Source organism: Protopterus annectens, chromosome 13.part0 (genome assembly GCF_019279795.1).
Source record: "Protopterus annectens isolate FY-2018-M chromosome 13.part0, PAN1.0, whole genome shotgun sequence".
Classification (NCBI taxonomy): domain Eukaryota; kingdom Metazoa; phylum Chordata; order Ceratodontiformes; family Protopteridae; genus Protopterus; species Protopterus annectens.
The window spans coordinates 495,651,550-495,723,638 of NC_056747.1; positions in this window are offsets into that span (position 1 = coordinate 495,651,550).

Below are 72,089 nucleotides of genomic sequence, written 5' to 3' on the forward strand. Positions count from 1 at the left end.
AGCATCTTGAATTTTGGTATTTCTAGAAAAGTGTTCAAGACTGACAGATCCAGAATGGGTCTCCATGAATTTTGTTTCCTGGGGACTAGAAAGAGCCTTGAGTAAAAACCTTGTCCTATCTCTGAAAGCGGAACTAGTTCTATGGCTTTCATAGCCAAAAGAGCTTCCACCTGGTTTAAGGCCTCTGTCCATTGATGTTTTGGAAGATCTGGCCATCCGCTTGGCCTTGGTAGGGTATGAAAATGGAATTTGTAACCTCTTAAAACCACATCCAGAACCCACTTGTCTTGGGTTATATGAGTCCAATTTTGGTGAAAAAGTGAAAGTTTTCCTCCGAGAGGGGCTTCCAGGCAAGAAGTTCCTGAAGCCCAACAGAGGGAGTCATTGAGTCTGTTTCCTATGGGTTTGCAACCTATCCTCTCCCCCTCTAGGGGTGGAAGCAGTCCACTGTCTTGGTCTATAAGAGGCTTGTGTTTGAGGCCTTCCTCGGGAGTGTCTGTATCTACCCCTATGAGGCCTGTCTGTATTGGGAAAGGACCAATTTTTAGTAGGCCAACTCCTGCTAAATCTGGGTGGCTGTACTTGTAAGAAATCTTTAACTGTTTGCATGGATTTCACCTTGTCCTCCATCTTTTTAATCACCTCTTCAGCTTTAGATCCAAACAAAACATTATGCTGAACAGGAGCGTCCAATAATTTAGCTTTTACTTGATCTGGCAAATTTTGTTCCTTTAACCATGCATGCCTTCTAATGACTGTGCCAGAGGCAGCAGCCCTACAAGAAGCCTCCAAGGCATCAAATCCACAGTGTAAACCATGCTTCCCAACTTGTTCAGTGGCATGCATTAAGTCATGTAATTCCTTATCATCTGCACAAGTGGAAATGGAAGTAAGCTTTTGTTTTAAAACAGACAGGAGAAATTGCTGGTATTTCAGCATATGAAACTGACAGTTTAAAGCCCTAGTGGATAAAGTAGCAGAAGTGTACACTTTTTTGCCCCATCTTTCTAAAGATCTGGAATCCTTCTCAGTGGGAATGGGGTTTTTAGCAGAAGCGGCCTTAACTCCCTTAGGACCCTGAGAAATGGTTTCAGGGTCAGCAGTAGGGTTCTTGTATAAAAACTGGTGGGAATCAGGAACCCTGTAATATCTGTCAGGCTTAGCAGGAGCAGGAGGGAAAGAGTCAGGGGTTAAGTTAGCCTCCGAAAAAGCATCATCCACAATATCCAAAATAGGAGGAATAGCCAGGTGTCTATGTTGGGGAAGAAGAAGAAAATCCCTTAGTCTTTTCTTAGATTCTGAATACTCCTGTCCTTCCCAGTGGAAATGTTCCCTCATTTCATGCAAAGTTTCCCCAAAAGAGAAATCCTCAGGGGGAGAAGCTGAAGGAAAGGATTCCTCAGCATCAGAATCCTCATAAGGAGGGAAAGAATATTCCTGGTCAGAAGAAGAAACTGAAGAAACAGAAGCCTGATCAGAGGAGTCATAATAAACTTCCTGCCTTGGCCTTTTATCTGGAGGGGGATGAGTACCCCTAATCATAGTAAGTAAATCCTCCGCCATCTTGAGTAACTGTTTCTGTGACTTGGGAGCTGGATCAGAAGAGGCCTGTGTTGCAGTCTTTGATTTGGAAGGAGTCTTTGCCTTTGTCTTTGGCTTTGCCTTTATCAGAAGCTGAGTAGGCCTGTAAACACCTTCAGAAGCCGGTACCTGCACAGCGGCTCCGGACCCATCCGAAGGAGCATTGTCTGAAGGTCCTGCAATTGAAATATTCAAAGGCCTAGATGGCTCCTCGTGGGAGTCCGTTTTGGCCATCAGTTCCAAAATAGCCGACGACAGGGGCTGCAAAAGCGCCTCACTGACGACGGCCGAACCTGAAGCTGGCTCTGCTTGTGCGATATCATCAGATTTGGACCTCGGAGGCCTGTCTTTGTCCTTGCGTTGTTTGTGAACTTCGGTAGCTGGAACCGTATCCGATGACATTTTGTAATTAAAATGCCTACCAAAGTAATGAAATGCAAAATCGTACCTTCATTTAATTGTACGTTGATTGAATCTAGCACAAAACAGACAACTAGCTACGTCGTGGTCAGGGCCTAAGCAAGGAATACAGTAAGAATGAAAATCCTTATGAGGTATTTGCTTCCCACATGAAATACAATTATTAACTTTTTCTGACATCGGACTGGAGCAAGAAAAAAGTTTCCCCAACGGGGTACTTAGCTTTGAGTAGGAGAATAAAGTCTTGGGACTGAAGTTTTGTTCAAAAAAGATTGTCAGGAGTCAGCTGACCGGCACTTGCGAACTGCTATCACCACACGGCAAGAAAGACTGGAGAACATGGCATCGGCTGTCAGCTTTGTACTCCTGGCGCTCTGACGTCAGGGAGCATGGTTGAACAGCCGACGCTGGACCCAGACTTTGGGATTCTGGCCGATCGAGGACTGCCTGCCGGCAGGGGAGAACCCTACAGTCATGACTGCAACAGTGAAACACGATGAACATCTGGGGATATTAGAGTGTATTTCCAGGATGGTGGTACCTTTGTAAATCCTTTAACTATTGAAAATGGCTTTAGTAAAATACTCAAAGCATCCTTAGTCATCATTTTGTATAGTTCAGGTATTATATCATCCTTTCTATGTGTCTTATTGGGTTTTAATTTATTAATTTGAATTTTGAGTTAAGATATTGATATAGGCTTGTCAATTATTTTTATTCGATCCTCTGACAGTCTATTTTTAGTATTTGTTATACATTTTTTATTAGATCTTGTGTATCCAGTGTTGATTAATCTTATTAAAATGAGATCTAAAAACATCCAGAATATTATCTATTTCAGTAACCTTGTTTTTACTAATAGATGAGTATAATTCTTTGATGTGCTTAGATTTAACAATCATTTTTGTTCTAGTAGCCAATTTCTGCATAGATTTAGGATTTATGGAATAATTAGTTATTTTAATCTTTCTAAATTTGTCATAGTTTTATGTTGTGAAATTTCTAAATGTTTACTGTTTAAGCTATTTATTTCTTCTGTTATTATTTCCTTTTTGACTATCTAATTTTAACTTATCAATTTTTTCCTGTAACTCTATCATTTCTTTGTCCTATTGTTTCTTTTGTGTGACTACCAACTTGTAATTTTGCCAAAAAGGTATGCTTTTTAAGAGTTCCATCCAAAAATCTCTGAGGTGTTACCTGTATGATTAATTTCAATAAAAGTTTGAATTTCTTTATTAAAGAACTCCTTAAAGTCTTTCATATTGGTTATATACACAGAAATCCTTTTAATTGGGATGTTATTACTAGAATTCAATATAACTTCAAATGTTATTGTATTATGATCTGACAGTGGGCAAGAAAGTACTTTAGCATTATCCACTCTACTAGTGATCTCATTTAAAACATATACTCTGTCTATTCTTGATTGTTCCCATACCTGTGTGAGAAACGTGTAGAAAATAGTGAGTCTGATATCTCTCATATTATATAGGTGAGTGAACTCCACCAAAGCCTTGACTGAGGCAGGTTTCTTCCTTTTACAGCTAGTGGTGGTATCCTTGTCAGTTAAAATACAATTAAAGTCATCAGCAAAAATAACGTTTCCCTTTGATATTTGCATTATTTCTCCCAACTGTTGTTTAACCATTGTGTTCCCAATGCAGGTATTCAAAGTGTATAGTTTCCTTTGAATCTCTAAAGTCAATGAACAAAACATGCATTTTTTATCACTAAATGTATTCAGGATTTTAGGTAGAAGCAAATCATTTTCCATAAAATAGACACCACTATTCTCTTTTGCTTATAATGAGAACTAGTCAATCCAGAATAGTGTTTAGTATTGTCTGTCCAAATCTTCTTTTATTATATGTTTCCTGTAAAAAGATAACTTGGGAATGAAATGTATTTTATTTTATTTATTTTTAATATTTATTTTATTGCATTTGTTTACTGCAAAAGTCCACTGAGCTTAAAAGAGCTCATTTTCAGTGGAGACCCAGGAAGAAATGCTCCAACAAGAACATAGATACAGAAAAAAATGAAACATTAATTGGTACAGAAGTAGTAATGGTGTTACACATAGTGATTACAGTAATATATGTGGAACATATACATAGCAAGAACTTAGTTTGATTACAGTAATATATACAGAATATATACATAAAATCAGGAATTTAGTTGAATGCCAGATTAAATATTTTTTAAAAAATTGTATAAACTTCCCCTTTTACAACTATTATTTAATTTTTCAATTTCTGATGACAGTTATACATAAGTAGAATCCCCGGATCATTTTGTAATTTCATTAATAGCAAACTCTGTATTATCATCTATAGTGGAAACATACATACTAACATTTACATTGAACCTTGCCTATACTCTACAAGGATCTGTAGATAAATCAGTCATTGAACTGATCTTTAAAACAAATATGGAAGGAGCTGTTTTATTCTTACTATGTTGGAAACTATGCATTTTAGTCTTAGAAACTGGACACAAAAGCTGTTATCCTGCATTATAATCATTCATTATCATTTAGTGTTTATGACTCAATTATATCATAAGGCAGTATCACACTTACTTAGCACACCATATATTTTTAAAATAAAACAAAATGTATGATAGTCTGGATTAATGTTTAATATGTGGAATGAAGAAATCAATCATTCTAACTAACCAGTTATTGCATATAATCCACCAAATGTAAAAATAAAACAGCTGAAGCTTCTACAAAATGGGCATATTAAGCAACAAAATACTCTTCCTTCTGAGACCTACATTCTAAATTCTATTTGGGCTTAAACACCAACCCTCCATTTTTGATCTGTTCTAGTTTGCTATGAGAAGTATGAGAATTAAACAGTTCATTTGAATAGTCCCCTCCCCAGAAGCCACTGCAGTACTTCATCTGCCACTCTGTCAAATTTCTCACTATTAGAGCACAAAAATTCCCCATATGGGAAAGATTCAATATGGTCAGCAGGATGAGCACCGGCAGCATATAAAAAAGTATTTGCTGATGAGAGTTTTCTAAACAGGGTAAAATGAATACACCCATTACAAATTCAAGTAATGTATACTCTATTTCTGTATATCACAAGTGAAGGACAAACCAAAATCATTCTGCCCTAGCAAGCTATCAAAAAAATTTGGAGCTCCTTCACATCATAGTCCCCCGAACTTGATTATAATATGGACCTTAAAGGCAAACTAATTATTAATAAGACCAAACTATAAAAGTTTCAGAATTTCTTAAGACCTCAAAACCTCACCAAAATAATGTGCAACAGCTTGCAAACCCTTAACATGAAAGACAAATGTATATCAACTGCACACATCTGCAGTTTATAAAAAAAGCAATCGTGCCAGTTTACCTTATTTATCTTTTGTTTCACATAAGAAGCCAAATTCATAACAAATGGCTATAAAATAGTGTCCAAAACTATACCCAACCCAACCTTTCTAGTTTCCAGCTACACAAATGTATTTATGAGTCAATTGGAAGATTAATTTTTATACCAGGATATATATTGTAAGGGAAATGTTTTTATAAGAGGTTTATAGATGATTTGTTTTTCATAGCAAAGGAGATCCAGATGAGTTTTTATTGTTTTTTGATTGCTTGCAAAGGTGAATGACTTTGGTTTGTCCTTTACAAAGACAGAAATCAGATTTCATGGTGTAGCATACTGTAGATCAGGGGTGTCCAACCTTTTGGCTTGCTGGGGCCGCATTGAGTGAACAGAAATGGTCTTGGGGTCGCATATAAAATATATCATATAGTTAACTCTTTCATTGATCCGGAAGACCACAGTCGACCTCCTGGCTGTACTGTAGTTGCATTTGAACAATGAATAAATGTAATAAATGCCTAATGTTTGCCTTAAAATTCTAATTCTCATTCTAATTCTAATTCTCTAATCTAACAGTTAACTCTAACATCTTAGTTAATATATATATATATATATATATATATATATATATATATATATTTTTTTTTTTTTACAAATAAACAGATATTCACTACAGCACTAGCATTTCTCACTGGAAAAAACATTCCAGCAGTCCAACTACATAAAATATCAACATCAGCAGTCCTACAATAATATAATCCACAAAAATAACCCAACAAATTTGCAATAAAGAATTCACATTACTGACTTAATAAAACAATTCTGAATAAGCTACAAGAGGGTCTCACCCAAACAAATAACTGGTGCCAGAAATATGGCCTCAAGCTAAATGCCAAAAAATGCATCATCATCCCCTTTGAGGAGAGTGATGTCCCCACAAATTATCACATTAATAACAATGTTGTAAGCACGCAATAAGTCGTATGGTACTTGGGCACCAAGGTTGATAGAAACCTGACTTTTGACCACCACGTTGTCTCCGTTGTAAGGAAAGCTTTTTACATTGCCCACTTCATTAGTATGGGTATCTCATCCACGGACAAGGAGGTCATAACATCCCTGTAGTCTTCCTTTACAAGAGCCATTATTGAGTGCAATGCCCCTTTTGGCATGTGCCTCAGCAAAACACCCTGCCAAAAGAAAGACTACAATCATTTCTGACAAAAAAGGTCAAAGGACTAAGTTCACTTAGTTATCCAAACAGACTAAAAAGCTTCTTGCTTTCCTCTGTCTCTCACTGGCCCCTATAAATGTCATCATTGGCTTGCTTTCCAGGCTAAGAAAGATCCTGCCTTAAGAGACTTCCTCTACCTCAGAGATACTTGTTATACTTAAAACACTCACTACAAAGACCACAGACTTCACTGCAACATAAACAAACCACTTTTTATGGCCAGGTTCTTGACACAAAAACCTTCAACTTCTGTAAAATACTCCCCTCATTATCAAACAATGTAGTTCAGCAACACAATGGCTGGATGGATAGCCATAAATGTAGTCCTTGGGTAAGTAGCATAGCCTTCATCAAACCAGATGGAAAATACACATACTAACCTTTCCCAACTGGACAACTAAGATCTAATATTGGTTACTCAAGTCTAGTTGCCCAAGAAGAGGGGCATGTTTAACTAAGAATTCCATTTGCAAAATTATATTCAGTATACATATTAAATCTCTCTCTCTTACACACACACACACACACACACACACACACACACACACACACACACACACACACACACACACACAAATCCCCTACTTGTAAAATAGGCAACCTCAGTAATCACATGACACCCACTCACTGAATGAAATTGTCTGGAAGTCAAAATATCTGAAAAAAAAAAATCATAATCGAGATGGATTCGTCCATGTAATTTCCCACCACCAAAAGGACCATCAATAGATCAACAAACAACTGCTCGGCAAAAAGTAAATCAATAAGAAAACCATAAACTATAATGCTACATACTGGTGTAAACATATAACTTGTGTCAATCCCCAGGTTAATCCATACCAAAAGATTGTTTCAGAGCTTCAGCTATGTACAAACAGCTTTCTCCTAAAAACTTTACTCATTGATATTTGCCTTGTTGTAATTATAACTATAAAAAAAAAAATGTTTTTAAGTTTATTCTGTACCTCAGTGATTCTCACTGTTGCTAGATGTAATCTCTGCCATATTGTACGAGTACTACATCCATAATTTGCTGTTTCTCTCTCTCTCTTGTATTGTATTATATTGTTTTGTGTTATTTTTGGAGCTTTTCTCCCCGGGCCTCCGCTGAAAATGGACCTGTGTCCAGTCGGACTTTCCTGGTAAACAAATGTAAAATAAAATAAAATAAATTAAAATAAACTTCCCACCAATCTAAAGCCATTTGACATTAAGACATTTTAATTTGTGCAGAAGTTACTCAGAGATTGACAGTTTACTGAGCTGTAATGCTGACCTTCGCTTTTGAAAAAAACAAATACCCAGACTTTGTCAATAGCTCAAAGTGTAGAGAGGATTATTTATTTATTATATATTAATTTATTTTTGGAAAACTTCTTTAAAACTGTTAAACTGATTACACACCCAGAAACACAGAAAAGTTATTGTGATTATGTAAATCACAGACTGCTGCAAGAAATCAAAGTCACATTAGCACTCTATGCTTATGTCCGAACAGATGAATCATACCTGTCAATTCCAAAAGAAGTAAAGTAGCTTAATAAGAAGGTTATTTGCAAGGTTACATGGCAGTTTATATTGGAAATAAGCAGAGATATTAAAAAGGCTCTGTTTTTCATAATTATGTCGAAAAGTCTTCCAAGGTAAATACAACTTCTGATGTATGGAACCATACCTCTCAACCTTAGAGCAAGAAATCTGGACAAAGCGAAAAATAAAAGTGGGACACAGGCCCAAAAATAGTTATGCATCACAGACACCATTGAAACAACTGTAGCTGCAAACATTATACATCACTTATAATCTTTCTATCCCATTATTGTCAGTTAAACATTATATGGCTCATTCAGTCCTGCCTTCTTTTGCATCAAAGCAAACCATGCTTTGAAATGACAAATGCATTAAAAATAATAAATAAAATACATTGCATCAACATCCTGCAACTTCCTACCTGCAAACAACCACAGAGCTTTCTCTGAAACTAGGGCTGCTTGTTTCCCCAGAATGACAGCTCTCCCTAATTAAGTCTAATGGTATATAATCTACCAGTATCTGGACTACCTGAAATAAATTAAATTATGGCCTGTAAATTGAAAGTACACTTTGTTTAATTAAACTATATTTCTAAGCCCAATTACTATATTTTTTCAGTAACATCCCAATATCCATTTCCAGGTCACTTTACAAGACATTGGCAGTGGTAGACTTGGCATCCTTCAGAACCCCACAGGCCCACGCTAATACATTGTCTATTCAATGTAAATATCCATCCACTGTAAATGGCAAGAAGCTATGTCTTAAAAAATCTACTTCTGGTATGCGTACCCAAGTATTAGGTTTTGAAACAAAGAAACATATTCTCCACAGTCCGTAAGTCTCTGTCTTTAATAATCATCTACTGTTGCAGCACTCCCAACACATAAGTACACACATACACACTAAAATCCCCAACATTTAAAAAATGACATTGTGCCCACTTGATTTGCCAGTATTGATGATCCGCCAAAGCTATGCTTACTGTTGTCCAATCTACCACTGCTTGTAACCCACCAATGAAAAAACAGTACTAGGTACTTTTTGTTTGTCTGAAAAAACAATACAACTTTATATGATACAGTCCCACATAGTCAGTCCACTACTGACCCATTAACCCTAGGCTGCTGTCTCATTCTTACGCCCTGGAACTGCATTACCTTGGATGACTACTTTTGTTTCCTAAGCAAAAGACACAAATTGGAAGATGAGGCAAAAATGCAGACATTCTTTGGAAATCCCTACAGTTAAGAGGTATGAGTTCATGTTCAATACAACACTCTCCCTGTCAGGAAAGCCGCAATTTAATGAAAGTGTACTCAGTGTATGATATATTTGTGAGCTAACTTGTTTGTGTTCAGTAGGTAGACTGATAATTGTTAGCCTCTTTGTGCATGCGTCTCTCCCAGTCATGCACACATATACACACATACACACACACACTCTTCTACTTTCACGCACACAATTCTGCTTTCATGCATGCACTCACTCACTCCATACTTACCTCTTAACACAGGTAATTGCTGTCCCTTTCAAAGGCAAAAGCAGCAAATCCATACAGGAGTCCATCTTCAGCAAGAACACACACACACACACACACACACACACACATACACACACACACACACACACACACACACACACACACACACACACACACACACACACTGACTGGCGTAAAATAATGGTGTAAACACACTGACCTTTTTTTGGCTCAAAAACAAAACTAGAAGGGTGCTTTGGCGCATGCGCACACCAACATTAGCATTACAGGTCACGGGAGCGAAAAACACAAAACAAAAAAAGTGTTTTGGGGCATGCGTACATCGATGTTGCAGTTAAGAGGTTGAGGGCTGCATGGAAGAGCTCTGAGGGCCGCAGGTTGGACACATCTACTGTAGATCAATCACAAAACATTAAAACACACTGATAATGTACTGTACTCTGACTTGGTAGGGCCATAACATAAGTGATTCTCTCTCAGTTCCAAGAGGTAGTTTTGATTTTATGTTATTAAAAATTGTTTCCTCTGAAATCTAGTCAATTATCAATATGAACTGTTTCCAAACAAATGTGTATGAGCATGATCTTGGTTCCATACTATGGCCATTGCTTTCTCTTCTTTTTGCGAACATCTCTCTTCCACATTTGGCAATGATCTACCTACCCAGGCTGTTATATGTTGTCTGTAATTTGCCCTTGACTTAAGACTGCTCATAGCTTCATTGAACTTGCATAAACTCCTACCACCAGCTCAGACTTTGTATTGAAGTACGGTATCACTCTCACTGAGGAGAAACTACTCAAGTACTATTTCTTTGATATCCATCTTTGAATTCAAATCATGCATCCTTTTTCATTAATCCTCTTAAGGTGTTATTATTATACTGATATAATAATAAAATATAAGCTGTATTTTGCTATGTCTAGCAGACTTCTTCGTTTGCATTATTTTGCAGTGACACGTCATGCATACCTTTACTTTGTTTGGATATGGTATAATTTCCTTTGCTGAAGATATGAAGACAGAAAAAAATATATCTATTTATCAAATTCACAGTTTTGTGTGTTCGGTGATCATTTGTTATCTGTAAGACTTTCAAGCCTTCTCTCAGTGTCATCTTGTTCATTGTGTGTTTTGCTATATAAAATTATGAGTCTTTTGTATCTTACAAGCCTTACAAGTCAGAAATGTTATATTTCCTGTCCCTGTTTATAATTCTAGGTGTTTATAGTATCATTTACTGCTGGAGTTGTTTTTTTTTTTTTTTTTCTTTCTCTTTATTATATTTGCCACCTTCAGGTCTGCTTATATCCTTACTTGACATGGTTGCTTTAGCTTAGGAGATGTAACAGTTGGTGAACCTATGTGCTGGCCAATTTATGGGTCTACTTTAGAATGCCGAAAACTCAAAATGTCGATAGCTCACATGAGCGAATAATCAGGAAGTCGATGTTGTTTTTTTGGACTTGCAGTAAAGTGAAGATCTGAATATTTGCCCTTTCCTCACTGTAGTGTGATCTCGAAGTAGGAATATATATTTAGCAGAGTGCATGGGGGCGCAGCCCCCACAATAGCAATTTTGAGTTCCTGATTGTTTGCTCATGTGAGCATTAGACATGTTGAGTTTTTGGTGTTCTGACATAGACCCTAATTTACTTATGAGGAATATCCAGTTAGTTCTTTTTCCACTTTCTTCCTCAAATAGAATGATAGTATCCTGTATTGTTGAACTACTGGTTATATGCTTGGCTCCAGGTGCAGCTTAACCTGGTAATTCATAAGTGTTCCTATGCCTTAAAATAAATCTTTATACAGCCTTTTACTTTTTAATAAGTTTTGAAGTCGGTCGTAATGGTTTGCGGTGCTGTTTATATTTTCATTATCAGTACGGGTTCTAGTGACACTCTAAATGGATACTTCAGCAGACAATATTTTATTCCCTCTAATGCAGAAAACGTTGCTTTTATCTGTATGTCTGTCAATACATTAGCTATCTAGCTATCATTCTGTTTCCATTCAGACGCATTTTAGCTGCTGCATGGGACATATAAACACAATAAAATACTATCAATATCAATAGAAATTAAGTTGTATTACTGCATATCTGTGAATACTGAAAATTATTTGAACCAGTTGTGCAATTCATTGAGCAAGTCAAAAAAAAAAATCGAAGTGAAAACAAAACAATTTCTGCAAGTGAGCTATAAAATAAAGTATGCTCTACCCAAACTCTTATATGCAGATATTATTGATAATTCTTTGCGCTATACTCCCTGGAGGTCAGGCTCTATCTGTGATTTACTTTGCAATGATAAGACTGGTAATTTAAAGAGGTGCAAGTAGCTGACCAATAGATAATAGAGCAAGTATACTGATTCCCCACTGAATTTTTTGTATATTAGTGCTTCACTATAGTGTGTTATGAGGCTAGAAATCAGAATCTGCTTTATAAAAGGGTTCACTGTTCATAGGTTCATATTTGTTTGCTACTCTAGGCAATAGAACAGTTAGCCTGGGATAATACCACTGGTATAAACAAGTAGTTACTTTTTCTGTCCTTAAGGGAAAGGTGGGTGTGGTATCTGGTAAATTTGAGGTTTCCTATCCATTCGTTTAACTTAGACTTGAGGATAGTGAGGGACATACTTTGCTTTAATGAAAAATGTGAGCTTTTTCTACCCATTGGGAATTATTTGGGAGAGGTATCTGTTACATCAAGTGCATTTTATGTTCCAACATACAATTAGGTCATTTGCTATTGTGTTAGTATTGCTACTAGTTCTGCAGATATATAAACACAAAAGATCAGGTCAGAGGCCATTTACAGATTTATATGCTAGGCATATATTACCCCACAGCACCCTGTAGGAGACAGCAATGAGAGAAAGGGCTTTTATTCACTTTGAGTAACTTAGGGAGTTCATATCCAAGATATATTTTTTTTTTGGTGAGGAACCTTTATTTTTTCAAGTTGGGTTAAGGGTTTGGACAGGTATATACCAAAGTGCAAATTGTGTTCTAATATATGCCTGATCAGAGACACGTAGATAACCATATCTGACCAATAATAATCAGTTGGATGAGATTTTTAGTGGTGGGTTATATGTAATGGTCAAAGAAACGTTCATTATTCCTGCAAATGCCTAGGTCTCTAATTGCAGTGTCTGTTTTAAGCAGGAGTTCCTGTTTCCTAACTTTACAATGCCAAATCTTTATGGCATTTAGCTTTAGACCATGATACATTTACATGAGCTTGCCTGAATTCACCTTCTTGAATGATGTGAGTGTCTTCAAGGAGTTAATGACGGTTCCAAGATTGTAGTGTCTATGAACTTGATCAGCCAGATGTATGACTTAACATCAGAGAAGTAACCATTAAATATAATTGGTTCCAAAACAGAGCAATGGCGTATACCACCCATGAGAAATATTTTAGAGGATAGTATGCCATTAACTCTAATAGAGTGGTGGCCATCAGTGAGCATTTTGTCAATCCAGAGGGTTACATATGGATTTATACTGAGTTTGACCTGTTTGTTAATGATGCTGGAGTGGGGTATAGTGTCAGAGGTGATATCTACACTGAGGTAAGCTGTGTGCATGGCATACCCTTATCTAGTGCTTCTGTGATTGTTTCAAAGACGTCACCTTGATTTATTAGGAATGCCCGACCATCTACAATGCCAGACTGATTAGGGTTTAGGGATTGTAGGGTCCCTATGTACCTGTTTATGATGCAAATCAAGATACATTCCATCACCTGTCAAATGATGGTGGTGTGGCTGATCGATCTATGGTTGCCACTGTACATGGTGGGGCTTGTGTAGTATAAGGGAACTATTAGAGCTATTCTCTGGGCTTCTGATACATATCCAATAGAGAAATTGTGATTGAGTAATTTAAGGAAGAGGTCTGCTTGAGGGTGTTTTATATTGACCATGAGTTATCCCAGTATGTTATCTGGATCCACAGAATTTTACTTTTGGTCTTGGAGACTTCTTTTACTTCCTGTTCAGAGGTAATTACTGGTGTGTGGGGGGGTACAGACTGGATAGTTTGTACTGAGGAGAACTGTGCTGACAGAGGGGTTAAGTTGGAGCAAAACTTATCTACAAGAATGTGAGTGAGCTATACCATTTGGGTTTGAGTGGGTGTTGCCATTAGAGATGAGCTTAGTACAATACTGGGTATTGTTTTTGATGTTCATAATTAAAGAATATCTTGTGGTTATCTTTTGCTGATGTAGCAATTTTTGGTTCATAATCAGCTCTGCAGGATTTGGTCTTGCTCCAGAGTTTTTAGTTAGCTCTTTTATGGCTGAATATAACATGATGGACTTTTGTTCTGTTATTTAGGGCTGTGAGCATTTTCTTTTTATTGTAGAGTTTGCTTATAGTTTAGTTCCACTACAGGAGTTTGATTTTAGAACTGGCATTTTATTTGTGGTGAAGAGGAACACAAAGCTATATATAAGAATGAGAAAGGGAGTATAAACTTTGGCTGTATGCAGTGGCATTTGCTATAAGGTCACTGAAGGGTGTGGGACTCTTGAACCATCACAAGATGTCATCAAGCACAAGTAGAGTGGCCTTTGAGAAGTCCCGAAATATGGTTGGGTTGGTTGTTGACCTATACTGGGATTATATTATCAATAAAACTGCATGATGATCTGATTTGACCAGTACGGTTATGACAATGGCTTAAAAGCAGTTAGAGTCTCTGTCTGTCTGGACAAGATAAGTATGTTGGTGCCCTAATGGGTTGGGTACTGTTTGATCAAGACAGTTTGCAATAATTAAGTCATGGAAGTGTTATGCATATTTAGTGGTAGAGGTGTAAGTATGTCAATTTATGGATCAGTAGTTAAAGTCCCTGAGAAGGATAGTGTTTGGGTTAATGGAAAAGAATCGTAGTTTAGTAGGATACATTTTTTGATTTGCTGGTGCCACAGAGTTCTGTAGCTGACCAAGATGAGGTATGAAGTCTTGTTTACTGAAAGTAAGATATGAAAGAGTTGATGTCATTATCCTGTTTGATTAGTCTAGTGGTGATGGTGTTCTGGATGAAGACAGATACACCACCGCCACTGGTTCATAGGCTCATAAGTATATACTAATCTAATGATTACTTCTAGTAATCAAAGCCAAGAACTCAGCTGGGGAAGCTCTATTCTTCAACATAATATCCAAATTATGGAACTCTCTCCCACGCACTATAACCACCATTCCATCAGGCAAACACTTCAAGGCTGCACTAAAGACACACTTAAAAAGTTACTGGTTATGTCCATGTTCCAATCCTGATTAATGCACTTCCTGTTACCTCTATTTCCTCTCCTCTTCCTTAGCTAGCCTGCCTTCCACTGTTGGTTCACTACATTTGTTTCTACTGCAGATTTGGCTTTTTTCCCTATCGCTCCTTGCCCTCCTATGCCTCAATCTCTTTGCCCCCTCTCGCTCCATCCTCTACTGACATCCTTCATCTCAATTATTAAGTACATCTCCAGCTGTTACACAACTTCCTACTTTTTTGACTACCACTATCTACTCACATGGTCTCTTCTTATGCTCCCTTTTAACCTTTCTTCCCCTGGTGTGCCTCTTAGTCATACCAGTATATTTTCGCGACGTCTGCCTTTTTTCACTTCCTCTCAGTTTGATAACTATTACTAGTTGAATTTCTGTATAAATATATAAAACAATGTCTGTAATGGCCTGCCTATGTTACTGCTATCGGCACTTGCAGGCTTAAATGAGTGGTAGGCAGAGAAGTCAGGTAAACAGAGAGTGAGGTCACTTTCTGGAAACAAGTTTCAATAAGAACACAAACACCCAGGCCTCCCAGAGCCAGGAAGGCCTTGAAGGAGGGCATTTCATAGTTAGGCTGGTCATGCCAAACAGCACTACAGTGATATTTGCCAGTTTTATATTTGTATTGTTTGGGAAGTGATTTTTGCCGCACCTCAACATAGGAATGTTTCATGTTTGTATTTCAATTTATAGATGTGATATTAATATGGGTTCTGATAACCTGTTTATGTGAGGTTGTTTTTTCACCTCTAACGTGGACTCACTCAGTGGTAATAGGAAATGGACATCAGTAATTATGTAGCAGTTTATACACTGCCACAGGTGTCTAGTGATAGAAGACGGGCAAAAGATAGGGCAGGGACAGACTGAGAACCCACGGCTGAATCTAGGTACAGCAGGGGACATACAATATGTGATATGATGGAGTCTGATGACTCTTAGTCTATCTATGAGGGAGGGGAGCTATACAATATATAAAGTGACAATATCACAGTGCAATCAGTGTAAAATCATTGTAAAACAATACAATATAGTACAATACAATAACCACTGTTAAATAAAATCAAGAATTCAATACACAGGAGGTTCAGATTCAAAAGTTTACTAGTGTACACCAGGAGGCAAAAAACGTACAAGTACAGAATTTTGTCTGACATGAAACAGGAAGCACACAATCTTAGATAGGTTTAACATTCAAGCTGGGCCCACCTTACTGATGTGGTATGTCACAGGGCATCTACATCACTTTAGCTTACAGTCTTCTATTCATTAAAACTGCTGATGCTGTATATTTTAAAAAACTTTTCCTCTGGATACAATACGGCCTTGCTATCCACCTGGTCAGACAATGTCTTTCTGTAAAGTTACTTCTTCAAGGTTTCATATCAGTTCGAATACAATAGCAGATTCGGTCTCTTAATACATGTCTTTGTTCTCTGGTACACTTTCTCACACAGCTGTGTGCTATCTCAGTAATACATATACAAGGCCAAATCATCTTAGCAGGAAAGAGCAGAAGATTTCATTATTTCACACATTTAATTTCCTGACTCAGCAGATAATCACTTGTGAAAAGCATAAACATTAAAACTTGCTAAGCTGGCATCTGCCAGGGTCGAAGGTCAGCTTTGCTTCAAGCCACACTGCAGTTTCAAAACTACTTTACATTTAAACATGAATTAATCCTCTCTACTATATGATTAATAGAATAAAATGCATTATATACTACTTTGCTTTTAAATTAGCATTTCTCATGTATTCAAATAAACATTTTACTAACATTTTCCTCCCTATTAATACTTTTTATTCTATTTTTAAGTATGCATAGTGTCATTTCATCTCCTAGCCTTTTCCACTTAGGATTTTCAGCTAGGTGAGTCATTCAATCTATACTTCAGAAAAAATGTCATCTGAGATCAATCTCTCAATCTCAATATCTTGGTACAAAGTTTCAGCAACAGATACATCAATAAAATCTTTGATTAATCTTTTCATGCAGGGAATTCCACAGCAAACACATGCTCCTATTAGGAGTATACCCACACAAATGGCAATCAGAATATTCATTAGGATGGAACCCCCCCCAAATAGATTCTGGAAAAAGTCCATCAGTGGGTTTGGGCCTGGTTCAGTCATGGCTGATACTCGCTGAATTACCTCTAGGTGATTATTAATTTAATGCCTATTATCTGGTATGTACGCACAGCATTCTTCTTTGATAAGCGCGCACGTACCACCTCTCACCGCTAGGGTGAAGTCAAGAGCCATTCGATTTTGTAGCACAACAGTTCTCATTGCATTCAGTTCATCAGTCACCAGTTCTAGGGCAGAAAAAGTTGCATTACTCATTACTTTGAGAAGTTTCGACAACTTCCTCAGCTCCCAAATCGATTTGACTACTCCGTAGGCTGGGAATATTCCTGCCCAGGATATTACACTGTCACTCAAGTCCATATCAGTCAATTTGCTTTTGTCTTTCACGGCATTATGATCTTTCCAGCCAGCTTCGATCCTTCCGACTGGATTCACAGGTTTTTCAACTGGACCTTCAGGTTTTCGAGCTGCTTCTTTCACGTTTCGTATCTTACCCAAAGGCAATTCTGCAGTATGTCTTATTGCCGGAACCAAATAACCCAAAAAACAACTGCCGGACCAATTCTCAGGTAATCATTTATATGCCTTTTTCCCACAAATAAAATAACAGTTTTCTACTTTAGTACTAATACGCATCAGCCCTGCATGAAACATTTTCTGATCTATAACTGACAATTGTTAGAACAAAACTGGATTTTTGCGAATGCCATTCATAGTTGTTTTCAATGAGTTCAAATATGAGTCATAATTAGTATTGCAAAAAGTATTGCCATTACTATTCTTAATATAACGTCGGTAAGATATGGTTATATTACAATTGCTCCAGCCCACCTGGAGGGTATCATTCTTATAAAAACATACAGCTCCTTTTTGTGTGACAGGTAAAAATAAAGCTATTTTGTCCTGTGATCTCACAGTTCCTGTATCGAAGAATAAATTCTTCCAAGTCTCATTTACCCCAAAGGGACAGCGGACATTATCAGTCCTCCATATGCTGTTGGTATAGCTGTACAAACCCAGCAATTTGAAATGTTCATAGACTCTGCATATACATGTTTCATGGCTAGGTATGTGTTAAAATTTGGATGCCAGTCTGTAGACGTTTCGTCATGCCTTCCCACTTTCACTTGTGTGGTTGTGTGTAAGATAAACCACAACAAGAGGAAAATTGTCACAATTACAGTCAATAAATGTTCACACAACAAAATGATTATGCAACATCTCTGGGGTTGATCTAAATTTCTATTCGCTTTGTTTTTGGCCATCTCGGTCTGGTTGTGTATCAGTCACAAAGTTTTTATCAAGTTGAAAGTTCTTTACCGGTTTGCAATGTGTCAAATGAACCCAGGACGTCCTCTCGGCCACTCTGACTGCAGTAGACGTTGCCAACAGAACCTGGTACGGTCCCGCCCACTTTGGACTCACCCAATTCTTCCTTTTCATCACTTTCAGCCACACGTATGTCCCAGGGGCCAAGACTGCTTCCACCGGTCTGGTCTGTTCCTTATCTGAAAAATAGTTAAACTGCAAAACAGATTTATTTGTTAGCAGTTTCCTCATATAACTATCTAATGAACTGTCAGCCTCTTGCTCTGCAGGCATGAGAGCTTTCCACTGAGGCACATAATATGCTCTCCCAAAAACCATTTCAAAGGGAGTCAAACCCTTTACATTTGGAACCGTTCTCATACTCAGCAGTGCCAGAGGCAGACAGTATATCCAATTCTTTTGGGTCTCCTCTACTAGCTTCCTAAGCTTATTTTTGAGGGTACCATTGTACCTTTCCACCAGTCCTGCTGACTGTGGGTGTTAGACACAATGGTTCTTTAAGAAGATACCAAAAAATCTCCCAAGTTGCTGAACAGTCTGATTCACGAAATGAGTGCCGTTGTCACTATAAATCCTTTCCGGAATGCCAAATCTAGGGATTATCTCTTTTATCAGGGCTTTCACCACTGTTGCTGCATCCGGGTTTTTGGTTGGAAAAGCTTCTACCCATTTAGAAAACATGTCTACAATAACTAAACAAAACTTTTTCCCTTCACACTTATTCAATTCTATGAAATCCATACAAATAGTATGGAACGGGTATGGTGGTATAGGAAAACTTCCTTGCTTGGTTTTAAATGCTCCTTGTGCATGGTGCTTGTTACAAGTATGACAAGCTGCACAAAATTTTTGTGTATAATTTGTGAATCCGTATGTTTGGAATATTTGGTTTACTAACTGTACCATCCCCCCCCTTTGAGACATGGTACTGCCCATGGCTCAACAAAGCTGCATATCTAAATAAATTAGATGGCAATATCGGTTTTCTCTCTTTGGAAATGTACAGTCCATTCTCAAGAATTGCGCCTCATTTTACCCATTTTTGTTTTTCTGCCTTTGTAGTAAGCATCTGCATTGTTTTTAACATGTCTAAATCTAAAATCTCAGAGGGTTGTAATTCCTCATTCAAAAGTAAAGTTTCTGAGTCTGAGGCTGCTTGCTTTGCAGCTGCGTCAGCTCGTGCATTGCCTTTTGAAATCTTATCCTGCTGTTTCGTATGAGCCACACATTTACAAATAGCTACTTTGGTAGGTAACTGAATAGATTCTAATAATTCCAAAATAAATTGCGCGTGATTAATAAGTTTTCCACTAGATGTTATCATTCCTCTATTTTTCCATTGTTGTGCAAATACATGTACTGTAGAAAAAGCATACTGACTATCAGTATATATGTTCACACACTTGTTTTTTGCTAAAGTACATGCCCTCGTCAAAGCTATCAATTCTGCTGCTTGTGCAGATAAGTTGTGCGGTAAGGATTGAGCTTCTAAAATTTCAGTGTCTGTAACTACTGCATACCCCACCAGATTCTTCCCTGTAGGACCCCTTCTGCATGAGCCGTCCACGTAATATGTCACCTCGGCATTGTCCAAGGGCATATCTGTGAGATCTTGTCTAGGTAAAGCTAACTGTTCAATTTCCTGCAGGCAGCTGTGTGGTGTGCCCTCCGCAGGAGTTGGAAGTAATGTTGATAGATTTAATGTGGTACATCGTTCAATTGTCATGTGAGGTTGGCTCAGCAGTATAGTCATACATGAAAGATGTCTAGCAGGAGAAAGGTATGCCACTTTTTCTTGCAGTAAAATTATTGCAACTGCATGAGGCACTCTCAATGTGAGAGGGTGGAATAACACCACTGAGGCCGAAGCCTGTACTGCCATTGCAGCTGCAACTACTGCTTGTACACAGTGAGGCAAAGATTGTGCCACTGGATCTAACTGTGATGAATAATAGGCTATGGGGCGTTGCTTATCCCCATGTTGTTGCGTCAATACTGACGTCATATATCCTTGCTTGCAATCTACGGTCTGAAAGAATCGTTTATGATAATTTGGAAGTCCTAAAACTAATGAAGAAGCTATCAACTGCTTCAACCTGCAGAAAGCCGTTTCTGCATCAGGTGTCCATTGTAAGATATCTTGTGCTGCCATTGGCGTCTTATATATCAAGTCAGTCAGTGGAGCAGATTCCAAAGCATAATTTGGTATCCAGCTCTGACAAAAATTAGTTGTACCCAAGAAAGACATCATTTCCTTCTTGGTTGTTGGTTTGGGTGCTTGCAAGATTGCTGTTTTTCTTTCCTTGTCCAATATTCTACCTTCATTGGATATTACATATCCCAAGTATCTAACTTGTTTTCTCCAAAGTTGTAACTTACTTTTGTTTACTTTGTGTCCTTGTGTTGCTAAAAATTTCAATAATGCTACAGTATCCTCCCTGCACTGTTGCTGGGTGGGGGCTGCTAGCAAGATGTCATCTACATAAAGTAGAATTTAACTACCTCCCGGTGGGGTAAACCCTGCCAGGTTGCTAGCCATTTCTTGTGCAAATATTGTTGGGCTCTCACAATATCCCTGTGGTAGTCGAGTATACGTATACCTTTTACCCTGAAATGTAAATGCAAACCAATATTGACTATCAAGATGTATATGTATTGAAAAGAAAGCATTGCTGATATCTACCACAGAGAAATACTTCTGTTGCGGTTCTAAATCGTTTAACAAAGTATGTGGGTCTGGCACCGTAGGTGCTCTAGGTATTACTGCATTATTTGCAGCTTGTAAATCTTGTACCATCCGCCATTCTCCGTTTGCTTTTTTAACAGGAAATAGGGTGTATTACATGGTGAATCAGGAGATTCTACCAGTACTCCTTCTTTGAGTAATGCTGCTATTATAGGCTTAATTCCTATTTCTGCATCCTTTCTCAAAGGGTATTGTCTTTTCTGTGGTATAAAAGCTGACTTTGGGGTAATTGTAACTGGTCCTGCTGTTCGAATAAGTCCTACATCTGACTTACCTGTTGACCAAAGAGTTGTTGGAATTTCACATAAGGCCTTTTCTTCTTCTTCTAATAAGAACACTAATCAGCTGTCCTTGCTAGATTGCAAGTGTACAGATGGATGTGTCTGTGTCAACCAATTCAGTTTTTGTTTTTGTTTCCCTTGTTCTGATAGTTCTAAATCAGTCTGTTTCTCCCATCTTGTTACTTTCTTTCCTAAGTCTGCCCATTTGACACTTTTGTTCTTTGTCAAGCTGACATGTGGTAATCAATTTGATCTATATAATGCAAGGAATTCCTGAGGTAATGAACTGCTAACTACACTGTTCCCCTCAGTATCCCAGTACAAAGTACGCAAAACCAATCTAGTTGCACGATTTCTAAACAATTCTTGCTCATACTCTCTATCAGGTCCTGGTGTAGTACAGTAGTATAGAGTACAGTGTAACAAATGCTGTCGATCAGTGTCAAGGGAGGGGGCTTTACTGATGGCTACGTTCATCATTTCCTCGGTTACTGCCCCTGGACCAGTCGTGACTAGGTCCTGGCTGTACCAGTAAAAAGTTTCACCCTCTGATCACACTACAAAGGTATCCATTTGTCTCTGTGCCTTCATACCTTGTACAGTTGGAACTACTGCTATGCCAAATATCTGCATAAGGTCTCTGCCCGATAGGTTTACTGGACACTTTGCAGAAACAACAATTTTACTTCTCTGGGTCATACCTGAAACAGGGTCAGTTATTGCTATATCATGGGAAAGTGGTTCCCTATATAGCTGTCCATTTGCTGCTTTCACCAGTATATAATCAGGTGATTCAGAATGTTCTGGTAACTTGGAGGGGTGTATCAAAGTCCGTGACGCTCCTAAGTCACACAGGAATTTGACTTCCCTTCCCTTCCCTCCACCAGAAGTGTAACTTCCGGTTTCGTATCTGCTAAGTAGAGTTCTAAACTCAATAATGCTAAGTCCAAAATTTCACTTTCTTCATCCTCCATATCTACTTGCACTTCCTCTATTCCTCCTTCTATCACATTTACATTTGTTTTCTGTTTATTAACTTTTCCTGATGATTTCTGACTTTCACATGATGTATCTTCACTATCATATAGTCAGTCCTCATCTGCCTTATCTTCTGTAATTACCTTTTTGTTTTGCTTACAATCCCTTGCTAGATGTCCCTTTTTCCCGCACTTGAAGCATTCACCTCTCTTTTTTCTCTCTTCAAAATCTTCTGATCGTTTGTCTGACTGTTTGTTTCCCTGGGCATTCTTTTTGCCCTTTTTACCTGACTGTAATACAAATACTTCAGCTCCATCTTCAGCAGTGAAGACTTGCGCCTTCTTTTTCTTTTTACTATTAAAATGTCTTTCAGCATGTCTAGCGTATTCGAGTAAGGCTTGTAGCCTCCCTGTTCGATGGTCTATCATATGCTTCGTAATGAAGCTACTAATAGGTGCAATGCAACCTTTTAAAAATGCATTTTTCAATTGTTGTTCATAAGGGGAATCATTCATTTGGTTCTCAGAAACTGACATACCGCTATGATTATTAAAACATTCTAATAATCTAGCATAGTACCCATCTATTGTCTCATTTTCCTGTTGTATGCATTGATTAATGCAAGTCCAGTCTGCTCTAGGTTTCCATTTCTCAGAGATTCGGTCTGTTAGACCTTTCACTCTGTTGTCTAACTCTGCGTCACTATGTGGGAATGGTCTAAGCTCTGCATTACGAGGATTCCAGGCGCCACAAATCATGTGCCAATCTGGACCTATAATTTGTCTTACTACTTTTTCTACTTCTTCCCCATTCAAGTGGTAACTCAACCTCATGCCTTGTAAATCTTCTAAAAATTTCGTAAAATTAACTTTCGGATGGGGGATTCCCTCAGTAGCCTTCCGGATATCTTCCGGTGTCCATGGTCTATATACTAAGAGTGTTGGGTTTTGCCCTTCCTGTCTGGCCTGAGGATTTGGAACTTCTATAAGTGGGCATATTTCTTCCTCACTCTCATCCTGTAGGTTTCTCTCTATTTGATATGATTCTGTGTCCCTATGTGTTTTACGCGTTTGGGACCTAGTTTCAATAGGATCTCTAACAAATGGTTGTGGTCTTGCTGAAACTTCAGGATAACGCGGGGGCGGCCAGCCTGTCCACTTGCTTCATATCCTGAAAAGGGTAAGGGAGGGGGTAAGGGAGGAGGAGGAGGAGCTGTTGCTATTACCAAGTTATTATCCTCTTTGTCTAAAAACAATGTTTTTGAATTCTTAAGCTTCTGTTCTCTACGATTTACTTCCTCAATCCACCTGTGTGCCTAAGGAATACCTAATTGGCGTTGCTTTTTTGCCTGACCTCCCGCATCAGATTTAAGCTGTTTAAGGAGTTTAACTAGTGAAATTTTATCTAGTTTATCATCAAATTCATATTTGCTAACCCATTTCGTATAATACCTAACGTTATCGGAACGTTGTGATTGCATGTATTTTGCGTCTTCAGTTAGGGGCGGATCTCGCGATGTTTTAGTGCACTGATTACCCATGACAAAGAAAATGTTACATAACCCTTTTTTATCACGTGATATCAAATTCTCAGTTCCTGTTTGCAATGTATCTAGAATAACTGCCTACCTTATTCTGTTACCCTGATCTATGACCAAATATACAGTACTTCTTTTTGTCCCTGATCTGCAAAACAAATCTTGACAACAATATACTGTAACCTAGTCCCTGATCTAAAAACAGAAAAAAGGCAAAGTCTTCCTACCTGAGCCTCCGGTATTGAACTGTTCAATGTCCGCTCTTCGGCCACAAATCAGAAAGTGGCCAGCCTCTTTAAATGACAATTCAGTCGGAGGTCTTTTCACCCAAGAAGAACCATTTTGGTAACTTTTCCTGCGCAGTATTCGACCACCGGTAGGCTCTGATCTGCAGCTGTCTGAGGGAATTTCCGGCTTAAGAAGGACCAAACTGTTAAATAAAATCAAGAATTCAATACACAGGAGGTTCAGATTCAAAAGTTTACTAGTGTACATCAGGAGGCAAAAAACGTACAAGTACAGAATTTTGTCTGAAATGAAACAGGAAGCACACAATCTTATATAGGTTTAACATTCAAGCTGTGCCCACCTTACTGACGTGGTATGTCACAGGGCATCTACATCACTTTAGCTTACAGTCTTCTATTCATTAAAACTGCTGATGCTGTATATTTTAAAAAAACTTTTCCTCTGGATACAATACGGCCTTGCTATCCACCTGGTCAGACATAATGTCTTTCTGTAAAGTTACTTCTTCAAGGTTTCATATCAGTTCGAATACAATAGCAAATTCAGTCTCTTAATACACGTCTTTGTTCTCTGTTACACTTTCTCACACAGCTGTGTGCTATCTCAGTAATACATATACAAGGCCAAATCATCCCAGCAGGAAAGAGCAGAAGATTTCATTATTTCACACATTTAATTTCCTGACCCAGCAGATAATCACTTGTGAAAAGCATAAACATTAAAACTTGCTAAGCTGGCATCTGTCAGGGTCGAAGGTCAGCTTTGCTTCAAGCCACACTGCAGTTTCAAAACTACTTTACATTTAAACATGAATTAATCCTTTCTACTACATGATTAATAGAATAAAATGCATTATATACTACTTTGCTTTTAAACTAGCATTTCTCATGTATTCAAATACACATTTTTCTAACAACTACAATATATAAGGGGACAGTAAAAACAGTTACAAACAGTGCAACTCTGTACAATATAAAACAATAAAGCACACTATGGTATCACACAATGTGATACCACTTGTATAGTGCAATATAGAACAATTCAGTGCAGCTCGATACAGTATCGCACAGTTGTTGTGTCTTTTGGCTTTTCCCGGTTAGGGGCCGCCACAGCGGAACTCCGGTCCACTAATGATTGGCAGTAGATTTTTACGTGCCGAGTTGCCAGCCCTGATGCACAACCTTCAATGAAGGTACACCCATTCACACATGTCTCCACACAGAAGACGCTCTAGCTGAGAATCGAACAGGACAACGTCTTACTGTGAGGCGACAACGCTACCGCAGCACCACCACCGCAGTTTTGATACAGTATTGCACAGTACAGTACAGTATTACAAGAATCAACTAAACAGTAGGCATGGATTCAGAACAATGAAGTCCTGTACAATATAACACAGTGCAGTACAATATGATATAGCATAGCATGTTTACTCATTAAAGTCAATATAGTACTACCCAGTACAGCTCACCAGAGTAAAGTATTAATAAGGTTCAGCTGAACAGCAGGCATGAATGCTGCAGATCAATAAAAGAATAGCACATGAGGCATCTATATCATAACAGTCCGTGAGCAGCAATCAGGAATATTACAATGTGGTAGCTAATGGCGGACCAGCACTGCTGTCACAGAATAATAATCCAGACACTGTAGATACAAGATGAAACTGTCTCCATGACAATAGAGAAATGTCACAAGATTCTACAAAGTGGATAATATAATAGGTAAAATGTTGTAAAAGACATTAAATACAATAGTCAAACATGGCATAACCTAGTACTTGAGGTAAAAAACAAAAAAGTCTTGCGTTTTTCCCACTTTTCTGAGAGTTAAAAAAGTTCAGTTACAGGCTTGCTGTTCCTGAACTGTTTGAAAGTTTCTGTGAGGCCATTTTTGCTTGGGCTGAAGGAGGGTCTCTCTGTTGATCAGTGGCAGTGAATAACATTGAGCAGCTTCCTGCCCCGTGAGGTGGTTACTGACTTGAAACTGTAGTTTTATTGTCCGTTTTGGGTCTATTCCTGCTTCTTTCCAGCCCCTGCTATCAAGCATGCTTTAACGTGCTTTAGCGCGATTTAGCGCGATTTAGCGCGGAGTTGCCACTAGAGCAGCATCGGGCAGCGCTGGTTAAACAAGGTTAAACTCTTTCTGCTCTGTTAGGAACCTAAACAGTTTACACCTTCACTAAAAAGTGCAGCACTTGTTCCAAATAGCTTTTTCTTCTCAAAAAGCTCAGCACTTGTCTTATAAGCATATCCCTTGTCTTATAAGCATTCTCTTTGCAGGTCAAGCACTCCTATATTATACAAATCTCTCACTAGCAAAACCCCCAGGAGTGCCCACTTCCCTGCTAAGCCCACTACTTTTCTGTCTCATACCAACTCATAATTCTTTCTAGCATGTCGAAGGGTCAGATGCTGGCATCCTCTCCTGCCCAGTTGGTGAATCTGGGAATTCTGAGACAATGTTACAATTGCCTCATGTACATGGACAACCCTCCTCCTCCCACGTAACACTAACACTTGTGAGAGATGCAGCTATTTGGCCAGACTGGAGGCTGAGCTCTCTCAACTCAGGACTGGCAAGACCAGGCAGGAGGAGAAGGCAACTACACACACCACAATACCAGTCTCACATAACTCAACCACACCACTGAATCAAACACATAAACACACTAAGACATACTCGAGGCTCTGAGTAAAAATTTACCTAAACAGCAGAGGCCTCCAAAGCAGACACCCAAGCAACTGCAAACTCAATACTCCACACAAACAACACATAAACAACAAAATCAGTGTGCAAAGCAGTCACTGCCCTTAAGGCCAAATACAACACCAAACATACTTGTCATAGGTGACTCCATAGTCAGACACACTGACGTCCCACTCACCAGGCTGAACAAGGAGAGGGTCACGGTAAGCTGCCTATCGGCTAGAATCCGCCACATAACACAAGCACTCAGGTCACTCCACGGCAAGTACAAGTATGACACAGTCATTGTCCATGCTGGTGTGAACAACCTGAGACGTACCTCCCTGGACTACATGAAAAGAGACATAGAGGAGCTCTCTGATTATGTAGCCCAGGCAGGTATGACCCTGACCCTGAGCAGTATCCTTCCTTCACCAAGAATGATGCCACAATATAGTGACAAGATGATCAGCTTTAACAATTGGCTTAATTTCTGGTGTCATTCAAAGGTGATCCAGTGCCTGTCTGCCTGGGATGACATGCTCGACAAGCCACGCTGCTTCATGAGGACGGCTTGCACCTGTCACCCTGGGATTCGGATATTGGCTAAGGCTCTTGCCACCCCATAGTGCCTTTTTTAGGCAAGGCTCAAATTCTAAACCTGCCACCCTAGAAAACAAAAACGTGAAGAAACTAAGGGTAATGCTGCTCAATGCCAGAAGTCTAAATCTCAAAATGCACGCACTCGAGGCCCTACTCAGTATGGAGAACATCGATGTCTGTGCTGTGACTGAAACCTGGTTCAAGGCTCCTGAGAGCACCCCGGCACTATCAGGTTTCATCTCATATCATGCGTTCGCCCCAAAACCTGGACCACACCACAAAAGGAGGGGTGTATCCATATTCATCAAGGATACCCACACCTCCAGGTTGGTGGCTACGCAAGCATCGGAAACCATCCAGGTGCAATTAACCATAGGCAAACTGCTCTACAATTTGTAGCATGCTACAGGCCACCCTCTCAAACTCAGGAAACCCACACAGCCTTCCTGAAGACACTGGGGGGTATAAATGTATCACCAAACACCATCATATTGGGTGACTTCAACTACCCGAATATAGACTGGGAACATTACTCAAGCCCAAACTTTCTAGCCCAAAGGTTCCTCGAGTTCATAAATTCAAATGCCATGGAACAACTAGTCACCGTCCCCACAAGAGGAGACAATATACTAGATCTCATCATCACGAACATGGGGACAAAATGCTCCACACGGAAGTATATCCTCATTGGTGAGATCAGATCATAAACTAATCTCACTAGAAATCCACATCCCGCCCCCACCCCAAACAAAAGACCACAGTGAAGAACTTCTCTAAAGCAAACTTCACACTACTCAAGACAGGTGTGGTATCCTTCAAGGCCCCGAGCCAATGGAAACCACAACCCAAGCTGCGGAAGCCCTTACAAATGCCTTCTATGAACACCTTCAGGACTGCATGGATCAGGCAATCCCAAATAAAACCAAGACTCTTTCCACCAAGGGCAAACATCCAGTCTGGTGGACCCCAGCCATAAACAAACTTTACAATAAGAGGAGAAAGCTATTACATGATAGAGCAAAATCCCAAAAGGAAGGCATCTTTGATCAGCACTAGCAAGAAACTACGATCCCTCATAAAATCATCCAAGGCCAACTTTGAGAGAAAAATTGCCATAGATTCAAAAGACAATCAAAAGGCCTTCTTCAGCTATGTCAGAAACCTGGGTGGAAACTCCCAGATATGCTCAGAATTAGTCCAAAATGATACAAAAACCACTGAACCCACAGACATTGCCAACATACTGGCAGACAGGTTCAGTGCAAACTTCACCCCCTCTCCGCTCGAAAAGGAGAGATAACTAGCCCAACTGAGTGTAGCCTCCCAGACATCTCAAATGCGCAGGTGAAAGCTGCTCTCTAAAGCTAAAACACAGCATCAATGGGACCGGATGGGGTCCCTGGCTGTGTGCTACATGAACTTAATGAAGAACTAAACCCACACATAAGGCAGCTGTTTAATCTTAGCCTCACCACAGGATATGTGCCCAAGGAGTGGCGTACGGCAACTGTGGTCCCACTCCACAAAGGCGGTGTCTTTACGGACCCTGGTAATTACCGCCCCATAAGCTTAACAAGCCTGGTCTGCAAAGCTATGGAGAGGATCATAATGGTACTCATGAACAAGGACATAGGGGACTTGCAGACCTTGGACCCAACCCAGTTTGGCTTTGTCAAGGGCAGATCTTGCCTTTTGAACTTGGTCGACTTCTTCGAAACAGTCACCAAGGCCATTGATGAGGGAAAGGCAGTCCATACAGCCTACCTTGACCTTGCAAAAGCTTTCGACACAATACCCCACTCGGGTATTATAGAGAAACTTACCAGCTTAAATGTAAACCCATATGTCACAAGATGGGTTGCAAACTGGCTAAAGGACAGAACCCACAGGGTTAGAGTTGCTGGAGCCATGTCAGACTCCAAGCCGGTTACAAGTGGAGTCCCACAGGGCTCAGTCCTTGGCCCTCTATTGTTCGGCATCTACTTCTCAGAAGTACAGGCAAACATAGGAGGACTATGGCTGACAAAGTTTGCGGATGACTGCAAACTGGGTGTCATAGTGGATAGTACATCGGATGCAGACATCCTTCAGAGGGGTCTCACGGAAACTGATAGCTGGTGCCAGAGCCATGGCCTGAAGTTAAACGCAAAAAAGTGTTTAGTCATACCCTTTGGGAAAAACAAGATAACCCCAAGCTACCATATAGGTGGCAACCCACTAAGCACAGAAGAGGTTATCAGGGATCTGGGGACCCAGGTTGACAGTGGCCTCTCGTTTGACACTCACGTTGCTAAAGTGGTTCGAAAGACCTTCTACATTGCCCACCTGATCATGAAGGGATTCATATCCAGATCAAGTGAGGTCATTGTTCCCCTGTACTCTTCACTTATCAGACCAATGATCGAGTACAATGCCCCATTCGGGATGTATCTCACCCGACACCTGCAGTAATTGGAGAGACCCCAAAAGTTCCTCACCAAAAGGATAAAGGGACTCCAAAACCTGTCATATGCTGCCAGACTGAAGAAACTCCAACTCTATTCAGTTGCATACCGTCTGCTCAGAGGTGACCTGTGCCTGACATACAAGGCCATGACCAACCCGGAATTAATGGACATGCTCCACCTCAAAAAAAGCAAATCCACCAAAACCACTAGAGCAAGAGACTTAAACCTTAGCATGGATATAAATAGGACGTGCTGGAGGGATAGATTTATCACCCAAAGACTCCCCATGCTGTGGAATAAAATCCCGGTCCATGTGAGGCAGAGCACCCCGCTGGCTCTGTTCAAGAGAAATCTTGACCGGTGGATGGGAGATTGTAGGTTTACCCTGGGAATCATCTCTGTGTCACTACTGGACAGAGGCAAAAGAAACTAATGGGCACAGTATTTCTAACATAAGGGGCGGCGTAAGCCACATAACTTTGGGCTAGGCTTATAAATGCCCTAGGGCAGCTAGCCTAGTATAAACCTATGAACCTATGAACATCTGCAACAGGCTTGGATATCACAGTAATACATCCAGTGCAGAAAAATAGAAGTAATGTAGTAAAGTGTATGATACTAGCACAGACAAAGCTGCAATACAGTGAGCAATAAACAGTCAAGCATTGCAAAGATACAGCATGATAGGATAGCAAACAATTGGCCACAGATGATAAATACACCTCAGGGATCAACAATTAGCAATGTTCAATTCAACATCTCTAGCAAACAGAAGGTGACACAAGCTGCTGCCATATGCAGCCATGTGCAGTCAGGCAAAAGTGAATATTAGGGTATACTTGACCAGGGAATAGGGTCAGGATAAATAGGTCATTTATCAGAGTGCTTACTATACTTGTATATACTCAATTGTTGCATTATATTTTTCTGTAAACCTACTGTTCTAAGTGCAACACTTTCCAGATGTTGTGAGATTGTTTCTCAAGTTACATCCAATAGCAGAGTTCAAGGCAGGGTGGTTGTGCCACTGCCCAGCACAACAAAGTTGTTATATCTGCAAGTATAGCATGCTGAAAACATGACACAAAAGTACCAGGACCAATAAAACCTGGCACTGCTCTCCTTTGACAGCATGGCTTTTGGGGTTACTGAAAGCAGTTGCACAGCTCATGGCAGATTTTATAAAATAAGCAATATACCTTAAAGAATATACCAACATTTCATCTATGATCAACATCTTCGTTTACAGAGCTTGATGTATTTCTTAATAGTTCCTTGTCTAAATTTATAGTACCTCTCTCATACTATACAGATCTTCAATCAAAGGCCTGTATTTAGTGCAAAATGTCTTAAATTTAAATCTGCTCTTCATTTCAGACAATTCATCAGTTCTCAGATTCTACAAAAGTTTTATGTTTAGAGTTAATTGCTCATATATTTAGTATGTAAAATCTGATTTCGACCCTAAGCAATTTCAACATATTAAAACCATTAATGATGCAGACAAGGAAACTAATATTTGTATTAATTCCTTAGCATTTTTTTAAATGTATTTATGCCTTTCTGTTCAAAATGCAGACTCATTCTTCTCCTTTTCCCGTATTTCCCTCTGCCTTTATTTCATGTCGTCCCTACCCTTCCATGAAAAAATGGGAAGGACTTCAGAAAAGCAGAAGATATTAGGAGATATCAGGAATATACAAAAGAACTATATAAGAAGGACCTTGACATTACTGATACATCTGATGATGTGTTCTCGAATACACATTTGATATCCTGGAGAGTGAAGTAAAATAGCCCTAGAAAGACTAAGCATTAACTGGCTACAGGAAGTGACAGAGATTCAGATTAATTTTTTAAAATCCTACAAAATGATGTGCTGCTTGGAATTTACCAGCACATTTGGAAAACAAGCCAGTGGCCATTAGGTTGGAAATGGTTACTTTATAATCTAATCTCCAAAAAAGGCCAAAGCTAAAGAGTTCTCTAATTTTTGCGTTTGTTTTACATGCTCGCAAGATAATGCTTAAGGTCCTGCAAGCTAGACTCCAGCAATATATGGACTGAGAACTGCCAGATGTACAAGCTTGTTTTAGAAGGGGTAGAAGCACCAGGGATCAACTTTTCAATATCTGCTGGATAATGCAGAAAGCAAGGGAGCTCCAGAGAGATATTCACATTTGCCTTTATTGGCTATTCTAAAGCCTTTGATTGTTGTTGTTGCTGTTGTTGTTGTTGTGTCTTTCGGCTTTTCCCGGTTAGGGGTCGACACAGCAGAACTCCGGTCCTCTAATGATTGGCAGTAGATTTTTACGTGCCGAGTTGCCAGCTCTGATGCACAACCTAAAACGAAGGTACACCCATTCATGCATGTCTCCACACAGAAGATGCTCTAGCTGAGAATCGAACAGGACAATGTCTTACTGTGAGGCGACAATGCTACCGCAGCACCACCACCGCAGTATAAAGCCTTCGATTGTGGACTGCAAAAATCATGCCACATTCTTACAGAAATGGGAATATTGAGTCACCTTATTTGACTCTTAGGGAATCTGTATGCAAAACAAGAAGCAACAGTCAGAAACAAAAATGGAATAACTAACTGGTTGAGGATTAGTAAAGGAATTCAAAAAGGTGGATACACATGATGGCATTTTCTCTGATATTAAGCTAGTCATCCTGGAGAGTGATGTTAAATGGGCCCTAGAAAGCATCAGGTATACCAAGACTGCAAAAGGTGATGTAATTCCTTATGTACTTTTTAAAATTTTGCAAAATGATGCTGTTACAGTGCTGCTTGGAATTTTCCAGCAAATTTGGAAAACTGAGTGGTGGCCACCCTACTTACTCAGTTTATAAACTGAATACATCATGTAAAATGCTGGGTTAGAGGAATCATATGCTTTCCTGGGTGGAATAGTAAAAATCTCAGATATGTCAGTGCCATCATTACCACTCTAATAGCTGAAAGGAAAAGTCGAAGAACTTGATGGTGCATGTGAAAGTAAAAAGTGTAACAGCTGAATTGTTGTGCAATTTTTTTTCATGTAACCCTATTATTTTTTTTACAAATAGATGGGGAAGAAGCAGATGCAGTCCCATATTTTCTTGGGCTCAAAGATGTCTGAAGATGCTTATTGCAGACATGCAATTAAAAGATGCTTGATTTTTGGAAGGAAAGCTCTGGCAAGTCTGGATAACATTTTAAAGAGCAAAGATATCACAAAACAGCCTGCCTTCCTGTAAACTCGATTTCCCTTAGTTCTGTTACTGGACAAATTATTGCAAATTATTTTCTTGGCTATTTACTCATCTGGACTTGATATTCAATGCTTTGCATGCACTAAGGGAAGATATTCCATGCAACATATTCTATTTATATGCAAACTCTGCAGCTCCTGCCATTGAACTTGACAGTTCTTCCTGTTTTGTATCTGTAGGGAACACTTCCATATTGCTCCCTACTGATAGGTGCTCACATATTTATGAAAATTGCACAAATGAGGTATTCACTAAATTTGCCACTGTGAAATGAGAGGTGTGAGTTTCCTTTTATCCAGTATATATTGAACTTTATTCCACATAAAAGGCAGCAAAACAAAATAAACTATTTATTTAGTGGAAAAAAAAACAGAAGACAAATAAATTACTTTCAGTCTTGTGTTTGCTGGTTAATAAACTTAGTTTACCATACCTGACTAAAACATACACAGTAATGTGGTTTTTCCCTAGGCTGTATGCTTTGATGGCAATGTCTTCTTACATCTTAGGCCAATACTTCTCCAAGCTGATAGCACTTACTCCCAAACAGAATGATTTTCCCAAGTGTTCCTCTCACGTGCATACTTTTCAGAACCTCTTCAATATACCACTCAACTGTGTGTGGTTTTGCAGAACATCCCTGATTTTGCCTCATATTTATGCCCTGTCCCACATAAAATTTCTGACTTTTGATAAATCATCAAAGATTATAGTCAATAATACCATTCATTAGAGTTTCATACTTCATATTGTTTGGAAAATGCAAGTTGATATCAAACCCTTTGCTCTATTTATTTTTTTAAGCGAATTAGAATAGTATTTAAAAATTGTCCCTGATTTTGCACCTTTGCCCTACCCCATTATTTTTTGGCTTTGTCCAAAATTCTTGAGTAAAATAGTTGAGAAATATTCTCCTCATGATACTGAGATCAAAAAACTGCTCTAGTAATTCCCAGTGGCCATCTTAAACTCTGAGAACAGCCTCTCTTCAGCTTACCCATCTGTAATATATGCAAACACCAGAGACACAGCAGACACTGTATTAGAGGACCTACAATCACAGGACTCTGTTGTGCTCCTAAATCATAACTGAAAATACCAGAATAATTCGGAGCAGTTTAAATCACAATGAATAAGTTTAAGGGCTTTTCAACTTCCATTTATAAATTCTACATCATGATAGCCATAAACCTAAAATTTATCATCAGGCTCAGGAAGGTAAAAGATAATTAAAATGGAGTAATATAGTTATCACTATTATGTTTTTTGCGGTGATGAAATGTTATATAATAACCATACATTTCAAGTTATTTTTATTTTTATATCGATCATCTCTCCATTAGTATTTTTCATTGCAAAACTCTGCAAATGATTCAGGCTTGACCACAGTTCAACACTCCTTGTTAGATTTCTAAGCCTTATTTATTATATCCGATTATGCAGTTTTTGTACTCAAAGTTCTCTCTTCTGCCTCTTTCTCACATATAAGAAAAGTGACTAGTGGGTTAATACTAGGGTCAGTCATAGATGCTGTACTTTCCGAGGTATCTGTCTGAAACATGTCTCAGGAATACCTTTTCTCTGATGATACAATGTTCAAGGCGACAGTGAAAGATGGGGAAAAGAGTCTAAGAATGGATTTGAAAATAACGACCAAGTGAGCAAAAAAGTGGCAACTGAAATTATTTTCAGACAAATGAAAAGTGCTGTACTAGGGCAACTGCAGCTCTGATAAGAAGTATTAGAAGAGGAACTGAAGTAAATGACAATATAGAAGGAAAAGGATCTGGGGGTGCTGACCTCTGGTATTCAGAATACATTTCTCTGGTCTTCAGATTAAAAATGGGGGAACGCAGGTTAACCAAGTTATTAGATAATTGTAAAATGGGTGTTGCACTCCCTTTCTGAAACACAACAGCTACAAAGTGAACTTAGACAGACATGTAAGCCACCAAGCCTCCCCACAGTCCTCTCTGGAAGACCCTGAGTTTGTAGGTGTCCTTCAAATTATATGACAGAGGAGATTTTTACCTGCAGGCACTAACTTTTCTGAGGGAGAAATTCTCCAAGACGCTTTCCGGTCTGCCCCCCACCTACAACTTGGTGGTCACAACTGAAGACAAAGTGGTCATTTTCACTGTACAGAGCATGGCGGGAGCCTGATGATGATGACCCAATACCCTGGAAGCATGACAAGTTTATCCATCCTCCCAAAAGTAGTCAACAGTGGAGTAAGATATCTTTTGATGATACCATTGTTGTGTCAATGTTGGTGAAAAGAAAAGCTTCACAGAAAGCCCAAGTTATCTACCCTCCAGATAAAGAATCTAGGACTATTGATGGCTTTAGAAAGTGATTGTAAACATCATAGGTTTTTAATCAGAGCCCTAATCTACTTAGCACTAATGACCAGGTTTTAACATGATCAAGCACACATAACCCCACTACAGACTGAAAAATTACCACTTTGTGATGCACACATCTGAATAACATGTAGATGGAACAGCAAGGGCAGACATCTCTATGAAGCAGCAGGCCAGGCTTTGGCCCACTGAGTCTGTGGAACATTTCAGGGTGTCCTTAACAAATCCTCTGTCAGATGGGTCCTATTTAGACTGAAGGTGAAGGACAAGTTGCAGCAGAGTGATTACCGCAGGCATGTGTGGGGTGGGAAATTAGGCACAAAACCTCCCCTGTATTCAGCTATATGCTGGGTACCTGGGCTACCTTTATCGCCTTGCTGGCCCCAACATTTATTGGAGAAAATTCAGGGGAGGCCAGAAGGGGTAGGTAGACCTGACAAACAAGGAGAGGTGCAAGCTCCACAGATGGCTGGCTGTAGCAGTAAAAATAAAACCCTGAAAAAAATTGCCCTTGTTAGGTTAACGCTTACTATTCCACAAAAATTCTGTGTTGGGTAATAGAAAGGGAGCAAAAACATTTCATTCAAGAAATCCCAACAATCCTAGTTTGAGCAATGTTTTGATAGGAACTCCCATGGATGCAGGGCATTTCTCCAGTGGATGCCACCTTAGAGGCAGAAGTGATTTACAAAACCAGGTATTATGTGGTCCTTCCTACAGGCATAGAGAGCAGAACTCCTGAAGACTTGCCTGACTGCCCCCTTCTGGAGGCAGTAAGAGATAAATCTCCCAGGATCTATATGCGTGGCTGGCAATCATACAGGATGAATGGATCTGGGGGATCCAGAGGTTACTCAATACCTTTTTCAGAAACTTTAGGGCCGCCCATCATTCCTGTACCAGACATCCCATCCTGAGAAAAGGGGAGGCAATACAGGAAGTGCAAGCCTCTCACATTAAAAAACACAATTCAGGAGGCCCTACAAGACCAAGTAGGATCTGGGATTTACACCAGGTTCCAGGTTCTTCTTGACTCTGGAAATGACACTGGACCTCAGAGTAATACTGGAACTCATCTTTCTGAACCTGTACATATAAAAAAATTACATTCTGGATGTGAATGGTGTAGTCAGTCTATCAATATTTACAGGAGGGATAAAGGATGTCTTTTTTGGATCTCCAAGATTCCTATCTACACATAAAAATAGTAAAAGTGTCCAGCTGGTTCTTTCACCTTTGGGCAGAAGCCAGATGTTACCAGTTCAGAGCAATGCCCTTTGATTTCACCACAGACCCCTGGGTGTTCATCAAATGCATGGCAGTAGTGGCAGCTTTCCTAAGACTGCTGGGGATAAGAGTATTCCCTTACATGAATAGCTGCGTTAATAGCTTCCACTTCAACAAAGTCTTTCATAACAGGAAGGAACTATTTGGTTAAGTTATGCATGTCTTTGAGAGTCACACTGAGCACTGCAAAGTCACGGCTGGAACCATGACAGACTCTAATAATCATCAACTAACAACCTGACTCAAGACTGAAATTAACTAGTTTTCCATTTGACAGAACCCCTTCAATCCAAGCTGCAATCTGACTTTGATACGACAAACAGGCAGTGTCAACAAGACTTGATTTACAAGCCCTAGGTCTAACGGCAACATCTCTATTCATGTTTGTCTTTGCCAGATGCTACATGAGGTTCTTAAAATAGACATTGAGGGTACACTGGTACTGCACATCCCTATGACTCAACAGATATATATTTGTGAAGTCTCCCACAACTATCTTTACTGGTGGCTGCAGTTTTTCAACTTAACATCAGAATGCTTTTTTTTTCCTCCACTTCTGACAGTCATGTTCAGAAACACATCTACCTTGGGCTAGGGGTGGGATATTAAATGGGGCAGATGCTCCAAGGGATGTGACCACAGCAAGAGGCCAATTTTCACATAAATATCTTTGATATGAGGGTGGTCATCCTAGCAATGCAGGCATTTCAGGACTTCCTTTTTTTCATGGTACAATTAGCACACACTTTGATAACACAGCTGCACATAAACAAAGAAGAACCAAATTCTAACCCCCTCCCCCCCCCCCCACCAATCAGGAAGCAATTAAGGTATGGAAATAGGCTGTAAATTCACAGTGATTTCTGACTGTAATACACATCCTGGGTCAAGCAAATGTTCTAAAAGACAAATTGAACAGATGCCTTCTGCTGCCTCCAGAATAGTCCCTAAACATGTCTGTGGTAAGGATGCTTTTCCATCACTAGGAGGAGCATTACTGTGATTGTTTCACTTTACCTTTCAGTAGCAAATGCAGCAACTTCTTTTCCCTAATCCTTCAATAGAGAAAGACAAGCAGGGACACTCTCATCTACCAGTGGCCCCTTGTGCATTTGTCCCAGGTGTCTTTTTTGATGAAGTTCATCCAAAAGTCAGTTGTGCAAAGTCATAGTCATTCTCATAGCACCATTTTGGCCCCATCAGGTTTGTTTCCTAGTTTATAGTCTCATAAGGAGAACTCTCCTTTAAGATCCTCACCAAGGACTCACATCATGTCCATCTGGAAAGACTCACTTGGACATTCAGACCATCAAACTAACCGCATGATTTTTCCACATTCAGCAATGGCCAGGAATCCAATATACCCAGCAAGGGTGGTCCATATCCTTAACAGCCACAAATAAGCTATCTGCCGCAACAACTTCAAGTCTTAAATAAAGGTATGAGTTTTGTGCCAGGTTTCTTTGTTCAAGAGCATTATTTTGAACAAGATGTTGTCATTTTTTGTCACAATCTTAATTTAAAATAATTTTTTCACAATCTTGAGGGAAACAAGGTGGGTTCATCTGGCCCTATAGATTTTCGCTTTAGGTCTTCACAATTCAAGCCACCAATGTTACCCATTGTACAATTTTTTTAAAATGAAGTTCTCAAGGATTTACATCTACATCTGAGTAAACAAAATATGACGAAGGATAATCTTAATAAACAGCAAAGATTATGTGTGGAAAATCTTGTTAATAATCGGGAAATTGTTATCCTGTCTGTGGACAAGGGTGGGGCAGTGGTGGTTTAGAATTTGGTAGACTATGAAGCAGAGGCTGAGCAGCAATTACTTAACAAATCTCATTATCAAGAAATGGTTTTTGATCCAACTAGTAAGTTTAAACAGGATATTGATCAGTTTTTGGATTTAGCAGAGGAGGAGGGCATTATCACCAAGGATGTTTATCATCTTAAGGTTGATCATCCTAAAAAACAGTATATCTATTTTTTGCCCAAGATCCACAAGGATCCCAATAGACTGCCCAGTTGACCGATTGTTTCAGGCAGAGGCTCTTTGACTGAGCCTTTGTCAGAATTTCTTACATTACATCTGAAACCCCTATTACCATTGATATGGGCAAGGATACAGGACACGACTCAGTTTCTTACCATTATATCAGATATGCAATTAGAGCCAGCCTGGCTCCTATGTACTTTAGATGTCACTTCCTTGTACACTAATATCCCACATTGGGCAGGACTTATTGCTTTGCAATATTGGTTAGACCGAGCAAATATGTACAAACCAGGTTTTAACACTCTTTTGATCTGCATGGCAGAATTGGTACTGACCCACAATGTTTTTCACTTTAAAGATAGGTGCTTTTGGCAAATTCAAGGTACTGCTATGGGGGCTTCTTTTGCCCCCATTTATGCAGACTTGTTCATGGCGTACGTGGAGGAACAATTGATTTATGACATCAATCATAACATCTATATGAATGAAATGGATATTTGGAGGGGATATCTTGATGACTGTCGGTTGGCGTGGAGAGCAGATGAGGAATTCTTGCTTGAATTTCTGGAATATTTGAATTGTAACAAGTGGAGTGTTGAATTTAAGTTAACTTATTGCAAGTCAGAGATCAATTTTTTGGATGTGTCCATTAGGAGAACAGATTTGGACACTTTGGAGAGTGAGGTATTTAGAAAGTTTCCACAGTTCAACACCCTGCTACATGCTACAAGTTCCACCCACAACATGTCATCAGGAATATCCCCAAATCACTGTTTCTCCATATTAAGAGAATTTGCTCTGATTCCTCCACGTATGCCTTTCATCGACAGGAATTAACATCTAGATTTAAGAACAGGGGATATCAAGCAGGTGACATCACTAGGACCAGTCGGTTTGCTAATCAACAAGATAGATTACAGTTGTTGTCATATCAGGTCCGGGACACAAATAAATCACAGGAGCTTAGATTATTTACCACCTATGGTAGAAACACTAAGAGCTTTATGAACATCATTCAAAGACATTGGCATCTATTAAGGTCAGATGACACCTTAAACTATTATATTAGGGATCAATGCTCCTACTCCTTTCGGAAGGGGCGGTCATTGGGATCCTTATTCAGTCATTATAAAAGGGTGTATGATCATCTTCCCAATTCAACTAAACAAACTACAATAACTGGACAACTGACATTAGACTGCTATCCATGTGGCCATTGTTCTTATTGTCCAAGAGTGTTAAAGTCAGATAGTTTCACTTCTCATAATTCTCCACATGTATATAATGTTTCATTTTTTGCTAATTGCAGTACTAGCTGGGTTATTTATTTAGCCCAATGTAGCTGTCGGGCATTTTATGTGGGGCAAACTTCCCGACCCTTTAAAATAAGGGTTGGTGAACATCTAAGTGACATTAAAAATAAGAAAGGTTCGAGTTCCTTATATAAACATATGCTTAAACACTCAACGGGGTCTTTCAGTTTCATGGTTATTGACCGTATCAGGTTTAGGAATAATGAGGCTCATGTATTACACGAATTGTTAAAAAACAAAGAAAAATTGTGGATAATTAAATTGGGAGCCTTGTTCTCACCTGGGTTGAATGACCAATTTTGAATATATTTTACAAGATATTGTAAATTTTGTAGTGGAATACTGTTCCATATTTTTGTATAGGTATCTGCATGCAGATTGCAGAACACCTCAAATGAAAAAGATAGATCTGAAAGATACAATCTAAACAAGTATGGGTCTAGGTCAGAGCCCTGTGGGACACCATTGACTGTAACCCCGAATTTCACAGTGTGTTATACTTAACAAGAGTACATCAATACCTAGTTGTTCTAATTTATTGATCAGTGTTTTGTGTATGACCGTGCCAAATGCTGAAGTTAGATCTACATAAATCACATCACAGCACAATTTTTCATTCTTATCTGTTTTCACATTGTTATAACACATCATGTTACAGTTGGTATTAGACCTATTTTTAACATATGCATGCTGATATATGGTTTCAAGTCCCATCCTTTCCAAACCTTATGCAGTATTACCGTATTCATTATTTTTTCCACAACATGAAAGGGTCTGTATGACTCTGGGTTTGTCCTACTCCCCTTTCCCTTAAAGACAGTTTTAACAAGTGCATGGCTCCAATCTTGAGAAATTTCCCAATATTTATACAGACTAGTACATAATAGATATAATGTTACTGTAAGGTCTTGTTAACATGTTCTTGGGTCATTATTATGAATTCCATCTCCTCCCTGTGCTTTGTTTGGATCCAGATTGCATTGTTCTTTTTCAATATAATCTCATTTGATTTCAGTATCTGAGGTTACCTGAATGTCAGTAGGACAATTTATCACCCCCTTTATGGAGCCAAACTGCTATGCATAAGATTTTGTAAATATATATATATATATATATATATATATATATATATATATATATGTTGACTGAGAATAAATTTTAGAACCTACACACAGTTATCCATTTGTATGTCTTTATTCCTTCGTATACTGAAAATATTTACATACATTTTCTTCAATTTTTTCTTGATCTTGTCTCGTACTATGTTTAATTTGCTGTCCACCTTATTTCAGTTTTCAAAGCTGTAGTTTGATCCCTTTTCCATTTCTTATATTTTTTGTCTCTCACCTTAATCAAGTATTTTGTTTTTACGGAAATAATATCCTTCCGAGATTGTGTGCCTAGATCCTGATGTTAAACATTTTTTTTATTTTTTTTATTTTTTTGCATTTAGATAATTATAATCTATTTAAAAAAATTCCACATTCCTTCTGCATTTTTTTTCACTGAACACATCACTCCAATAAGGTTTACATAGTGACTGTTCTGCTTCCATATAATCTGTTATTAATCTTCTGTACATTGGTTTAAATTTCAGTTTGGAAGAATTATCTAGCAACAAATTCACCTTTATAACTCCATGATCACCGCACATCAACAGTGGTAAAACTTGATATGAAGTAACAGTAATTTCTTTAGGAACACAAGTAATGTCTGTTATACCCTGTTCCCTGGTAGTTTTTTTATAATCTGAAGCAATTGTTACTCCTAAGCATACATTGTAAATAATTTCCTTATTAATGTTGTAGAATTTATATTATTTCATTCTGTTTCTGGTAAATTTAAGTCCCCAGCCACTATTATTCTTCCGAACTTAAATTTTCGACCTGGCTAAAATCCTGCCTTGTGTTTGTCAAATATTGCAAAATATCTGCTGCAAAAAGTCTCTTCTATAATCCTGACAAGTGCATGCCATACTGTCTGAACACGTGCCCAAAATTAGGTTCAGATGCTCTGCATGCCCATACACTGCAACATATCTGCCCACCTTTGCTCTTTCTAAAACTCATCACCTCCGCACTAAGCTAGGGGATATTCCAGAGGTCCATTGACTTTGATACTTGAAAAGAGGACACATACTTTATGTGTGTGTGTGTGTGTGTGTGTGTGTGTGTGTGTGTGTGTGTGTGTGTGTATATATATATATATATATATATATATATATATATATATATATATATACATATATATGGGTCCACTTCAAAACACTGACTTTCAGAATACCTAAACTCAAAATACTAAGACCAAAATCTCTAAAGCTCAAAATACTGAAAACTCAAAACACTGAAAACACACAGGATACCAACACTTATTATATTCCAGCACAAGTACACACTGAAACAAATAAAACAGAAACCATATTACTCTTCTCCAAGTATAAGCAGGGGGGCAAGACCCCATGCACCCCCCACACCCCCTGCTACTTAAATATATCAACTCCAAGATTGCACTTTAGTGTAGTGAAGTGCAATCTCGGAGTTGATATATTTAAGTAGCAGGGGGTGCAGGGGAGCTTGCCCCTCTGTCTATACTTGCAGAAGATTAATATGTTTCTGTATGTAGTTCTGCTGCAATATAGCTGCATTGCTGTACTGTTTTTTTTCTGATATTTTGAGTTTCAGTATTGTGAGTTTTCAGTATTTTGAGCTTTAGAGATTTTGGTCTCAGTATTTTGAGTTTAGGTATGTTGAAGTGGACCCATATATATATATATATATATATATATATATATATATGGGTCTACTTCTTTTGACCTAACTTTCATTTGCCCGACACCCATTTTCCCGACCCCATTTAACTGAAAGTTCATTTGCCCGACACGTCATTTGACCGACAAGTATTATTAGCAAGAAAATGGAATATGCCCCCTTCCCCACTTTAGTGCGACCCTGGAGTTAGAATATATAGTTGGGGGTGTGTGGGGGGCACAGCCCCCACTTCATTTCATATGATATTGTTAACTTTTGATGTAATATTGCTTAGTAAAAGAAAAGTAAGTGGGGGCCTTCACCCCCCACCCCCCATTGTGGGGGGCTGTGCCCCCCACACCCCCCTACCTATATATTCTAACTCCAGGGTCGCACTACAGTGGGGAAGGGGGCATATTCCATTTTCTTGCTAATAATACTTGTCGGTCAAATGATGTGTCGGGCAAATGAACTTTCAGTCATTTGGTCTCGGGCAAATGGGTGTTGGGCAAATGGGAGTTAGGTCAAAAGAAGTATATATATATATATATATATATATATATATATATATATATATATGATAGATATAGATAGATATGTGTGTGTGCGTGTGTATCTATATATCTATCTATATCTATCTATAGATATATATATGGGAGATGGTGACATTCTGAACTGGCCAAACTTAATCTAGTAAGAGTAGGAGGAGAAATACATTATGGGATCAAAAGAAGGAGCTTGAGATTATAAAAGATTTTAAAATGCAGAAAGTAGTCCACCTGTGGCTGCCAGTCCTACTGTTGTAGTCCATTGATATGGATCAAGAAGATGTATCATTATGATAAGTAAGTAAGTTTTGCTTTTGTGTGATGTGGAGTTTGTTTATATATGTTGAGTTAGTGTGTGTGTGTGTGTGTTTCTTGGGGGGGGGGGAGTGCCCACAGCACAGCAAAATTTTACTTTTACAAAGAAAACATAACATTTAAAAACTCATAATTTTGATGCGTTTTTGTTGGAATGATTTGTGAGCCGATAAAACAATAGGATGGTGTTTCTGTATTGATGCATTTCCTATTGTCCCTCATATTCCGTATGGTAACATTGTTGCTAGTCTATCAAATATTCATTAGTCGAAGCACTGTCAATGTCTGGTTGAATAACATTGTCACATTTTCCACATACACAGTGACCGAGACTTGTTGATTTCCAGCCCACCTAGTTTCATTCTCACATTCTTGATTTTCTGTTTCATTTCTACATTCTTTAGTAGTATGAGTTAGCTAGAGTGACATAAGGGCTGGCACAGTGATTGCTTATACCGTTTTGTGCTGTGCTATTTAAGTTTAAACAGACTATTCATAACTACCTATCACTTTGCTAACCATTTCTTCATGATCTACACTGTAGTGTTGAGGTGGCATTCAAGAATTATTCACGATTTCACGATTGCATCCACAGAATTAAGTGGCTTCCCTTCTTTTGTTGTCCTCATATTTCCACAAGCTACTGCAGATGTTCACACCACCAGCTGTTGATTATTTCTTGAGGTATAACACATTAATATTACATTATTTGCCTAGTCCGGAATCTTTGGGATTGAATTTCAAGGAGGAACTAGGTTTACCTTAATATCACATATGAATAAGAGATTACAGAAAAAATAATTCAAATGTTTGAGAGACATGGAAAATTTTGTAGGGCATGAATTTGTGGGAAAAACAACAATGTATTAAACCTGCATAGATCATAAAAGACAAAAGAAATGTTAACAAAATAGGATATTGATAAAGTGGCTGAACAATTAATTTATTGGCAAAAGGGTTGGAAACGGTATCTTGCTCAACACAGGAAGTGTTAAAGGTCAATTTTAGGAATACAAGGAGCTAAAGAATTGTGGTGGGGAAAGAAACCATTATTTTAGTAGTAGTAGTGTAAGGAGCAAGTTGTGAGAGGTGTTTGTGACAGGAACAAGAAAACGATGGCAGGAAAAAATGTAGTTATCTGTAAGTATAAAGGAAAAGAAAGGAATGGAAAGCAGTGAGGCGGATGGAGTGAAGGCAGTAAGCGAAGGCAGAAGGATATTACTGCACTGATTGAAAACCACCACAAGATAAGTACTAGGGTGACAGAAATAATGTAGTTAGGAGATGCAGTAGTTACATACTGCTACTTTGAGCAATCAAGTTAAAGTAGTTTGTTGAATAATATGACATTTTTATGGTTGTGTCAACAATTTTTGCCTCATGCCTAGTGTAAAATTTACTATAATTTTTGTATGTGTTGACATGAAAAAAAAAATTGGAAAATGACACACATATATAGTCATCTGCAGAATAGCCACAGCTTAAGTATCTGCCCCATTCATCCCAAACCCTTGCCTTCCATCCATGATCTGTGTCAGTTGAACTGTGTCACCATAGTGTGCATGACTGCTTGGCATTCACAACCACCACTGTCAATTAATGCATTTCAGTTTTGCTCTTGAAACTAACACACTCCAACATCCTCCCAATGCGTACCTCCAATCTCTTTTTCTCAAACTTTCTTCCTCATCTCTCCTTCTGCCCTCACATATCTTGAATGTTTGCTTTGTGATCCTGTATCACAAGTCTAATTAGTTCTGGCCCACAAGTGTCTTTCACATTGCACTCCCTGTTCTTTCTTTACTTGGTACATCCTGAAGTTCCTGTTGAGATGCAGCTTCCAGAAATAGATGGGGTACTTCAGGAGGAGTTTCCATCAGCAACAGACAGAGCGGGAGACACGCTTACATCCCACTAAATTCTATAAAGTTTGTATGCCATTTTAAAGCTAAAGTGCACAGAAGTAGTATATATTTAAAACTACATTAATATGAGCTGTGAAATACACATTTATAACACATATTAACTTTTATATATACAATGCATGGTTACGGGAAATTCTAAGATTCTAAGCTATTTTCTAAAGTTAATATAACTTTTGCTCTGCTATCCTTATTCTAACAGACATGCTTTTAACAGATAAAATGAGAGTGCCATTACAAGAAAGTCAGATAGTTTCCTGCTATGTATAGACTAAAGAAGTACTTTAAAAGTAAAAAAAATGCTGAAACCTAATATGTGAGATAGGAAGTGCAGACAGGGAATAATGACTTTTAATCTTCTTGAGAATCAAAGGTCCTAAGATTGAACTAAATCTATGACCCTATTAACCTACAAGATGGAAAGATAATGCATCCATTGATTTATTTAGATACTTACCAGAATTATAGTGCTATATCCTTGGCTGAAACTAGTTCTCAGCCATGAAGCTAGCAAATGGTTCATTCTTGTTTCTACTGAAGTCCAGTCTATTAATTAAACAATCCTTTACTGAAAAGTTGTATGCATCTTCTTAGCTGATGTTTAGAGAACTATGGAGAATAATGTGATATGCAACGCAATGTGTTCTCCATCTATAGCACTGCAATTTATCAGAGATGCCAAACAGCCAAAAGATTTATGAAACAGCTTTATTAAACTTTATCCTCCATTATGGCTAAATACAGTAAAAAATAATTCCTTTTCAGTTTTGTTAATTGTTCGTTTAGATCTGCAGTGGCCCCAATAACCATATAATACAATGAGACTATTGTATTTTTCAGGATACTTGTGCCTTATGAGGACACTGCACATAGAAAGTTAAAGCCATTTTATGATATAAAAACTTTTCCCCTTAACTTACTATGCTGCTAAAAGTTTAACAACAAAAGTTTAAGGCATCTGAATGAAATGGATTAAACATATTTGATGTTGAAAAACTCTTTAAGTGTTTTAACATTCCTAGGTATGGCTTCAGTTTAAATTATATAAAGTGCAGTTTTATTCTCTCAATGTTTATGCTATCTCTATGAGCATGGTACTTGTACATATTACAGTGGGGAGGATACCTCATTGTGCTCCCACTCATTATCCCAGATCCATGCATTACTAAAGTTTTAGGAATACTCACCCTCTGTCAGTCAGTTTGTTTTCTAGACTGCTTGCCAAAGTGAAAGTAGAGGCAATAGTGAAGTTAAATGTAGCTGCTAAGATATTAAAGTCCTCTGAAGCCCTATTTATAGACTGAGAACCTATTTTGTGCTGATCATCAGATACTCTGATAGATCATTATTGACAGTGAAATACCTGGGTGTGCAAACAAGAAAATCACCCGAGAGATATTAACTATTTCAGCCATTTCAAATACCTTTGCTGCTCTCAGCATGAAACAGGGAGACAATTCTTACAAACAATCCCATGACTGCAGCATTTGTATACTGTTCAGTTTCTAGCCAGGGACAGAATAAAGACAGTCAACGATTCTTTGTTATGTTCAGTACAAAACAATCATGAAGCAGATATTTGCTTCTTTGTGGTCACACCCATCTAGCCTAGTACATTTCATACAAAAGGCTGTCATTTTACCAGGTTGTAGAGTGAATTTGTTTCTTAAAACATCACCATCATTTTCCTTCTAAGTTCTTTGTATTCCTACTAGTTTTGCACCTTCTGCTTTTTTACATTCAGAGCCTGGAGAGTTTGTTGTTTTTTTTTTTTTTGGTTCCATCTGTTTGCATCTGTTGTGTCCCAGTGACCCTCTGCAGTTTCCATAGCCAAGACAGCCCCAGTACATATTGACCTCTTCTGTGACTGGGGCCTCATTTAAAGTTATTCTAGGGAGTTGGTGGGGAGGAAATAAGGGTATTCCATTATAGTGGCAAGACCTTATTACAATTATGAGGGAATTCATCTTTTTGCACAGAAATGTTCTATGGTCAGTGATTCTGCATTGCAACACTTGGTTCTTTAGTTTGTTTCCCTACTGGAGTGCATTTTATGCAGAGTCTGCACTTTCTCTCTGTGTCCATTTTCATTGGATGTTCTAGTTTTTTTTGACATCTCAAAGATGTACTTTTGGTGAATTAGTGATCTTCCAAATTGCTATTAGATGTATTGTGCAATGTTACTATCTGTGCATCCAGGACAATGCTCTCTCTCTCTTTCTCTGCCTTGCACCCTCCCAGTGAGTGAAGGCATTTCTCCATCAACGTCCTGGCTGCACCAAGTTAGACTAAACAGGCTCTCATACAGTAAATGAATGGATGGCTTTTGTTTTCAAATCATGCATTCATTTATCTATGCATGCTTTCTAAAATCTATGGTTTGCCTTTTTTGTCATGCATATTAGGAAATAGTTGAACTGGTCATTTTGCAAGTATTAATCATGTAGCAGCAATGTTTAGTTTCAGCAAGCAGTACAAAGATAAACTTATGAATACATTTTTAGCATATTTACTTCTGTGAGGACCTTGATGATGAAGTATTTTCCAGTTTGCTGTTATATCTTCCACAGAAGCAAAGCACCAGAAATGTTTCTGGAAGGTATTAATCCCTAAAAGCATAGACTACTGTAAACTGTAGCAGAAAAATGAACTATGATATGCTTGTGCTGAGAATGTTTTTATTTTTAAAGACTCGTGACTGCAGCTACTAAGTGACGAAACTACCATGTCATAATATATATATATATATATATATATATATATATATATATATATATATATATATATATCAGAAGGTCTTTATTTTTTAAAGAATCAAGCCTCCAAGTATTAAGGATTAAACTAACATACCATACAGCTCTTTTATATCAGAAGGTCTTTATTTTTTAAAGAATCAAGCCTCCAAGTATTAAGGGATTAAACTAACATACCATATAGCTCTTTCATTCTGCAGTGGTGGTGCTGTGGTAGCATGGTCACCTCACAGTAAGATGCTGTCCGGTTCGATTCTCAGCTAGAACGTCTTCAGCGTGGAAACGTGTGTGAATGGGCGTACCTTCATTGAAGGTTGTGCGTCAGGGCTGGTAACTTGGCACATAAAAATCAACTACCAATCAGTAGCAGACTGGAGTTCCGCTGTGGCGACCCCTAGCCGGGAAAAGCTGAAAGACACAACAACAACAACCATATAGCTCTTTCACAGCCTACGGAAAACAACAAAAACTGCTAGTTTGAAGTGGAGGAAAAACACACTTCTGCCTCTAGATGTCACTATTTTACATGAAGAAACCTTAAAAAAGCATACTGTGTAAATTCTCAGTCTCCAAGACAGAACAAGATGCTGTGCGTCTTTTCACTCAGAAACAGAAAAAAGTTGTTCTAGAATATATATTGTAGCTTCACGGTACCCATCATTTACATGTCTTTTTTATTTTATTGTATTTTCCCTGTGCCGGATGCTTTTTTTTGCTGAGGACAGTTAGCACCTAATATTTTTATGCAAATTAGCAAATGATAATTATAGAGGAAAATAAAAGATCAGATATCTCCTATTCCTACTCCCTAGAATGCTGTTGAATGCTGTCAGTGCTTCAGTCACCACTGAATCCTAGGCTGCTTTTTGCATTTAATGATTCCACCTGTAAATATTCTATGGGTATATCTGTCTTATTTTATTTTTTACCTTTGCAGGAACAAGACACACATATTTAGTGAATAATCTCCATTTGATTTTGATGTCACTGTAGCGCTTATAGGACCAGCTGTCACCAGTATTCAAATCCTGTTGTTACCTTTTGAGGAATATCACCAAATTAAGTAACTACCTCCATTACAGGACCCGAAGACATGCCTTCATATCTCACTGATTACAGCACTGCAGTTGCCTTTACTCTGAGCCACCTGACTATGAACTTGATTGACCATTTTGCAGAATTCCATTGTTTAAACTTGATTGACCATACTTGAGTATTCCACATTCTGAACTTGACTGACCATTCTACAGAATTCCATGTTCTGAACTTTATCGACCATACTCCAGAATTCCAAATTCTGAACTTGATTAATCATACTCCAGAATTCCACATTCTGAACTTGATTAGCCATACTCCAGAATTCCACATTCTGAACTTCATCGAACATACTCCAAAATTCTACATTCTGAACTTGATTAATCATACTCCAGAATTCCACATTCTGAACTTGATCGAACATACTCCAAAATTCTACATTCTGAACTTGATTAACCATACTCTACAATTACACATTTTGAACTTTATTGACCATACTCAGAATTTCACATTCTGAACTTGACTGACCATACTCCAGAATTCTACAACCTGAACTTGATCGAACATACTCCAAAATTCTACATTCTGAACTTGATTATCCATATTCCAGAATTCCGCATCATATTTTTTGATTTGGGCACCTCCTTATTGTCACATAACACTGATTCTGCAGAACATGCAGTAGCTGCCAGTTAAAGGTTATACTTATTCCATGCTTTAGCCATGGTCTTTTATTCACAAAATTTGCTGGTTCTCTAAAGCAAGGTTTGAGCCCTTTGCTCAGCTTTGTTGGTGCTGCTGTAATTCCCAGGATATATCTGGAGTTTTTGGAACATTGTTCCATTTTGTTTTCAGGAGTGCAATTGTTTGAGCATACTTTAGGACGTCTTCCAAGACTCACATTTTTACTGAAACATATACATGATTCTGTAATGCTTTCTTTTAAATCAATCTTACTTATTGCTGTTTACCTCAGTGTGGTTTTATGTTTAAATTGTTGTATGTTTTATTATGTTTTACTTTGTTCCATCATAGTTCTTATGCTCCTTACTACCTGATAGATCTATTGATTATAGGCAACATAACAGCATTTTGTTGAAGAAGGGTAGTGAGGTAAACACTGGATCAATAAACAGCATAAGACTTCATGAGTTCATGGACTAAATTTAAAGTAATTTTAATTAGGGGAAGGGAGTGTAAAATGTTGTTAAGTTGTGATCAGCAGTTTGCCTTGGGCAGAAAAAAGTCTCTTATAGTAAGTTAGACAGTTCTTATTAGTATTCAGATTTGAAAGATCATTGTTCAGGTCTTGTCACAGTATTTTATTAAATGATATATCTTTTTTTCCTTGTAAATATAATTTTGCGACTGAATAAAATAGTATTAATATATTTGAAATACCATGGGTATGTTGTAGATAACAATGTTTTTTTCAGTGAAAACATCTGCTTTTTGTGCAACATGGATTGTTATTATTATTACTACAAGTTCTGAATTTATAATACTAGAAATGCACATCTTTCTCTGCATTGTCATTGCTGTTTCTGCACAAACAACTATACAGCAAACCTTCCCTCCTTTGGCAGTGATACTACTCAGTCTGACAATGAAAATAATGCTATGCAAGTAAGGGAAGACCAATGAGACAGTGGGCTAGCCAGCATCTGACTCTCATATTTGCCAAATTTATGAGGGCTACATGTTTGTTTGTTTGTGTCTTTCGGCTTTTCCCGGTTAGGGGTCGCCACAGCGGAACTCCGGTCTGCTAATGATTGGTAGTTGATTTTTACATGCCGAGTTACCAGCCCTGACGCACAACCTCCACGCAGAAGACGCTCTAGCTATGAATCGAACCGGACAGCGTCTTACTGTGAGGCGACAACGCTACCGCAGCACCACCACTGCATGTAACCACTATGAAAAAGTTTGACTACAGTAGCTCCATTCATATAAAACCACCTAACTGATAACATGCAATTGTTCATTGTCAGTGCTGGTGATAAGCAGTATGCTTACGTGAAGAGCATTTGTAAGACCCACAGTATTCCAATGAAAGAATTCAGTAACATTCAAACAGCTGTAGGATGTGTAGCCATCTATAAGTCATGGTGAAAGAGAAGCTGCATGGATGCAGTATTTGACTCATATTAATGTATATATTCAGCTGGAGGTGGGATTGGGGAGTTATACAAATTAGCAGTCTGTTTTTCTGGTTCTAGAGGGTCATTACATAATGGGTGGGCTTTGATAGTATTACTATTAGTAGTAAAGATATTAGATGTGTAACATGCTGCATATAAGCTGATATGGAGCTTTAGAAGAAGAGTTCTTGTACTACACACATATATTAATTCTCAAAAAAAATTGCTTTATATAGGGTCATTTTCAGCTAGAGGGTCTTCTGGGTTTTCTGACTAGAAGATGTTTAATTCCAGAAACTACTCTTATCCTAAACATTTGGCTTGAATGTGACATACTATCCAGATTTTCCCAAGCTGTCTTTTAATAAAATACAGTTTCCACCATCATAAAAAAGGGACTAGGGTGGAAAACAGAGTAACATCTGACAAACAAGTGCCTGGAAAGTTATAATGACATATGATAATTAATCATCAATGAAACTAGAAATAGGGGAAGCATTCTGGTCCTGTATTAATTCCCTGAAAATACCAGTTATATTATTATTTTCTTATATTGTCCTTATTAGCAAAGTAGCATTAACTTTTCTAATTTATTTCCATCATTGCACACCTGAAATTGAAACTGGTTACAGGATTTTAACAGTCCATCCCTACATCTATCCTTACATCTATCCGAGCATCATACTTTATCCAATTTTGCATCTCAGAGGTCTGCCACATGTCATAGTAAGCAAGTGTAAAGTAAGAAACAATCTGGGATGGAATGCTAGTCAGTCAGAAGACAGACACACACACACACACACACACACACACACACACACACACACACACACACACACACACACACACACACACACACACACACACACACACACACACACACACACACACACACACACACACACATGCTTGTGTATGCCTGCAAATTCCACTTGGTGGCCATTTTACCTAAGGATTAAGTCAGAGATTAATAAATATTGTGAGGCATCATAGCCACCTGTCTACCACTTTGATACCTACTACTGCATTAAGCAAGCAACACCACCTGACAAGGTGGATGTTACAGGGAAATAATGCATCGACTAGTGGTGTTGTGAGGCAGAGGGAACCCACAGGGAGGTGTATTATTTCTGTATAATGTCCACCCTGGAGGACATTATTGCTCTTAGAAAATTGGCTATATGTTAAATTATGTATTTGTGTAATTATTAGTAGATACATATTCTGTTATATTTTTGATCCAAAATAGTTCTTCAGAGTTTGCGTAGGATGTGTAATTGTTGTCAGATGAAGTATTTTACATCCAAAATGTAAGTTATGTAAGTATTTAATTATGCCTACACCAGACACAGACACACATACACACACACACACACACACACACACACACACACACACACACACACACACACACACACACACGCAAAGTCATACAAGCATGCGCAAACACACATGCACAAAAACACACGCGTGCACACACACACACACACACACACACACACACACACACACACACACACACACACACACACACACATATGCAAACAGATAGAAATACTGGCATAGAACCACACACAGGCCCATTCATGGATGCAGAAATGCAAACATACAGACACAGAAACAGACACACACACACACACACACACACACACACACACACACACACACACACACACACACACACACACACACACACATAACTCTGGAACCAAACACCAACAGACAATACATAATATTCTTGGGGAAGGACGCACGTTTCCCCACCACTTGTAGAAGCTTCATCAGTTAATACAAATTAGTTCATTAACATTTGCTGTTTATATACGGTACAACCATGATGTCATAAAAAAAATACACTACAAATGTGCGATGATGGAGCTACCAAATATAGTATGAAGTGTCATTATTTCAGATGTGATGATGTCTTCCAGTACATGATATTTTTAATGTTAGCTTTGTGGTTTTAAAATAAAACAAAAAGGAAATGACATCATGGTTGTACCGTATATAAACAGCAAATGTTAATGAACTAATTTGTATTAACTGATGAAGCTTCTACAAGGGTGGGAGCGAAAACGTGATTCCTGAAATAAAGAGCGTTATTATCTGTCCTGCTTGGTTCCAGAGTTCGTGTTTTACGTGTTTGTAGGATTCCTGTACACACACACATATATTTACTTTGTTTATTATGCACAGCTCAGATGACTGACTGCGACCAAATGAATGATTTAAATATGTAAATAATAGCCATCATAATACATTTTAGTTCACTGCAGTGAGGCGCAGTCCAGACCATTACATGAGTCGCACATATGAGCAAACACACAAACACACACAGCTCACACTGGTACATATAAGCTGCAGTTATTTGCTTTAGTTCTGTTTTTTGCCTCCACTCTGTAAATACAGCATTTTAATATCCATGGTTAGGGAGAAGGAAAAAAGGGCAAGTTCTTGTTCCTGTTGAAGTTGCTGCTGTAGTTACTTGTATTATTTTATTTTATTTTTCTAGCTTGCTAACTATGGCTTTTTAAGAGCTGTGATTAGTGTGGGAAAAGGCAAGGGTAGCTTCAGTAAAGGATTTCTGCCTCGGTGCAAGGATTTCATGCTTGATTAGGCACTCTTCTTTTTATCAGGTTATCCCTGTAATTTCCCCCTTTGGAACATCAATCATCCAGTGGGGATTGATGATTCTCAAGCTTATTTTCTAGACAGTCTCATTTAATTCTTGACTTTTGTTTGTTATTTATTTATTTGAGTACTAGATAAGTATTCTGTACTGCAATTCTAATTTTTAAAAATGACAAGGTGGGATATAAGAATAAAAAAAAGTTGAATGCAGAGTAGAATTTTACTACATTTATGCTTTAATAATGCAGTAGTCAAGAGAAGAGCATTTGATTATTAATTCTTCTCAGTGGCACAGTAGTGGAAATGGCTACAAAGACTACAAGCATGTTTCTATTTTTAGTGTTTACATGGTAAAATGGTTTGACTTTCACTTCATACAGTGCTCAATGATTCTGCAAATGTTTGCTATTAAGGCAAATAATGACCTGCTATTTCTGAATGTCATGAATCCTTGGACAGTAATGTAGGGTTAGGAATGAAATATCCAAAAGAGATGAAGAGCCTTTGTCTTCCTGCTGTGAAATACAATGTAGCGCAAAGTGCTCTGGGCTTGTTTAACACTGACTCTATCCTACTGGTTCTGAAGTGTAATGGGAATAATACATTATATTATTTTTATGCTTAAACTAGCCATTAAATTGAATTCATCTAGAAAGTGGCATGAAGGAGTTACTGTTAAATATGGTTTACAGATTTGACTAAGGCTGTGGTAAAAAGCATACTTAAACATTCATATAATTTCATCCTCCCTTTAAAATTTAATCAGTTTCAATAAATGCCCAAAACATTGATAATGGAGTACCATTACTGATGTAGAAATCAGCAAAGAAGTGGATGAAATCTTCTTCTTCATGGTGCCCTAAGGGCTTGGGATGCTTTGGAATTCTAAAGATTAGTATTAAGTTCAACTACAGCAGGTGCTAGAAATCAGCAACAATAGTGCACTGGATTAATTGTGCATAACTGGATTAGTTGTGCATAACTGGATTAGTTGTGCATAGGCTGGACAAAGTTAGGAAAGCTGCCCATGTAATCACAACAACCATATTGCACCACATTTAATCATGCAGTCATTCATAACATGACCTCTCATGCACACACACTATAATGCAATTGTTTGTCTGTAGCCTGGGCAACTCTCTAGCTAATTAGATATCCAAACCTGTGCTCAAGATGACCCATGGTTGACCAGCAACACAAGTGCTGGAGGGACCAGGCAAGGAGAATAAGCATGATTGACCAACACCTGCTCACCCATCCTAACGGAGGATGAACAGGACAGATGAATTTGGGTTTACCATTGAGTATGCAGAGCCTAGCATGCCCATGCAGCAAGAGGTGTGACACTTGGCTGGGATGCTGTGCATAAACCTCACAAGGCATTTATTGCACAGCTCACAGGCTGCCAAAGGTGGGGATAGGACATTCCATAGGATCTATTGACTGACCCACTTTCTATTACCTGAATCTCACCTACACTGGGGAATGAATGGGCAGGAGGTCTGTTGCTCCAATGGCAGAATGAATGGATCAACTGGATGCAAGAAGGGCAGCCATTGGGCTGAGCTTGTGGACCACAAAAAGTCATCTCATCCTCACTTCAGTCCTTACACTGCTGCTGCAGTCAGACTATTCTTTTCTCTGAACAGCTGAAGAGGGTATGCAAATAAATAATAAATAAGCTGTGGTTACTGGAACTGTAATTATCTGACTTGTGCTATACTGAGTTTAAGTGATCAAAACTGCAGGGTTAAAATGCATAAAATTTGGACAGGCAAACTTGCACCCTCCTCAGTACTCTTGTTGGGTTGTTGAGGCATCACTTACTGAGGTACTCTTTTTTTTTTCTTCAACAAACATCTTTATTATCATATATGACATAGGCAATCTTACATTTATATAAAAGAAAAACAAACAAAATGACACCACAAGAGTGTCTGTTGCAAAGCAGATCATTTTACCAAATTTCAATTAACAGACTTGTCAGCTGTTGGCTGCATGGAAGACTGAAGCAATAACATCATGGTGTGTTGCTGTCACTTATAATAGGTAAACAAGAAAGTCTAATAAAAATGCTTCTCACTAGTATTATAATTGGAGATGGAGTCTCACAATTTTTATACTTACCTGCGTGCATGTAAAATGATCTGAAAAGATAGAAAAATTTTAAAAAAGGGTATACTATCTAAGGCTAAGCATTTCTAGTAATCCCCACTCCAGGTATGGGGCATCAACACTTAATTTTGAGTTTCTTGCAGGTGTAACTCCAACTGACATGCCTTGGAATGTAGTCATGAGCATGAAAACTCCACAATGATTCTGTCAGGAAGTGTTACTGCTTTTGTATAGACAGATGAAAGCATGACAGTTAAGATTAAATCAGTGTTGTGCTTATAGCTTAATTTCTCCTACGGTATAAAACTGTCTACCCTTTTTTTCAACAAAGCAGGGTCCACCAGTCATTGGCACCCTTTCACTATTTATGTGGTTACAGGAGTATTAAATCTCACAGTATAATGTATGCGTCCACTTTCTTTTAATTTGTAAACTCAGCTATATGATCTCTACTTCCCATCACCAAGTTTGCCACCACATACTTTCAACTGAATACAAGGTATCCTCTCTTCCGTACAGTGTCTGTCAAAGCATTATTTTTATTGATATAGGGAGAGCCTACACACCTGTCATTATGTGACTAATTAACTATTATTATTATACTTTATACTCTTACTTTTCATACTATTATTATTAATTTTCACTACCCATGTCCCGAGTGTTCTCTCCAAGCAGCTGCTTCACTCTACAAAAAGTGAAATAAGCACATGTAAGTCTGACCACTGCTGCTGCTGCTGCAAAAGTTATCTTATCCCACTACCTAAAGAACTCTCACCGGCAGTTGCAAAGGATCACAAGGAATAAATACACCAGGTTAAATCTATGTAAGGCAATTTCCAAGACTCGAACTAATAACTTAATTTGTTAAATCATGCATTAGTGTGTTTTGTTTTGTAGTGTTGAACCTGCTGGAAGGATATTCCTACCCCCACTTACTCACAGGCCTTTTACTGCTGAAGGTGAAGCTACATTAACACTTCACCATATTTTACTCTTACCAGTGTAATATATCCCTGGAAAGACATTGAAAAGCCCATAACTATAAAATCAGATACTGTGACTCGAGTCAAGTATTTAGAGTTCAGATACCTTGTCTCTGTATCCATGAACATTCTACTTCACTGATTGTTTATGGTGGTAAACCATTGTGGGGGGGGGGGGTTCTTATCAATACTCCAACAAGATACAGCAAAGATCTTATCTGCCAATCCACCCCAGACTGGATCCTAGTATCCCAAGCTGCCAATTACCCCTGTTCTGGCACACTGTCTAGTTCCCTTGGCGATCATCTACCAGCTTATTCCCTTAGAACTCCCAACACCTAGGATTGCACACTATAAAATCAGTTAGAAATTCAACTAATTTTTGTCAGCATAAATTCAACAATCTCCTACATGAAATAGACTGGACACCCCTTAAACAACTACCCCTTAATGATGCTGTACTATACTTTAATAACACCTTCCCTCACATACTGAATATACCAGCTCCCATTCATATGAAAAGAATCAAAAAGAACTCATCCCCATGGCTCTCTAAGGAATGTAAACACCTGATGAAGCCCCATGGTTCTCCAAGGAATGTAAACACCTGATGAAGCAAAGGGACCTAGCCTGGTCAACCTGGAAACAAAACAAAAATGAACAAAATCATGTTAATTTCAAAACACTATGTAACAACGTGACAACACTAATCAACAGAGATAAGAAGTCATATTATTCCCAGCTTCATCTCCAGCATAAAATCAACCCCAGTAAATGTTGGCACTCCATATCTTCTCTACTTAACCCTGGAAGAAATGGAGAGCACACCCTATCACCTGATACCCCTCCATCACAAATAGCCAAAAACTTTAACAAGCACTTCATAAAATCAATTTTGGACCTACTAACTAACACCCCTAATGCTGGACACCCCACCCTTCAACCTATTCAGACACCAACCCGAGACCGACAACTACTTCTAACCCTATCATTATTAACCCCCCTACTCAACATAATATAATACAAACCCCATTCTCATTTCAGACCATACCCACTGACACCAGTAAGAAACTGTTACAAAAACTAAAACCCTGCTCTACTTCATCTGACAATCTTCCACCACACAACCTCAGACTGTCTGCTAACTCAGTCGCCTACCCAATCAGTATCCTTATAAATAGATCTTTGTCTGAATCAGAAGTACCTATCACATGGAAACAATCTCACATCACCCCCATCCACAAAGGAGGCAACTCTTTTGATCAATCCAATTTCCATCCTATATCCATCTTGTCACCCATATCCAAAATTCTCGAGAGAGGTATCCATCAGCAGGTAATGCAATATCTATTGCAAAACAACCTTTTAACCAAAACCCAACATGGCTTCTGACTCAGCCACAGCACAAATACAGCCCTATTATCTATTACAGACACCATGAACAAGGTCAGAGATGCGGGATGCTATACAGCCTCACTATTCCTTGATCTCCCCAAGGCCTTTGACACAGTGTTTCACCCCTTACCTTTGTACACACTGTCTAACTTAGGCTTCTCACATAACACAGTAAAATGGTTTCAGAGCTACCTCAAGGATTATAAACAAGCAGTAAAATGGTCCAATGAACTCTCACCCTTTCTCCACAACCCTACTGGAGTCACTCAAGGCTCCATCCTAGGACCCCTACTATAATATTTTCACAAACAACCTTCACTCTGCCTCTCACACTGGGACCTTCATTCAATATGCTGATGATTCCACCATAATCTCTACTGCTCAATCACTACCAGAACTGCTTTCAAAATCTCAATAGTCCTTTACTACAGTCGAATCCTAGCTAAGAAATGCCCAACTCTTTCTTAATCCAACGAAGACAAAACTAGTACTCTTTCATCCCCAAAATACCTCCCCTGTCACTGATCATTTCCACATCCTTGCATCTGACAACACTGTCATAGAAATAGTGCAGGAAACCAAATTCTAGGCATTATCACTGACAATAAAAAACTTTCATTTGACCCCCATACACAGGAAAATATAAAGAAAACTCATCAAAAACTGGGACTCTTGTATAGAAAAAACATTTCTTTACTGCATCAACCAGTACTACCCCTGCAAAAACATTTTTTACTTTCCTCCCTTCTTTATGGTGCCCCTGTCCTAACTAACTTACAAACTTCTACCGTAAGCAAGATGGAACAGTGCTACAACACTGCTGCAAAGTTTGCCACAACTCTAAATATCACACACCAGTGTAAACCACTCCTAGAATTAAACTGGCTTGAACTCCCCAACCAACTTGCCTTTATTCAGCTATCCACCTTGCACAACCTTATTTTCAGGCCTACCGCCTGCCCTGCACTAGCCAGTCTACTCCCACTTTATCAAATCAATCCCTACGATCAGAATACAAAAATCTCTTAGCTATCTCAAAACCCACAAGAAAACCAGGTTACTCTCTGTATTCATAATCTGTCTCTATACTTTGGAATTCACTGCCTCTAGCTGCCAGGTCTATGCCTGTACTAACCCATTTCAAAGCCTCTTTAAAAAAATCATCTCAAAATTACATGTCTCTGCTCCTGCAGAAAGCCTGCCTAATGCTCATTTCTGTCTCTTCTTCTACAATAGCCTCATTGCCCTCTTCTGTCACATTTCAATCCCTCACAGACTGCAAGATCCTGAGGCTCTTCTAACTCATTCTCTGTTTCTATACCATATCCTTAAGCTACTGCTCAGGCTTTACTGCTTCGATTCTTCTTAACTCTCTCTCGCTATATATCTGCATCACTAACGTTCTGGCTGCTATTTTCCTAACTGAAACTAACATTTCATTTTTCATGTATTATAACAGTTAATGTCACACATTGCACTACCTGTGTACTATTTTTGGACACTCTCTACATCATGTATGGTAAGAGTGACTATTATTGTCTATAATGCTTTAACTCTATAGAATTGTCAATGTGTATTAATATATTGCAATATCTTGGAACAAAGTTTGTTCTTTCAACTTATTTTTGTATAGTATTTCTAAAGTAATTTGTATTGTATTGGATTATACTGTATTTGTATTGTACTGTATGTGGAGCTTTTCTCCCTGGGCCTATGCTGAAAATGGGTTCTGTAGACCCCAGTCAGACCACCACAGTAAACAAATGTCAAATAAGTAAAATAATTAATACATAAATAAATAAATAAATAATTGAATGAGTTCAGACACTGGGGAGATATCTAATTTTTGTTCCTGTAAAATCAAACCTTTTCAACTTACCACTTGTCATTTCACTGTAGACATACCTCAATCCATGCCTAACAGCTGTAACTACAGAACCAACATCTTCAATCATCAATTTTCTTCCTATTTTTTAGCTGAAATGAAGTTTGAATACACTGACAAAATGAATGTAATGTAGTGAACAGCAATCTATTGACTTACAACTCATATACATTTCATCATTAGATCATTGATGCAATAGCCTAAGCAGAGAGTGAATAACCTATGATGAGTGAGGAAATGAGATGGACAGACAGAGCTCTTTAGAAGGGCAAAGCATACCCCCCCCCTCACCACCTACAGGGCCTATTACCATTCCAGGGGATTGTGTAAGTCCAATTATTACTGATACATTGGGTAACAAGGCTCTATCTAAAGCTAAAAGCACTGCCTCCATGGGACCAGATGGTGTCCCAGACTGTGTCATACGTGAGCTCCAAAAGGAATTAACCCCGCATCTTAATACCCTGTTCAGTCTCAGCCTCTCCACAGGATTTTTATTTTTTATTTTTTATTTATCATTTGTTGACCGGGAAAGTCCGACTAGGTTCCACAGAGCCTGTTTTCAGCGGAGGCCCAGGGAGAAATGCTCCAGATGGATATGTGCCCATAGAATGTGCACGGCAATGGTGGTCCCGCTACACAAGGGTGGGGCCACAACTGACCCTGGGAACTATCGACCAATAAGCCTGACCAGTCTGATCTGTAAGGCTATGGAGTGAATCATTATGGAACTCATAAATGGAGAGATTGGGAACCTCCCGTCATTGGACCCCACACAGTTCGGCTTCGTCAAGGGCAGATCATGCCTCCTGAACCTGGTGGATTTCTTTGAGACAGTTACTCAGGCTAAAGATAAGGGAAATGAGGTACACACGGCTTACCTTGACCTTGCTAAAGCATTTGACACCATTCCCCATTCAGGTATTATTGATAAGCTCACCAGCCTGGGCATAAACCCTTACATCACAAGATGGATCACAAACTGGCTCTCAGACAGATTCCATAAAGTAAGAGTAGCAGGATCTATGTCCAAATCCAGACCAGTAATGAGTGGTGTGCCTCAGGGCTCTGTCCTGGGGTCCCTCCTGTTTGGCAAATACTTCTCAGACATACAGGCAAGCATGGAAGGGCTGTGGCTAACTAAGTTTGCGGACGACTGCAAACTGGGTGCTATAATAGAGTCTCTGGCTGACATGGAGATCCTCCAGAAGGGCCTAAATGAGACTGATGCATGGTTTCAAAGCCATGGTCTCAAGCTAAATGCAAAAAAATGTGTAGTAATCCCCTTTGGAAAAAACAGAGTACCTGCAAACTACAACATAGGAGGTAATCCCCTGAAATCTGAAGAAGAAATAAGGGATCTAGGGACCCAAGTAGATAGTTAGCTTTCCTTCGATAACCATGTTGCGAAAGTGGTTAGAAAATCCTTCTATGTGACCCATCTGATCACGAAAGGGTTCGCATCAAGGTCTAAGGATGTAATGGTGCCCCTCTACTCTTCCCTCATCAGACCCATTATTGAGTACAATGCACCAATTGGAATGTACCTGGCTAGACATCTCCAGCAGCTGGAGAGACTACAGAAGTACCTAACCAAGAGGATTACTGTCCTCAAACAGTTGCCCTATGCAGCACGATTGAAAAAGCTAAGACTGTTCTCTGTTGCATACCGCTTTCTCAGAGGCGATCTCTGTCTAACGTACAGAGCCATGTCCAACCCAGAATTGTTGAACATGCTCCATCTTAGCAAAACCAAATCTACTCAAGCTACACGCTCTATGGATATAAATCTCAATACAACAATGAATAGAACATGCTGGAGGGATAGATTCCATTCGCAGAGACTTCCCTTACTATGGAACAGGGTCCCGATCTACATAAGACAGAGCCCCTCACTATCACTCTTCAAGAGGAACCTTGATGAGTGGATGGGTAACAGAAAGTTCACACCGGGGATCACACAAACAGCTCTACTAGATAGGGGCCAAGGGTACTAGCTGCTAGTACAAGGGTCTAGGGAACTACTAAAGGGGCGGTGAATACCGCACAATGTGGCTGGGCTAATATATGCATTCAGGCAGATAGCCTAGTACCAACCTATGAACCTATATTCTGACAACCAGCCAGTAACACTTGAACAGCACAAAGAGAGCAAAATAAAGTCAGTGGTTAGAGCATAAACCTTCAGAACTTTCTTGCCATTGAAGTGTGCTTAGAGTGATTGATGGTCTAATTTTAGTTTTTCTATAGAGAATTATCAATTTAATGTAGGGCAATGTTTTAGTGGTTGGCACTAAACATTTTACCTCGCAGTTGTTAACTTCTGCCAGATTTCTCTGTTTGGGAAAATTGTGTTTTAAAATCCCTTTTTTTGTGTGAAAAACATGCATTTTTTTTTGTTAAAATTTAAAGATAGGGGCTTGGACTTGAGGTTTGTTGGGGGGGGGGGGAGGCTGTCATTAAAAAAATTTACCTCAATACTTTAAAATGCCTGTCAGCTGGTTCACCAACTATTCAAGGTTCTGCTACCCACATATCAGGTACTTATTTTAGCTAGATTATGGACTGGGCTTTCGGCTTTTCAGTTCTGCTGCCTCTCCACTGATAAAGCCGAGGAATGTAGCTCTCTAATTATCAGTCCTTGTTTACAGTTACTTCACTTTATATCATTAGTATATGAAATGGTCTTGCTGTTAAGACCCAGTGTGATATCTAGCACAGTTATTCTGAACAACACTGATTCTAGGACTTATCCTAATAATGACTGCATTAAAACAGGTATTAATTATGGTATTATGAATATGTTAAATATATGGTAACTATAATTCATTTTCTTCCTTTCCTAATGTTGCTGTGATTTACTCTGTTTTCATATCATATTCTTGTTCATTCCATTTACTATACAGTCTTTCTCGATCCTTTACCAACGTGAAGTTTCTTCATTTAGTGGGTTCTCGTCTGCTAAACGAGATATAATAAATAAATGCACAAGTCCATTAGGGCTCCCTTCTCTTCCTGAATCTTAACTAGTCTGTAGGACTGTATCATACTGGACTAGAAGGAACTTTGTTGCAAGAAGCCATGCTATTCCATCTGATAGGCCACTTCTAGGAATTTATCAAGGCTGCTACACACAATCCTTTTTATTATATTTCCAGGAATAACATGACACTGAGTGGGCTTTAATTACCTTGTCCCTTATTGTAGCGTTCTCGCTCAGTATGATAGCACAACTAAAGCCACCTCCATTCCTCTTGTGCTATGTATTACATGTCTGATGAGTTCAAGGAAAGGCAACACAAATTTGTATAAGCCCCTTCAAACACTGATGACAATTTTTAAGTATCCACTGCTAAAGTATCTGGTTCTCGTGTCTTGTATTACTCAGCATCCTAATCTCATTCACTCCTTCATCAGCCCAAGTCTTTTCCATTTCTGTTAATTCCTCATTTCAAACTATCATAATGCCTGTTCATTCATTTTTAAAACAGAAGAGATGAAAGCATTTATTAGCTTTGCCCACCTCTCTTTAGCAACTTCATTCATCATTTTTCACCTTGCTTCCAGTATCCCAGATTCTAACTGAAACCATTTTGCGCGCCTCATTGAATTCAGAGAAGATCAGTGTCCTATTGTCACACCCAATTGCTTTCTCTCACAATTTGTTTTTCCCTTCCTTAGAGCTCTGTCCATCTCTTTTCCACTGTTGTCATAGTTTATTTACTCATTGCTTCTTCCCATCTGTCACTTTCTTTCTCTGAGTAGCATCTTTCACTTTTTCTGTCAAAAAAGTTTTTTTTTTCTGCCGCTTTTTTGTATTTTCTGTCACTGGTACATTCTTTATTATACCTTTGTACTACTGCCATAGTAAATCTCATTTCTTAAACCCTCCTCTATTCTCTTTATCTGACTGTCCAGCAACATTCACCTTTCCAAAGTTTTAAGGTGTCAGACCTTTGTTCTTTTTGTCCCATTTTCCCTCCACCCACTGATTTGTGGATCATGGAACACACAGTTATATGATCTTTGTTGTTCACTGTCTTATATATTGCTAAAAGCCAGGTACAGCATACCCTAGTGGGGAGAAGTTTGTGTATACTGATAATCTCTTCTGTACTCCCCTATGTGACAGGCTGAACTCCTGTACCTGTCCGTATAATTAGGATTCTAGGAACAGGAGTGGACAAATGGTCATGAGGACTGTACGATTCCTAATGATATACTTCTTTAAGCTGATGCACTTGAAAGTTTGTGCTCCCCTTTTTAAGCACTTAATAGTGCTCACCTGCCAAGCTGACAAATACATGATAACCGTGGTGCAAGTTTGTCTCCAACTATCAAAACTGGCCTTAAAGGTAGTCAAAGTAGTACTTTATTTGACCTGTGGTGGTAATGCTGGTGTAGATTTAGATTGTGAGTGTTAGCAGGTCTCTAGTACAGATAGTATTCTAACTATGAGGTTGAGCACACCCTAAGAAAAAAGGGAGAGCATTTGGTTCACTTGAAAACCAACTACTTTCTCTGTGTAAGTGTGACTTTCCATTTAGGAATAATATATTAATGGAGTAAGCAGTGGATGGATGTCTTAGCCCTACAAAAATGTGCTTGCATCACCATTTTATATTTATTTAATTTTCTTCCTTTCTCAACCTTTAACCTTGAAAAGCCTCCAATTTATATTTAATTCCAATGAACTTTACATTCTAAAACAGTATAAAGAAAAATAAGAAGCCTCAGCAAGAGACAGCTGCTACTTTACTTGATTGCTTTTGTTTCAGCAGGCACATCCATCCTGACATTTGTGTACATGTGGGTATGAATGCAGTAACATTCATACATCACTGCTGATATCTCGTTTATCTCTCATTTTTTTCTCAGCTATGCATCCCATCATGTTTTAAGTGTATGATAATCCCTATCATTCTTACTCTATTCTTTCTGTACAGCTTATGTCCAGTTAGTACCATATCCCAGTGTTCCCTTTCTCTGGTTCATGTTTATGTTATGTCTGCTTTGTCAGTATTTCCCACTGTGCTCCATGCAGCAGACTCATCTTGTGTGTTAGGCCCATGGTACCACAGAGTACAACAGTCTGACCCTCACTCACCTGTACTAGACCCCTTCATTATCACCTCCCCATTGTTTCCTACTCCCGTCACACCCTGTACTGAAGCCTTTCCTTTTCCTTTACTTTCATTTGTATGTGGTGCTTCAGGCCTGCCTTCTGCACTTGTTTTTGGTTATTGCTAAAGTGGAGGTAGTCCCTGAGATATACTTTTGCCACTCCATGTATCTCCCCAGTACCCCTAACTTTCTAAACCATTACAGTCTACACCACCTTTTCAGACACACAATACATTTTAAGACATTTTTCTTCCTCCTTTGTCTTGCCTGTTCAGGGCATTAGAATCATGTCTAATCATTGTTCTGAACATCACATGCTTCAACACAGGTCCCTCAGGTTTCCTGAGCTTTGTTTCAGTACGTATTATCTTGCTAGATCATTTGTTTCTAAGTGTAGCTTACCTTTATCGGCAACTTTCAGAATGACTATCTGTAGTTTTTCAGTCAGGCCTGGCATTGTTTGAGCTCACATCAAGCACTTACCCTCTCCTTGAAATCTCAATTTAATCTCCATTTTGATGGAGCATGTCATACATATCTCTTGTAAATCAGCTTCATGTCTGCTAGCAAGAACTTTATGCACCACACAATTATTTCTCTTTCTTTGACCTAGATTAATTTTTCTGTCTACCATATTAAGGCAACTACTCCTCCTTATTAAAGTCACATCGATTTCTGTCTGCATTGTAGTCCCACTTGTTAACCCCCCACTAGTCCTCACAGTTTGTCAACAATTTTGGCTAGCTACTCATGGCAGATTAAAATAGGGAACATTTGGGTAGCCATACTGAGTCCAAGGCTTGGGGGGGGGGGGCAATGTCAGGCTACTCAGCATCTAATTTTATATTAAAAAGTTTGGTTATATCCATCACTGCAAAATTATTTTAGTTAGCTTATGTACTGAAAATAGCAAATACTAACAAAACAAGTGCTTATTTTTAGGTTTAATGAAAAAAAAAATTACACCACGAGTATATCACAAATGTTCTCTATATTGCAATGCCTACCATTTGCTCATCCATATAACAGCCAATGATGATCTTGAGCGAGGGGCACTTTATTTCTTTCTTTTTTTTTAAGTAAAGAAATATTTCCTTACTTTAAACATAAATAAACATAAAAAAGCAAATCTACAGCGGCTCTATCCAAAGCATCTGGTGGCCATGACTTTTTGTTCTATGCATAACCATGATTCACTGGGACAGTAAAGAGCAGAAAACTCACAAATATTAAATGGTAAAGTGGATGGTCATGCTGGTCCAAATTTCTGGTTTAAAAGAGTGGTGGCATGAGTTATGTTTTTTTTTTAATCTTGGCAGACAACAAGATATGTCTGGCATGTATTTTGAGTACAGTGAACATTTTTGGCAGAATATCAAAATACTCTCTCCATGAACTAAGCAGTAAAAGTATGCACAACTGGCATAGAAGGTGATTCTGAAAGGCAAATACATGCTGCTCTGTGATGCAACAAATAAATTTAGATTTAATCAGAGAAAAATTCATAACATTTATAAAGTACACTGAAGTATTGTCAGTTTTAAAGATATTAGTGGTAGTAAAAAAAACTACTGCAGTCATAAAGTTGTATTTTCTTAGTAAAAGATTGTTTTTAACTTGTTAGATTGCAAAATGCTTGCCCCAGAAGATCAAACATCTGTTTATGAAGATAAATGATGAACAAAAGCAGTGCTATTATTCATCTCCTGCAAAAAGTAATTTAGCTAAACAAACATGGTGTCCTTTTGAAGTTCAAAATATATTAGTCTTATTGTGAAAATGAAAAACAGTAAATTTTGCATGCTGTTTCACAAAACAACAGTAATATAACTCCAGTGTCAAAATATCAAGCTCTAAAAAGTTAATGAGATTACATGTGCTAACTGCATGAAGGTTCTCTGCAATGGCTAGCCCCCCAGATTTGCTCCCTTTAACCTCAGGTTACATCTGAAAGGATATTATAATACTACAAATATCCCCTACTTAGCTTACATACAATGAGTCTGTCTACTCTAACATGTCATATATATTGCTGTTAGGGTCTAAGAGTCAATTATGATTTATTTGCTCCCTTCGGACATTATGCTATTGGCCTGGCCCCCAGTTCCACACATCCATGCCAGTCCACCAGCCATCCTCCAATCTACCTGGACTACTCCAGTATTGCTGTGGCAGGCTGTGGTTCCTAAGGACATCTTTGGGGCTGTCTGTGATTTCATCAGAGGGTGGGTTCTTTTATATGCTCTATCTGCTCCATTTCCATGCCCCTAACACTTAACTACATTTAAGGGCAACTCCCCTCTTTGGACCACACCTCCCCTTAGGGAGCATCATCAACTGCCCTCCCACCCAAATGGGCACAACCATTTCTCCCTGCCACTCCATGAGGCACCCAAGCCACTAATTTAACCCAGATCACCCGGGGCATTGTCAGGTTTTTATCCCACTGCACCATCAGAGTGGCTGAGCTGTGAGTCATTTCAGGAATTCAGAGATGGGCTTGCTTCACCTGTTTGTGTAAGAGTAATTTGCAGATGCTTTCCCCATCCTCTCGTCATCTTAAACTTTGCTCTGCCTGTACCTGCTAATATTTTATATTTCTTTTTCCACTACATACATGCTAAGCTACATAAATCATATATGCATGGTCTGTACCTTTTGTGTTTACCTCTCATTACATTTGGCATTGTTTGGCCTTGTGTTTTGTGATTCCATTGTTAAGTTCTTCCATTTATTACTTTGTATTATATGCAAATCTGTACAGATTTTGTGACATTTGTATTCCTGAAAACAATGTATTTAATGGACACTGTTACCCCTGGTTAACTAAGAAACAAATACACAAACAAAATAATAATTTTTAATGATTTTGCTCCAGATTTTGAACACCCTGTTGTTATAAGCCTACTACCAGTAGGTTAATATGCAACTATCTTACTAGGAAAGTTGTCTTACCACACACTTAATTTTTAAATGTATCTATTTTTTATGAAATTAGAAAAACTGCAAGTGTTGTGCTTTTGAGGTGCATTGACAAACACCTTATTGCAAAGTTGTGGTTAAAACAACCCCCCCCCAAAACTATCAGAACATGTTCACCATATTAAATGCAGGATTGTAACGTTTTCAACTGTTGCAATGTTTCTATCAAAAATATCAGCTAGCTTGCTTACAGCTCCAACCACAGAACTTTAGCACTGACATTGTGCATGTCTTCCTCAAATATGATTTTGTAATTGATTTATAAAATGCCTTTGGACATTGTTTATATAATGTATCTGCCATTGTTTTTGGTGAGGGTTAGGGTGTCATAGATACATCTTAAATTCTAGCCTGAAATGTGAGAAATGAACAAGTATGGAGATGTATAAAAAAAACACAACACCAGGAATAAGAATGGACTGGTACAATAAAAAATCCAAGTAAAAAACAACAAAAGTACCAAAGTGCAACACGGCAAACTGGCAAGATAAATAAAATTTTTAAAAAAATTATTTAATTATACTACGGAGATGTGTTGGAACATCTACACAAAAAAATTCAGTCAGAGATCTCAACAGCAATGCACTGCAAGAAGTAATGTAAATAGAGAAAGAATCAGACATGCCAAGTCCAGGAAGGCAGCTCTGCAGATCTAGATATCACACCAGGGAGAAATCAGTATACCACAGTGTCTGGGAATTCAGTGAAGTAGATGTCTATAGAAGTCTTTTGCTACTGGCAAATGTTAGTTTGTGTGAAACAGAGTGAGCCAAAATACATTACGGCATATGCCTCTCAACTGTCAAGTATTTTGCCTTGTATCTTTTGGCTTATTTTTCCTGGTATAATCTGTGTTTTTTTTGCAAATTGTTGAGGGTTGTACTCAGAAAGTAATGCGGGGCATAACCTTTAGTTTTCAAACTTTATATATATTAGAATATACATGTTGATGTACAACCTGTTATCATAACTTTCCAAGTCTATAGCATTAAAATGTAAAAACTGTCCCCAATTTTTGACCTTTGAGTCAACAGCAACTTGGAAGGACTATTTTCTGTAGCCACTCTTGTGTAAAACACAGTTGGAATACATTATGTAGCCTTTTTATCACAATCAAATATCTGAGGAGGTATCCACAGTCCATGAAGTGATTCTAATTTCTTGGTGAGATAGGGCTGTCTTCAGAGGAAAATAACTCCCGTTGTTTATTTAGTTTAAATAATTTGCCTTTGCAGGATTGGTATGTATTTGTGTGAAATAAATGTAAATAATTTACTCTGGCTACTGTTTGTGTGAAATGGTCCTCATTTCATCTCATATTTTTGTTTTGTTTCTCATACAATTTATGGTTTTCTGACAAGGCATTGAGGATTGTGGTCATTAAATAATGGCAGGCATTTCAGTTTCCGATATCATATTCTTCAGGAAATACATGTTAATACAAAAACTGTTATTTTATCAACTTTTTAAGTATATCAGAGGAATATTTAAAATCTGTCCCTGGTTTTGAACCCTTGTCCCTGATTCTTGTATTAGATGAGGTACAGGTACACACAGAAAAGTACTTATAACTGCTGGGTGAGGGGGAAGGCTGTCTGTGGATGAAAGTAACTTATGCTCTTACAATTGGTCAGTATAAATTGAATGGATTTGCAGGGCTAGTCTGCATTTGTATGGAATATGTTGGGACACAATTTTTATTTTTTATGAGAATCCAACAAAGGAAGGAAAGGGGCTATAATTACTAGGTACAGAGGTTGTCTGTGGATTAGAATGACTGATGTTGCTGCTATCATTAATTTAAACAGCAATTAGTCTAACTTTGCATGATTAGACTACATTCATGCATAGAAAGTTAAAACACTTTACTGTGGACATTTTTTTACATCACAGTCAGATATTTGAGGCATGCACTGTTAAGTGATTGTAATTTATGGTATGGACATTGTGGATTATAATGGTAGCAGTCTGAGTGGTATTTTATGGTTCTGATGTTCTGACATGGATAATTTGTCATCCGAGCTGCTACTAGTGTGGTATAAAGCTGATATTCAGGTGCCAGCAGTGTGTGCTTACAGTACTTGCATTGCTTTATGCAGCCATAGAGATAGCACAGATTCACAGAAGAATGCCAATACTGCATTTGTGGCCACAGCTGAAGGTGATTTAAATTAAGCTTGCTAAATTAGATCTTTTTTGTTTTCTTTAACATTGAGAAATTTTTGTTTCTCAACTTTTAGTTGAGGGGTGTTGGGGGTGCCAATTCAGGGAACTGTACTGGATGCCAGATGACGTAGCTACAATTCTAATTATTAGTTAGTAAATTTTGTTTTACTTCTTGTTGGAAAATATTGCAGACTACTGAAATGGAAAACAAACACATGAAGATTGATTTAAATTATATTTATGGTTTAATAAATCAATCTGGTAGGCAAATACATATTTAAAACAATAAGGAAGAGTATGCCAAAGATTCACATGCATTTATGTGTAGTCCCAGTAAACAAACAAACAAAAACAAATAAATGAATAAAAGGTTTGACAAGGGCTGTGGACTGAAAACTGCCCAGAGCCCAAGGATCACTTAATCTACCACTGTTAGCTACTGTGTCCAGTTCTCTTTTTCTTCTTTGCCTTGATGCAACCTGTTCTATGTTCTTTCTCTGAGGCTTCCTTATGCTTTATACCATTCTCTGCACCATAGTTTATAGGACTATTTCCATTCATTCTCTCTTATTCCTGCAATCCTCTATATAATTTCATTAATTGCAGTTCTATGCTAGTCTAGACACCTGCTGCACTTGTGTTTTTTCATTGTCCTTGCAGTTTCTCTGTAGTGGCATCCATAAACTCCAAATTTGTGTCTGTAATCTACAGGGCCTGTAAAAAGATACATAAGGAATATAAACAGAACTACATAGTTTTGTAAGGGTTACTTAAAATATTAGTAGCTCTTACAATGAGGAACAAACTCTAATCATTTTACGTTTAGAATGAAAGAACAAACTGCTATGTTTTTATATATTTCTTATCATTCCTTAGTCTTTATTCACAGTATGGTGTAGGTGTATTCAGATAAACCATTATAGTAAAAGTTTCTTTCCACTGGCTGATTTGCTGATTAGGGTCAAAATTCCAAAGATATTGTCACATTTTATTAACTTCATCAGAATTTCAGATGAATTGCTATAACTTACTAAATCCTACATCTCCTCTTTTCTAATCCTATCATATTAACAGAATCCAGACAAGTTTTTAAATACTTTTATTAAATTATCACTTAAGACACAGGCAAACATACATTAACAGAAAAGAAAACAAACAATGTTAACATGTTTCCATTTAAATACAGTATACATCATCTATATTTTCCTTGCTAATACCATAAGTCCAACCTT